Source organism: Spinacia oleracea, chromosome 4 (genome assembly GCF_020520425.1).
Source record: "Spinacia oleracea cultivar Varoflay chromosome 4, BTI_SOV_V1, whole genome shotgun sequence".
Classification (NCBI taxonomy): Eukaryota; Viridiplantae; Streptophyta; class Magnoliopsida; order Caryophyllales; family Amaranthaceae; genus Spinacia; species Spinacia oleracea.
Window position 1 is genome coordinate 39645554 of NC_079490.1, and position 72089 is coordinate 39717642.

Genomic DNA, 72089 nt, shown 5'->3' on the forward strand with positions numbered 1-72089 from the left:
GGAAATGGAAATATTGCCGGAATCGGAAATATTGCCAGAAAAAATATTGTCAGAATCGGAAATATTATCGGAATCGGAAAATAATTCCGGAAACGGAAATATTAAATATTTGTTCGAAACGGAATTTAATTCCGGAATCGGAAATATTAAATATTATTCGTATCGGAAATGAATTCCGGAAACGGGAATTTAATCGGAAGCGCATCGTACGAATAAGCATCAGACGAGGCCTGCCGGACGAAGTGTTAGGCTATGATACATATGACAATTCATAAATCATGCGGAAAAACCATAAAGCCAGGAAAACATATTATTTACACATAATCATTTAGCATAGTTTAGATGCATACTCTTTGTTGCGTGCCTTCCCTAGCTGCGCCCGAACCGAACAAGAACAAGTCTTTAGGACTCCAAGTGTCGTCCCTCCGTAGATAGTCCACAGCACGTCCGGATCCGCCTTAAGATTGACCAACTAGAATCGCCCTTAAGGTACTTAGAATTTTCGGCACTTTTATAGGCAATTGTATGACTGAATTTTGCTCTCAAAACTCACTTTGAATACTTGAAAATTCTCAATATAAATATGTGACCCTAGGCACCTATTTATAGAGTTATGAAAAAGGATTTGGAATCCTATTAGATACTAATTTATTTAATTATAATCCTACTAGGACTCTAATTAAATAAACTAAATCTTTTGGGATTAGATTTAATCATATGACAAATCCCGGTAGCTTTAGGATTCGAGTAGCACACAAACACACACGCACGCACAGCAGCCCACGAGGGGCGCCATGCGCGCGCGCTTAGCCCGCGAGCTCGCAGCCCACTGCCGCAAGCCCACACGCTGCCGTAGCCTTGGCGCGCGCTGGGCCTGCCTTGCGGTGGGCCTGGCGCAGCCTTGGCTGGTGCGTTTGTGGCGCGCTGGCTTGCTGGGCGATGGCCCGGCTTCGTGCTGGGCCTTCGTCTGGCAGGCCTCGCCCGATGCTAATTCGTACGATACGCTTCCGATTAATTTCCCGATTCCGGAATTCATTTCCGATACGAATAATATTCAATATTTCCGATTCCGGAATCAATTTCCGTTTCGAACAAATATTTAATATTTCCGTTTCCGGAATTATTTTCCGATTCCGATAATATTTCCGATTCTGTAAATATTTCCGTTTCCGGCAATATTTCCGATTCCGGTAATATTTTCCGATACGTGCCATGTTTCCGTTTCCGGCAACATCTACGACTTGGATAATATTTATATTTCCGATACGATCCATATTTCCGTTTCCGGCAATATCATCGTTTCCGGAGTATTCATTTCTTGCCTGTGACGATCTCAGCTCCCACTGAAACCAAGATCCGTCGGTTCCGAATATCCATAGATGGAGTATTTAATGCCATTAAATACTTGATCCGTTTACGTACTATTTGTGTGACCCTACGGGTTCAGTCAAGAGTAAGTTGTGGATTAATATCATTAATTCCACTTGAACTGAAGCGGCCTCTAGCTAGGCATTCAGCTCACTTGATCTCACTGAATTATTAACTTGTTAATTAATACTGAACCGCATTTATTAGACTTAACATTGAATGCATACTTGGACCAAGGGCATTATTTCCTTCAGTCTCCCACTTGTCCTTAGGAACAAGTGTGCATTTCCTAATTCCTTTGTCGCTCGATGCTTGCTCTTGAACATAAGGTAAGAGTTGTCATCCTTATTATGTCCAGAGGTGTTTCTCGGTTTCAGAGTTCAACTGATCAAATAAACAGATAATCATAGCCTATGATTCATCCGAGCACGGCCATGCATTTCACAGTTTCTAGCTCTCCGAGTGGCCTTGTACAACTTTTACGCATCTCATCCCGATTTATGGGAGGACAATCCCAATCTTGCGATCTTGAGATTAGACTTCGTTTGATAGGTGATTACCTGAGCGTTGCCTTTATAGCCTCCTTTTACGGTGCGACGGTTGGTCAACGTCAATGCAACCAGTTCTCAAACAAGTAATCTCAAATCACTCAGGTATTGAGGATTTAGTGTCTAATAATTTTAATGAAATTTACTTATGACAGATTTTCATCTCTTACAGTAAAGTTTCATAGGTCTTGTCCGATACTAGTCTTCCCAAAGTAAGTATCTATGCAAATGATTATGACATTGCCATGTCCACATAGTTCAAGAAACAGAACTACTAGTCATCTTGCATTCTAATCGTCTAACGTTTTCTATGCGTCCAATTTTACAGAAAACTCCGACTAGGGACCATTTTCAACCTTTGACATTCAAGTTCACTTGATAGACATTTCTTAGTCACAGGACTGGTCCTGACAGTGTATCTTGAATATATCGTCAAATTGAAGGGACTCATCATTTAATACTAAACCAAGATTAAATGGAATATGAAAATTCATTTCATATATGATAAATGTTCAACCCCAATGTTTTACAACCATGGGCCTCGAACCCATCTTTAAAACATTTCTTGGAATTCAAAGCTATGCTTGATTTCCAGTGCTACAATGTGAGTGTTGCTTTCTCACTTGTTGCATAGGTTTAGTTATCATGCTTTGCCAATCTTAATATCTTTTTCATCGAATGATATTCGAGATAGGATGATAAGATCTTTTGAGTTTGTTTATTATGTGATCTAGTCTTTCTTACTTCGATAGTGGTTCTACGCATTTTGCAATGAAGAGCCATCAAGTTAGCAGACATGTGATCCACCAAAGTTTAATGAAGAACTCATTAATATAAACAACTCTGTTTTATTGCTTCTTAGGCAATAAGTACTTTTACTTCAACTGTTTAGGTTGCTAGTGATGCTTTGTTTGGATTTACTTATCCAAGCAGTTCACAGACATGTGGAAGACTTTCCAGCTGTATCTTAGAACATAGAAATTAATATTTTAATTTCCCACGCAACAACTCATGGTCTCCAACCCATGTTGCCATTTCAAAACACGATGCTCTATAGCTCGTCCTTATCAATGGTTAACTCCAAGGGAATCTTGCTTGATCCTTTGCCAGTGTTTATGCGTGTAGCATCAATATTTAGCATATCTTTATTTCCTTGAATCAAGAACTATTCCTATGTACCTTTTTAAGTACCATAAGTTTTTCTTGATCTCAATCTAGTTGATCTTTACTTAGATCAATAGAGATTGGTATATGTTCGTCATGCCTAAAGTCATACGATACGTTTTTGGCGATCCTCATATTATATCATACATGATAAATTCTTTTGCAGAATAATTCCCAATTGAATTCTATTCATGTAACTTTAGCTTATCTAGTTTCAGTAGATACTAAATTCAGCTAAATTCTTTGACATATAATATAGGTTAAGAATCTCATTTAGACTCTTTGATGTTTAACTTAGTAAATGGTTATACATAGTTCAAACATCCTTTACTTAGATTTATTCACATGGGTCAAATATCTCTAATAGAGACTTTCGTGTTTGATTTAGTAAATGCCATTACTTAATCCAAAACAATATCATAAGATCTTTGTAAATAGATCTTAATACCCAGTATGTACTAAGTTTCGCCATGGTCCATCATTGATGAATAATTTCAAATCTAAGTCATTAGCATTTGAATGTTATTTCACAATAGAGAGATATGTGTGTAATACACATAGGACCAATTAAGTTTTAAATACTCCCACTAAACTTCTTATATATCTATAAGAATCATGTATATTTTATGAAACTAAAATACTTATTAGCTTCATTAAAATATAATTCCAATTCCCAATTGCTTGCTTAAATCTATACTTAGATTTTATAAGCTAGCTTTCTCTTTCAAACATTTATTTGGATCCACAAATCCTATGACATACCATGTACATAGTTTATTCCAACATTTGATTGAGGAATACGTTTTATCATCCAATTGCTATATGTACCAATATGCAATCATTGCTTGAATTATAGACTTGAGCATTACGATTATGCATGAGGTTTCAACACAATTCACACCATGAATTTTCTTGTAACCTTTAGCAACTAATCTAGCTTTGTGTGTGAACACAATTCCATGTTTGATGGTTTTTATCCTTAAAACAAACTTGCAACCAATAGGTGTGAAACTATTCTTGCAAATCAACAAAATTTCAATTTTGTCATCAAAATATTGAGTATGTTTTATGGCCTTTAACCAATTAAACATATAGTCTATATATGACCTCTAACCATTTTAGGGAATCTATATTTCGTCATAGCTTTCTTACAAGTCAGAAACTCATTAATCTATATGATAATAGTTGGACTGCAAGTTGTAGGTTTCTTCACTATTTAATAGAAGAATCTCATAGTTTCATTGACCTGATCTCTATGTTTCTTCACTATCTAATAGAAGAATCTCATAGTTTCAGTGACTTGAATTCTATGCCTACTTGGGTATAGAACATCAAACAATAGAATATCAACAGGCACTTTGAGAGTCCTTTGAATATTCTATTCTCTTTGAAGCACTTGTAAAGTCTTCTAAGAGATGTCTATTCTTTAAAGCCACTTCTAAAGTCCTTAAAGAATAAATTCGGATTTTCGGAAGCACTTCGAAAAGCCTCCGGAATGTCCGTTTATGTTTGTTGTTCGCCTTGAAAACTTTCGAGGTCTATTTTCTCCCACTTGTCATTTTGGAAACGAATTTCCAAAAGGACATTATTTCGTGCAAACAAACATTATGTTCTCAAAAATTCGTGGTAGAAACAATACCCTTGTGTTTAATTTGAATAAATCATAATGAAACATATATCTATACTTGAGCCTTAGTTTGTCGAATGACAAACACTAAGCTCCCACTGAGTTTTGCAACTCTCTAGATATATTTTATGAAAAGTTATTCTGAAATTACTTTTCAATAGCGTTGACGAATTTGGTTTAGTTTGGTGGTAGTTGAGCATTTTGTTTTAGAAATTATAGGAAAAGTCTTTATGATCCATCATTGATCGAATCAAGTACTAATTGACTTCGATTATTCCAACTAAGATATGCCATATCTTATGGACCTAGATTGTGAAATTACAACACACAATCATTGATGATCATATTTGGTCTCAAGTAATCATCAACATGATCTAACCTAGATATTTATGATTTCTTGCCAAGTGGATTTTATACTTCTGAATCTTTGAACTAGTCAAACAGATTCAACTTATATCACATTTGAGTAAATAAACCTATATTCACTCAAATCCATGTGAAATAAAAAAGTCATAAAATCTTTCTTTAGCTTTGAACTCTATTGTCTAGGCGTTCTAACAATAGTTCATATCTTTTGTTACTTTCAACAAGTAAGACTAGTTGTCTTAAAATGATCTAGAAATCAATCAACTTTCAAAAGTCCATCAAAATAGAGCTTATGAATGTTAACTTGTTGATATGGTCTAAGCAACAATGCCAAAGACTAGTGGAACTCAAATCAAGGGGTTGATTTGAACCTAGTAAAGTTCTTTAAAGAGTTGTTTGTTTTAATCAAGCATATTGACTCAACCTGTAATTGACCATTTCATTCAAATAAACAAACAAACATTGTTTTTGTTTTTCTTGAATGTGAGTCTTTCTGTGTTTGAAGCAGAAATTTAGGTATGCTGATTATGGAACAAAATAGCCATTAAGTTCCAGCCTTTGAAAGGACTTAAAACAAACTTAGATGATCCTACAATTAATGTAGCAATGCCATGCTTCATTTCCCACTTGTAGGTCATTAGTGTATCCTAGCTTCCATTGTTTGAGTTATTACCGAAGTAAGAACCTCAAGCGGTATATGATACCAAGGAAGTTTAATTGCTAGGTCACTTCTCTTTAAACATAAACTTATAGGTAGAAACGGAATCGTAAATTCCTTTCATTTGTTCCTCGTTTTCCTATTTCTTGTACCCTTTCTTATAGTCTTAAGAATTGAATTCTTTAGTGTTGACTTTTATACTTTGTTAGACATGTCCAATGTCACCCCAACAAGGTTCTTACCATTTAATTTATGTTGAATATTAAGTTTCAACTAGATGATCTTACCAGAAGCTTCTAAAGTTCTCTAAGCATCGATCTATTCGAATGTCTAGGGACTAGACTCATTCGAGAATTAAATGGACAAAGATATTAGGTTGTTAACCATTGGTAAAGCTGAGCGTATTAAACTCAATGCTTTATGATCTCAAAACTACAGTGTATTTTGAATTCACAAGCACCAATTGGTTTGCCATTCGACTTTGATGTTCGAAAACAACCATAAAAGTCGCTATAAGAAACGTACATTTTAAATTGCTCACTTTCTCTCATTTCCGTGAATCGTTCTTGGATTCACTACCAATCGAGGAAATTTACTGTTACCTTTCTAAAAGGATTTACTGCAGTGCAAGATATTTAATTATAAACAATAATTAAAACATACATTGAAGCATGCAAAGTCTAAACATTTATCATGAGTAATAACTTGAAAATGAAAGCAATCATGCAATTTAAACAAGTCATTAGCATTTTATTCGAATTATGTGTTCCGGCAGGTGTGAATAAAATGATTCCAAGATCCTAAAATCATTGAAGAACTAAGCATAGTTTGTCGACTCAGTCCTAAAACATCTTAGGTAAGCAAAAGCCTTTTGCTAATAGTCTAGAAACTATTCTTGGTTGATAGGTACGTCTAAGAACTTATTAGGTAAACCTATCGATTTTGCCACGACATAAAAGGACTCCTTACTTATATCGTTGAGTTTCACCAAAACTAACATGTACTCACAAATATTTGTGTACCTTGCCCCTTTAGGACCAATAAGTAACACCTCGCTGAGCGAAAACTATTACTAGATTGATGTAAAGGATATCCAAGCAAGTGTATATTTTGGCATGGAACCTTTTAACTCAATTTTTAAGTTTGGAACTTAAGGCTCTTACTATGTTGGTTAGATTTTAAGTGAACTAAAATCCTTAATCATGCAACATAATCAAGCTTTTGATCTCATGCATTTTAAGACATATTTAAAAGCAATAAATAACTTAAAACATGCATAAGATAAATGTGATCTAGTATGGCCCGACTTCATCTTGAAGCTTTAACTTCAAAGTCCGTCTTGAAAATCTCCGTGGGAGGCACCATTTTCTTCAAATAGGATAAGCTATAATTAAAACTAATTACAACTATTTGATGGTACGCAGACCATATTTGAATTGAAAAACAACTTTGGTACTTTAGACCAATTACATTCAAATTAATGGTTCGCAGACCATATTTTCTATCCTATTTGGGCCATACTAGTCACTTCATAACCTGCAAAACAGTACATATACAATATATACCATTCACCCATTCATTATCACGAATGGCCCACATAGCAGGTTAGTGAAACACATTATGCATCACGTAAACATTTGCAGCAATTAATCAAGGGCACCAATAATCTACCAATTATTCAGTCCTTATTAATTCTAATCAAGTTGTTTTAACCTTAAGGATTTGCAGACCTAATCAAGAGTTTATGACTAAAAGGGCTCCCACTTAAACCAATAAATTCATATGCTTTACTAATTTTAAACATAAAAATGTATTTCTAGTCTAACCGGAAACATACAAATTCAATTAAAATTTAAAGCTCATATAAATTTATAATTGAATCCAAAAGTTTAATTTAATTTCAGTCGTATTTAAATTAATTCATGATTTTAATTTTAGTAAAATAATTAGAATAAATAAAATTTATTATAATTACAATATTCAAAATTAAAATCCAAGAAAATAATTTAAATTATTAATTTTAAAATTAATTAAAATTACGTAAACTGAAAATTTCAAATTAAAATTTCAAAACGATCTACTCGCAACGCAACAACCCCACGCAACGTACGCCCATGGGCCACACGCACACAGCCATCGCTGGCCATGTGCGCGCAGCCCATGCGCTCCGTCGCATCGCTGCTGCTGCTCTCCTTCGCAAGGCATCACGCGAGCTGGTGCTCGCTGCGCGCGCCAGCACTCGATGCACGCGAGCCATCGCTCGCTGCGCTCGCTCGCCAGCGCTCGCTGCGCGCGCTCGCCAGCGCTCGCTTTATGCGGGTCATTGCTCGCTGCGTGCGCTCGCTGCGCGCGCTTGCCAGCGCTCGATCCTGCGAGCCATCGCTCGCTGCGCGAGGCATCGACGCTGGGCGTAGCACTCGTGGCACGCGAGCTTGCGCTCGCTGCGCGCTCGCTTGCTGCCCACACGCGACTGCTGTGCCTTGCTTTCGCCCTCGCCCATTCGTCCATTGCTCACAGCCCACGACACAAGGCAGGGCTGCTGCCTTGTGCTCGTGCACCATGGCCTTGCTCATTGCATTCGTGCCGCATGGGCGACGAGCTCCCTTGCTCGTCGTCACATGCCCGCACTATACAACACCCCTTATGGGTAACACGTAGCGTCCATTGCTTTGTGCGTGCAAGTTATATGAGCGAATCGCATAAAATTTAAAAAATTTATATTTAAAATTAATGACAAATTAATAAATAATATTAATTTCATAATTTTAGGGCGAAAAATCGAAAATTTATTATTCAATTGATTTCCGATTAACATGGATTCAAGTCTAGGTCATAAAAATTTAAAATTTATCATAAATTTACAATTTTTATGGTGGTTTTTACTCATAGGTATCTAATTAAATTATAATTAATTATGAAAATCAAATTAATTCTAAATTATTCTAATTTTCAACAAATTAATCATAATTAGAAATTAGATTGCATAATTAACAAGGCTAGGCATTCAAACTTGTTAAACATATACAGTAGGTCAATCAAAAATTCAAGATTTATCAACAAGAATCGCAAATATTTAATTTAACATCTTAAATTTACGAAATTTTGCATTCGAAAAACTAAAACCTCCGAAAAGTCATAGTTAGGCTTCGAATTTGAGAATTTTGGGTTTGGCAGAAAAATATTGTTTTTGTCAAAATTTTAGAATGCCTTTTACATGCGGAATTGACACAAAAATGACTCGATTTGGATGAGTAACGAAGAAACTGCCGAAAAATTGCGTACGTATAATTAAATAAACGCAATTTGCAATTAATTAACAATTACGAAAATTAATCACCCCTTTTAATTCTTGCAAATTTGTAATATTTAACCATGTTCATGCAATTTTAGATTATGAAAATAATAAGAGGCTCGTGATACCACTGTTAGTTTATGATACATATGACAATTCATAAATCATGCGGAAAAACCATAAAGCCAGGAAAACATATTATTTACACATAATCATTTAGCATAGTTTAGATGCATACTCTTTGTTGCGTGCCTTCCCTAGCTGCGCCCGAACCGAACAAGAACAAGTCTTTAGGACTCCAAGTGTCGTCCCTCCGTAGATAGTCCACAGCACGTCCGGATCCGCCTTAAGATTGACCAACTAGAATCGCCCTTAAGGTACTTAGAATTTTCGGCACTTTTATAGGCAAATGTATGACTGAATTTTGCTCTCAAAACTCACTTTGAATACTTGAAAATTCTCAATATAAATATGTGACCCTAGGCACCTATTTATAGAGTTATGGAAAAGGATTTGGAATCCTATTAGGATACTAATTTATTTAATTATAATCCTACTAGGACTCTAATTAAATAAACTAAATCTTTTAGGATTAGATTTAATCATATGACAAATCCCGGTAGCTTTAGGATTCGAGTAGCACACAAACACACACGCACGCACAGCAGCCCACGAGGGGCGCCATGCGCGCGCGCGCAGCCCGCGAGCTCGCAGCCCACTGCCGCAAGCCCACACGCTGCCGTAGCCTTGGCGCGCGCTGGGCCTGCCTTGCGGTGGGCCTGGCGCAGCCTTGGCTGGTGCGTTTGTGGCGCGCTGGCTTGCTGGGCGATGGCCCGGCTTCGTGCTGGGCCTTCGTCTGGCAGGCCTCGTCCGATGCTAATTCGTACGATACGCTTCCGATTAATTTCCCGATTCCGGAATTCATTTCCGATACGAATAATATTCAATATTTTCGATTCCGGAATCAATTTCCGTTTCGAACAAATATTTAATATTTCCGTTTCCGGAATTATTTTCCGATTCCGATAATATTTCCGATTCTGACAATATTTCCGTTTCCGGCAATATTTCCGATTCCGGTAATATTTTCCGATACGTACCATGTTTCCGTTTCCGGCAACATCTACGACTTGGACAATATTTATATTTCCGATACGATCCATATTTCCGTTTCCGGCAATATCATCGTTTCCGGAGTATTCATTTCTTGCCTGTGACGATCTCAGCTCCCACTGAAACCAAGATCCGTCGGTTCCGAATATCCATAGATGGAGTATTTAATGCCATTAAATACTTGATCCGTTTACGTACTATTTGTGTGACCCTACGGGTTCAGTCAAGAGTAAGCTGTGGATTAATATCATTCATTCCACTTGAACTGAAGCGGCCTCTAGCTAGGCATTCAGCTCACTTGATCTCACTGAATTATTAACTTGTTAATTAATACTGATGAACCGCATTTATTAGACTTAACATTGAATGCATACTTGGACCAAGGGCATTATTTCCTTCACGAAGGCCCAGCACGAAGCCGGGCCATCGCCCAGCAAGCCAGCGCGCCACAAACGCCCCAAGCCAAGGCAGCGCCCAGGCCAACCGCAAGGCAGGCCAAGCGCGCCAAGGCCAACGGCAGCGTGTGGGCCTCGTGGCATGGGCTGCGAGCTCACAGGCCGCGCGCGCATAAGCGCCCCTCGTGGGCTACCGTGCGTGTGTGTGTTTGTATTCATACACGAATCCTAAAGCTATTAGGATTTGATATATGATTAAATTCCTAATCCTAAAAGGATAAATTAATTAAGTCAGAGTCCTACTAGGATTCAAGTTTAATTAATTAGTATCCTAATAGGATTCCAGTTCCTTTTCCATACCTCTACAAATAAGTGCCTAGGGTCATTATTTACAGAGACGATTGAAGTATTCTAAAGGTAAGTTTTTGAAAGAAAAATTCAGCCATACACTTGCACAACCTAGCCGAAAATCCTAGTACCTTAAGGGCGATTCTAGTTGGTCAATCTTGAGGCGGATCCGGACGTACTGTGGACTATCTACGGAGGGACGACACTTGGAGTTCTAAAGACTTGTTCTTGTTCGGTTCGGGCGCAGCTAGAGAGGGCACGCAACAAAGTGTATGCATCTAAACTATGCTAAATGATTATGTGTAAATAATATGCTTTCCTGGCTTTATGGTTTTTCCGCATGATTTATGTTTTGTCATATGTATCATAACCTATCAGTGGTATCACGAGCCTCTTATTATTTTCATAATCTAAATTGCATAAACATGGTTAAATATTACAAATTTGCAAGGAATTAAAAGGGGTGATTAATTTTCGTAATTGTTAATTAAATGCAAATTGCGTTTATTTAATGTACGCAGTTTTTCAGTAGTTTTTCGGCAGTTTCTTCGTTACTCATCCAAATCGAGTGATTTTTGTGTCAATTTCGCATGTAAAAGGCATTCTAAAATTTTGACAAAAAAATTATTTTTCGGCCGGACCCAGATTTCCCAAATTCGAAGCCTAACTATGACTTTTCGGAGGTTTTAGTTTTTCGAACGCAAAAGTTTGTAAATTTAAGATGTTAAATTAAATATTTGCGATTCTTGTTGATAAATCTTGAATTTTTGATTGACCTACTGTATATGTTTAACAAGTTTGAATTCCTAGCCTTGTTAATTATACAATCTAATTTGTAATTATGATTAATTTGTTGAAATTCGAATAATTTAGAATTGATTTGTTTTTCATAATTAATTAATAATTAATTAGATACCTATGATTAAAAACCACCATAAAAATTGTTAATTTGTGTTAAATTTTAAATTTTTATGACCTAGATTTGAATCCATGATTAATCGGAAATTAATTGATTAATACATTTTCGATTTTTCGCCCTAAAATTATGAAATTAATATGTTTTATTAATTTGTCATTAATTTTGAATTAAAAATTTTAAATTTTTATGCAATCGCTCATAAAACTTGCACGCACAAAGCAATGGACGCTACGTGTTACCCTTAAGGGGTGTTGTATAGTACGGGCATGCGACGACGAGCAAGGGATGGGGCTTGGGCGCAAGCCCAAGTGCTCGTCATGTTACGATTGTCGAGTTTTAAATTTTAATTTGAAATTTTGAGTTCATGTAATTTTAATTAATTTTAAAATTAATAATTTAAATTGTTTTCTTGGATTTTAATTTTGAATATTATAATTATTATAAATTTTATTTATTCTAATTATTTTACTAAAATTAAAAACCTTGAATTAATTTAAAATTCGACTGGAAAATAAATTAAATAAATGGATTCAATTATAAATTTATATGAGATTTAAATTTTAATTAAATTTGTATGTTTCCGGTTAGACTAGAAATACATTTTTATGTTTAAAATTAGTAAATCATATGAATTTATTGGTTTAAGTGGGAGCCCTTTTTTAGTCATAAACTCTTGATTAGGTCTACAAATCCTTTAAGGTTAAACAACTTGATTAGAATTAATAAGGACTGAATAATTGGTAGATTATTGGTGCCCTTGATTAATTGCTGCAAATGTTTATATGATGCATACAATGTGTTTTAACTAACCAATTATGTGGGCCATTCATGATAATGAATGGATGAATGGTATATATTGCATATGTACTGTTTTGCAGGTTATGAAGTGACTAGTATCGCCCAAACAGGATAGAAAATATGGTCTGCGTACCATTAATTTGAATGTAATTGGTCTAAAGTACCAAATTTGTTTTTCAATTCAAATATGGTCTGCGTACCATCAAATAGTTGTAATTAGTTTAATTATAGCTTATCCTATTTGGAGAAAATGGCGCCTCCCACGGTGAAATTCAAGACGAAGTTTCCATTTTCGAGACGGACTTTGAAGTTGAAGCTTCAAGATGAAGTCGGGCCATACTAGATCACATTTATCTTATGCATGCTTTAAGTTATTTATTGCTTTAAATATTCCTTAATTATGTATGAGATTGTGGCTTGATTATGTTGCATGATTAAGGATTTTAGTTCACTTAAAATCTAACCAACATAGTAAGAGCCTTAAGTTCCAAACTTAAAAATTGAGTTAAAATGTGCCATGCCAAAATAACACTTACTTGGATATCCTTTACATCGATCTTAGTAATAGTTTTTCGCCATAGCGAGGTGTTACTTATCGATACTAAAGGGGTAAGGTACACAAATAATTGTGAGTACATGTTAGTTTTGGTGAAACTCAGCGATATAAGTAAGGAGCCCTTTTATGTCGTGGCAAAATCGATAGGTTTACCTAATAAGTTCTTAGACGTACCTATCAACCAAGAGTAGTTTTCAGACTATTAGCAAAAGGCTTTTGCTTACCTAAAAGATTTTAGAATTGAGTCTAAATACATAATGTGCTTAATTCTTCAATGGATTTTAGGATCTTGGAATCATTTTATTCACACCTGCAGGAACAATAAAATCGAATAAAATGCTAATAACTTGTTTAAATTGCATGATTGCTTTAATTTTCAAGTTATTATTCATGATAAATGTTTAGACTTTGACTGCTTCAATGTATGTTTTAATTATAGTTTATAATTAAATATCTTGCACTGCAGTAAATCCTTTTAGAAAGGTAACAGTAAATTTCCTCGATTGGTAGTGAATCCAAGAACGATTCACGGAAAAGAGAGCAAGTGAGCAATTTAAAATGTACGTTTCTTATATCGTCTTTTATGGTTGTTTTCGAGTATCAAAGTCGAATGGCGAACCGATTGGTGCTTGTGAATTCAAAATACAAAGTAGTTTTGAGATCATAAAGCATTGAGTTTAAACGCTCAGCTTTACCAATGGTTAACAACCTAATATCTTTTTCCATTTAATTCTCGAATGAGTCTAGTCCCTAGACATTCGAATAGATCGATGCTTAGAGAACTTTAGAAGCTTCTGGTAAGATCATCTAGTTGAAACAAAATATTCAACATAAATGGTAAGAACTTTGTTAAAGTGACATTGGACATGTCTAAACAAAGTATAAAAGTCAACACTAAAGAATTCAATTCTTAAGACTATAAGAAAGGGTACAAGAAATAGGAAAACAAGGAACAAATGAAAGGAATTTACGATTCCGTTTATACCTATAAGTTTATGTTTAAAGAGAAGTGACCTAGCAATCAAACTTCCTTGGTATCATATACCGCTTGAGGTTCTTACTTCGGTAATAACTCAAACAATGGAAGCTAGGCTACACTAATGGCCTACAAGTGGGAAATGAAGCATGGCAATGCTACATTAGTTGTAGGGTCATCTAGTTTGTTTTAAGTCCTTTCAAAGGCTGGAACTTAATGGCTATTTTGTTCCATAATCAGCATACCTAAATTTCTGTTTTCAAACACAGAAAGACTCACATTCAGAAAACAAAAACAATGTTTGTTTGTTTATTTGAATGAAATGGTCAATTACGGGTTGAGTCAATATGCTTGATTAAAACAAACAACTCTTTACGTAAGAGCTTTACTAGGTTCAAATCAACCCCTTGATTTGAGTTCCACTAATCTTTGGCATTGTTGCTTAGACCATGTGAACAAGTTAACGTTCAAAAGCTCTATTTTGATGGACTTTTGAAAGTTGATTGATTTCTAGATCAATTCAAGACAACTAGTCTTACTTGTTAAAAGTAACAAAAGATATGAACTATTGTTAGAACGCCTAGACAATAGAGTTCAAAGCTAAAGAAAGGTTTTATGACTTTATTATTTCACACAGATTTGAGTGAATATAGGTTTATTTACTCAATGTGATATAAGTTTGAATCTGTTTGGCTAGTTCAAAGATTCAGAAGTATAAATCCCACTTGGTAAGAAATCATAAAGATCTATGATAGATCATGTTAATGATTGCTTGAGACCAAAAATGATCATCAATGATTGTGTGTTGTAATTTCACAATCTAGCTCCATGAGATATGACATATCTAAGTGGAATGATCGAAGTCAATTAGTACTTGATTCGATCAATGATGAATCATAAAGACTTTTCCTATAATTTCTAAAACAAAATGCTCAACTACCACCAAACTAAGCCAAATTCGTCAAAGCTATTGAAAAGTAATTTCAAGATATCTTTTCAATTATATATATCTAAAGAGTTGCCAAACTCAGTGGGAGCTTAGCGTTTGTTATTCAACAAACTAAGGCCCAAGTATAGATATATGTTTCATTGTGATTTATTCAAATGAGACACAAGGGTATTGTTTCTACCACGAATTTTTGAGAACATAATGTTTGCTTGCTCGAAATAATGTCCTTTTGGAGATTTGTTTCCAAAATGACAAGTGGGAGAAAATAAACCTCGAAAGTCTTCGAGGCGAACAACAAACATAAACGGACATTCCGGAGGCTTTTCGAAGTTCTTTAGAAAATCCGAACACGTATTCTTTAAGGACTTTAGAAGTGGCTTTAAATCATAGACATCTCTTAGAAGACTTTACAAGTGCTTCAAGGAGAACAGAATATTCAAAGGACTTTCAAGTGGCTGTTGATATTCTATTGTTTGATCGATGTTCTATACCCAAGTAGGCATAGAGTTCAAGTCACTGGAACTATGAGATTCTTCTATTAGATAGTGAAGAGACATGGAATTCAGGTCACTGAAGCTATGCGATTCTTCTATTAGATAGTGAAGAAACCTACAACTTGCACTCAAACTATTATCATATAAATTAATGAGTTTGTGACCTGTAAGAAAGCTATGACGAAACCCAGATTCCCTAAAATGGTTAGAGGCCATATATATACTCAAATGTTTTAAATGGTTAGAGGCCATAAAACATACTCAATGTTTTGATGATTTGCAAGAATAGTTTCACACCTATTGGTTGCAAGTTTGTTTTAAGGATAAAAACCATCAAACATAGAATTGTGTTCACACACAAAGCTAAATTAGTTGCTAAAGGTTACAAGCAAATTCACGACGTGGATTGTGTTGAAACCTCAAGCAAAATCGTAATGCTTAAGTCTATAATTCAAGCAATGATTGCATATTGGTACACATATGGCAATTGGATGACAAAGCAATTCCTCAATCAAATGTTGGAATAAACTATGTACATGGTATGTCATAGGATTTGTAGATCCAAATAAATGCTTGTAAAGGAAAGCTAGCTTATGAAATCTAAGTACAGATTTATGCAAGCAATTGGGAATTGGAAATGTATCTTAGTGAAGCTAATACGTATTTTAGTTTCATAAAATGTACAAAATTCTTATAGATATATATGAAGTTTAGTGGGAGTACGTAAAACTTAATTGGTCCTATGTGTATCACACACATATCTCTCCATTGTGAAATAACATTCAAATGCTAATGACTTAGAGTTGAAATTATTCATTAATGATGGACCATGGCGAAACTTAGTACATACTGGGTATTAAGATCTATTTACAAAGATCTTATGATATTGTTTTGGATTAAGTAATGGCATTTACTAAATCAAACACGAAATACTCCATTGGAGATATTCGACCCATGTGAATAAATCTAAGTAAAGAATGTTTGAACTATGTATAAGCATTTACTAAGTTAAACATAAAAGGATCTAAATGAGATTCTTCACCTATATTATATGTCAAAGAATTTAGCAGGATTTAGTATCTACTGAAACTAGATGAGCTAAAGTTACATGAATAGAATTCAATTGGGAATTATTCTGCAAAAGAATTTATCATGTATGATATAATATGAGGATCGCCAAAAACGTATCGTATGACTTTAGGCATGATTAACATATACGAATCTCTATTGATCTAAGTGAAGATCAACTAGACTGAGATCAAGAATACTTATGGTACTTGAAAAGGTACATAGGAATAGTTCTTGATTCAAGGAAATAAAGATATGCTAAATATTGATGCTACACACATAAACACTGGCAAAGGATCAAGCAAGACCCTTTGGAGTTAACCATTGATAAGGACGAGCTATAGAGCATCGTGTTTTGAAATGGCAACATGGATTGGAGACCATGAGTTGTTGCGTGGGATATTAAAATATTAATTTCTATGTTCTAAGATACAGCTGGAAAGTATTCCACATATTTGTGAGCTGCTTGGATAAGTAATTCCAAACAAAGCATCACTAGCAACCTATACAGTTGAAGTAAAAGTACTTATTGCCTAAGAAGCAATTAAACTGAGTTGTTTACATTAAAAGGTTCTTCACTGAACTTGGGTGGATCACATGTCTGCTAACTTGATGGTTCTTCATTGCAAAATGCGTAGAACCAATATTAAAGTAAGAGAGACTAGATCACATAATAAACAAACTCAAAAGATCTTATCATCATATCTCGAAGAACATTCGATGAAAAGGATATTAAGATTGGCAAAGCATGATAACTAAACCTATGCAACAAGTGAGAAGCAACACTCACATTGTAGCATTGGAAATCAATCATAGCTTTGAATTCCATGAACTGTTTTAAACATGGGTTTGAGGACCATAGTTGTAAAACATAAGGGTTAAACATTTATCATATATGAAATGTATTTTCATATTCCATTTAATCTTGGTTTAGTATTAAATGATGAGTCCCTTCAATTTGACGAAATATTCAAGATAAACTGTCAGGACCAGTCCTGTGACTAAGAAATGTCTATCAAGTGAACTTGAATGTCAAAAGTTGAAAAATGGTCCCTGGTCGGAGTTTTCTATAAAATTGGACGCATAGAAAACGTCAGACGACTGGAATGCAAGATGACTAGTAGTTCTGTTTCTTGAACTATGTGGACATGGCAATGTCGTAATCATTTGCATAGATACTTACTTTGGGAAGACTAGTATCGGACAGACCTATAAAACTTTACTGTAAGAGATGAAAATCTGTCATAAGTAAATTTCATTAAAATTATTAGACACTAAATCCTCAATACCTGAGTGATTTGAGATTACTTGCTTGAGAACTGGTTACTTTGACGTTGACCAACCGTCGCACCGTAAAAGGAGGCTATAAAGGCAACGCTCAGGTAATCACCTATCAAACGAAGTCTAATCTCAAGATCACAAGATTGGGATTGTCCTCCCATAAATCGGGATGAGATGCTTAAAAGTTGCACAAGGCCACTCGGAGAGCTAGAAACTGTAAAATGCATGGCCGTGCTCGGATGAATCATAGGTTATGATTATCTGTTTATTTGATCAGTTGAACTCTGAAACCGAGAAACACCTCTAGACATAATAAGGATGACAACTCTTACCTTATATTCAAGAGCAAGCATCGAGCGACAAAGGAATTAGGTAATGCACACTTGTCCCTAAGGACAAGTGGGAGACTGAAGGAAACAATGCCCTTGGTCCAAGTATGCATATAATATTAAGTCTAATAAATGCGGTTCAGTATTAATTAACAAGTTAATAATTCAGTGAGATCAAGTGAGCTGAATGCCTAGCTAGAGGCCGCTTTAGTTCAAGTGGAATTAATGATATTAATCCACAGCTTACTCTTGACTGAATCCGTAGGGTCACACAAATAGTACGTAAACGGATCAAGTATTTAATGGCATTAAATACTCCATCTATGGATATTCGGAATTGATGGATCTTGGTTTCAGTGGGAGCTGAGATCGTCACAAGCAAGAAATGAATACTCCGGACACGATGATATTGCCGGAAACGGAAATATGGATCGTATCGGAAATATAAATATTATCCAAGTCGTAGATGTTGCCGGAAACGGAAACATGGTACATATCGGAAAATATTAATGGAAATGGAAATATTGCCGGAATCGGAAATATTGCCAGAAACGGAAATATTGTCAGAATCGGAAATATTATCGGAATCGTAAAATAATTCCGGAAACGGAAATATTAAATATTTGTTCGAAACGGAAATTAATTCCGGAATCGGAAATATTAAATATTGTTCGTATCGGAAATGAATTCTGGAACCAGGAATTTAATCGGAAGCGCATCGTACGAATAAGCATCGGACGAGGCCTGCCGGACGAAGGCCCAGCACGAAGCCGGGCCATCGCCCAACAAGCCAGCGCGCCACAAATGCCCCAAGCCAAGGCAGCGCCCAGGCCCACCAAGGCAGGCCCAGCGCACGCCAAGGCCAACGGCAGCGTGTGGGCCTCGTGGCATGGGCTGCGAGCTCACAGGCCGCCCGCGCATAGGCGCCCCTCGTGGGCTGCCGTGCGTGTGTGTGTTTGTATTCATACACGAATCCTAAAGCTATTAGGATTTGATATATGATTAAATTCCTAATCCTAAAAGGATAAATTAATTAAGTCAGAGAACTACTAGAATTCTAGTTTAATTAATTAGTATCCTAATAGGATTCCAGTTCCTTTTCCATACCTCTATAAATAAGTGCCTAGGGTCATTATTTACAGAGACGATTGAAGTATTCAAAAGGTAAGTTTTTGAAAGAAAAATTCAGCCATATACTTGCACTAACCTAGCCGAAAATCCTAGTACCTTAAGGGCGATTCTAGTTGGTCAATCTTGAGGCGGATCCGGACGTACTGTGGACTATCTACGGAGGGACGACACTTGGAGTCCTAAAGACTTGTTCTTGTTCGGTTCGGGCGCAGCTAGGGAGGGTACGCAACAAAGTGTATGCATCTAAACTATGCTAAATGATTATGTGTAAATAATATGCTTTCCTGGCTTTATGGTTTTTCCGCATGATTTATGTTTTGTCATATGTATTATAACCTATCAAATAGTACGTGAACGGATCAAGTATTTAAGTGAATTAAATACTCTATTTATGGATATTCGGAATCGACGGATCTCGGTTCCAGTGAGAGCTGAAATCGTCAAAAGGCAAATTATGAATACTCCGGAAACGATAATATAGCCGGAAACGGAAATATGGATCGTATCGGAAATATAAATATTATCCAAGTCGTAGATGTTGCCGGAAACGGAAACATGGTACGTATCGAAAAATATTATCGGAAATGGAAATATTGCCGGAATCGGAAATATTATCGAAATCAGAAATATTTAATATTTGTTCGAAACGGATATATTAAATATTGTTCGAATCGGAAATGAGTTCCGGAATCGGAAAATAAATGGGAAGCGCGACGTACGAAATAAACATCGGACGAGCTTTCTAGACGCAAGGCCCAACACGAAGCTAGGCTCGCGCCTAGCGAAGCCCGCGCAAGGCAAGCAAGAGGAGAAGCAGCCCGCCCCACCAAGGCAGGCCCAGCCAAGCACAAGGCAAGGCCAGGCCCAACCACTGGCGAGGCAGAAGGCTGGTCGCGCCCACTCATGGGCCTCGCCAGCACTGATGGGCCACGCGCGCGGACAGCGCCCTTGTGGGCTGTTCGTGTGTGTGGTCGATGTTTGTGCAAACTTCGAATCCTTAGTTGCTTAGAATTTGTCCGGTTAAATTATTTTCCTAAAACTACTAGAGTTAGTTGTTTAACTAAACACTAAAAACAAAGGTTTAATTTAAGTCTAATTCTAATTGAATTAGATAAATTGAATCCTAGTAGGTTTCTAGTTCCGATAATCCCACCCTATAAATAGGTGATGAATAATCACAATTCATACATCATATTCTCAAGTATTCATATAGTTTTAAGATTAAACTAAGCTTAATAATTTGTCAAATATATTAGTACGAATAACATAAAACCTTAGGCTAAATTCTAGTTAATTGAATCTAAGGCGGATCCGAACGTGTTGTGGACTATCTACGGAGGGACGACACTTGGAGTCCTAAACTTATTCTTGTTCGGTTCAGGAGCAGCTAGGGAAGGCACGCTACACATGTATGTATCATAAATTATGCTAATTGACTATGTGGCAATTAATTTGGATTCCTGGATTTATGGTTTTTCCGCATGAAATATATGTTTTATATTTGTCATAACCTAACAGTGACAACCCGATAAACGATTTTACACGATATGTTGACAATCTGACCTGCCATTGACACAAATAGTAACTTCAATCATAAGTCTATATTATGAAGGAAATATTGTGAAACACTACCTTAATGTTTGGACGTTTTGTGAATTACTACTTTATAAAAACTTTTTTATATTTTTCAACCTTATTAGTTGGATATATTTTAATAACACTACTTTGTAACAGAAAACGTTAAATCTCTCCGTATGTGAGTCCCACCCCAACGACTTTATTCCTATTCTCTTTCCTCTTTCTCAATATATGTTCTCTAATTCTCTTTCTCAATCTTTGTCCTCTCATTTCTCAATCTTTGTAGAAGAAGATCCACTTGAAATATTGTTCAGCAGTCCCACTTAACATCCTACAACAGCTACAGCTCGGGCCATTAAGCACAATCACAACGAGGCAGCTTACGGGTTGGTGGGTGGACAACTATTTGCCATGGATGAACTGAACAAGGATGGAATTTCACCTTTGGACCTCGCAAAAGATGTTGGGTGGATCGTTTGACTGGACATATTGTTCAGGAGTAGCAGATATTGAGATGAGACTAGTAATGGAAGACATTGAATTAGATGAGATATATATAAGGTGAAATGGATTGTGTTGCGATTTAATACCATAAATGAACAGTGTTGCAATAATAATATAATTGAAATATAATTAGAATAAACTTATCTCAATATTGTGATGAACGAGGTGACCGATCGATTTAGAACGATTGTCGCGCCGTGGCCGAACCACTGCTCTAAAAGACAATTTCGCGCTACCCCGGTGCAGTAGAACGCTTGCGGTTGTCCTCCAGGGTTAACACGACATTAAGACTTGTGTGCACTCACAAGACTCGATTGGAGATCAAAATATTTTCCCAGAATAGAAGAGTGTTTGAGAGAGAGAATTGAGAGAACAATTTTTAGTGTGTGTTTATGAAAAATGGAAGAGGGATATTTATTAAGAGTTTCTGGGGACTGTAACAGTAAACGACTAGAAGTGGAAGTGGTGGGTGGTTACATGATTAAAGGGTGGAGTAAGTGGGCAGTTACAAAATTTAATGGGTTGATTAATTTTTCTAACCGTTAGAAGTAATTAAAACCACTTATGACCAAAAAGAATAACCCGGCCCACAAAACCCACCCCACGCCCGCGAACTGCATTTGCCAAGTACCAAGGCCCACGGCCCGACCCGGCCGGCGCGCACATGTGGTGTTGTGTGTCCACTCATGCCACTCTCGTGCTTTCATAAACAAATGTTTCACTCAAGTCCCCAAATATAAAGAATGAATGAAGTTGGTGTTTTCCCATTTGGGACTTTCCACATTCCCACTTTTCCCCACTCATTATCTTTTTTATTCTCACTAGGACTTCCAAAAATCCTCCACGGGTCCAAAGATGAGAAGGAAAAAGAAAGAAATGAAAGAATTGAATTTCTAGGCAAAACAAAGAATTGAATAAGTGTCAATGTCTTGCGACTTTAATTAACATTTAGTGACATTCAAGCTAGGATCCCTTTCCTACCAAGTGACTTTCGTTTTGAACTTAATAGGAGGTTAGAAACCCGTTACTCAAAGCACACAATTGAACATGTATAATATTCTGAATCTCCGCCAATAAATGTGACGCATTATACTGTCCATATGTCCATAACCTTGATGCGCATAGGTGCTCAAGAAAATTGCCCATGCAATTCTCATAGGAAGTGGCCTCACTTCCACACCTACGTAGGTGAATCCCATCAAGTGTGAGCTACATCACACCACCAAAAATATGGATATGGGTTCATTAAGAGCCGTGTGCTCAACCTCGTTCCAATAGCAGCAAGCACAAAACAAACATCTTGGGATGGAACAAAAAATAAATTTTTGTGCTTCCGGATTGTCACATAATCCCTTTGAACTCTAAGAGTAAGAGTGCATTACTTTACAATTCATCCAATGGGCCTCAAGCCCATCCCTTTCGATGTTTCCAAAACTAGTTTTAATTAGGCCTTTCTTTAACGGAACTGCATTATTCATTTTAGAATTTACACAGTCTAAAGATATAACTCCAATAAACAACATACCTATGACGGCCTTATGCCTCAACCGAATGTGTCTTTCTTCCCGTTGTAGGTAAGGTTGTTTGCAACAACGACTGCAACTGAAGGAGCTGGCTTCCCCCACAGTGGAATATTTACAAGCACATTCCTCAACCATTTTGCCTCATAACCTTATAGCATCCCAATAATCATTACTTGGGATATGAGTGTACCTGTTCAATCCACTCACAGAATAATCAATGTCAAACGTAGTGTAGTTCATACGAAATATAACGCTACCAAAATCTTAGCATATTCAAATTGACAAACTATATCACTCTTATTTATCTTTAAGTGGATGTTTGGATAAAAAAGAGTCCTAACTTGATCGTCATTAAATGAGTCAAGCATTTTAAGACAAAATTTCAACATAGTGAAAATTTTGAGCTATGAGTTTTACTCCCGCAATCACGTTTACCTCATCCACGTGGTTTTTCATTTCAAAATTTCTGAATTTAGAAATTAATTTATCTCATTTAATCGATCCAAGTTAGTGTAAAAAAAAAATCTTATCATCCACTTAAAGACAACGGATCACACAAGCAAGAGAATCATGTTTAAAATAAACAAAAGAGATCACCTCCTTTGACATGAAAATCATTACCAGTCATAGTCTTGTCAAACCTGTCATGACATTATTTAAGAGCTTGTTTAAGTCCATATAATGACTTGACCAATTTACAAACCTTGGTCTCTTGACATATAAGATTCGATACTATGAACTCAACTTCATAGCGCAACATGACCACCTAGTGAAAAGTGAATTCACTACTAGTGATATGATTGTACCAACAAACATTGTTTACTGCAATACAATATCAAGTCAAGAGTAAATTATCTCCATGTCAGACTTACCAGCACATTAGCATATTATTTTTAGAGTACTTTATCAAAAACTATAATAAAACAGTATACTAGAACCACATCAAGTCTATACTAGGTAATTGATGATTCCCAAAGACCATTCTTTAAAAGGAAAGGCAAAGTCAACATTTTCTCTACATGATGAGAATGAGTTTAAGTGTACATGTACCAAGTAATTAGCTTACAAGGCCATCAAGTATCATATTAATCACCTAACCTTAAACTTCATCTTGGCTTAAGAAAATAACAACTTTAGACTCGTCGATCTAAAGTACTAAGACGTATGAAAATCTATAATATTTGAATACCACAAAACATATGAACAATATTAAAATCAATCATATTACATACGTGCAAATTACAACTGGTTTACATAGACCTCAATACGCAAAGTAATTACCTTAAGTAATTAATCATAACCAGGTGTAACTAGGAAAGCCTTTTCCACCTCCACATTCCACAAATAAGAACATAAAGCTAAGCAAAGGATAACAAAAAGTAATATAACACACATCTCCCTTTAGACAAGAACTAATAAGGCTCACATAAAAGACTTTGTTCTTAATTTATGATCCCTATATTAGAAAGGAAGGTCAATAACTTAGGAGACTTCAAGGAAAGGAAAGATCCAACCCCAATAAATCAGGCTATTTAACTATGGGTGTAGCACTATCAGTAATAGAACAACTCACAATAGTTTGAGTAAATGAAAAATTCCAAAACAATGTCAGCAACCAAAGAAGTTGCCCTCTGTCACATATTTTCCAGAATAAGTCATTCAACTTATTTGTTAGTTTCAAACACTAACTTAACCCTCACATTGCATGACAATTCACCAAACTAAATTATGCATAAAATGAGGCACAAAATAAATACTTCATTATTTACAAAAATAATTAAATTTGACTTTAATAAGATGGGAAGTAAACTTCCCTTTTTAATGATTATGTAGAGAGCTTCGGATTTGAAAATTTTCCCGGACGAACTTGATCAATCTGATAGCCTTATAGGACAAGTCCCCGGACACGAGGTCCAAGGCGCATCAATGCAACTCTAACACATAAATGTAAAGATATAACAGTTCTCCAAAAACGAAGTATCATCATGAGATGACGGGGAATATTAGCAGATAATTTAATTTTGGTTCCAATCATGACAAGCCAACATAAAATGATTAGCTTAACCAAGATAAGACCAATAGTCCACCAGCCAACAGTTCTGGTAAAGGTCTTGAACACCTTATTCTTGTATACATGTACGTCTCTTGTAAAACTAAAGTAGAGCCATCATGCTTGCAGTTTATATTACAACAATAGTAAATATAAACACTAGAGGAAAAAACATCATAAGTTGCCCTTAAAATAGGCTTATAAGTTGCCCTTCATAAGTGCCACCTATAGGGGGCTCACTTTTGTAAAATTATCAAAAGTTGCCCTTAACAAGGGCAACTTATAAGCTTATAAGTTGCCCTTGTTGCAAACAAGGGCAACTTATGTGAAGCTTATACCCTTGTTGCAAACAAGGGCAACTTATAAGCTTCACATAAGTTGCTCTTGTTTGCAACAAGGGCAACTTATAAGCTTCACATAAGTTGCTCTCGTTACAAACAAGGGCAACTTTTGAGTTTTTTTTTTTCTAAAAAAAAAAAAATTCTGCAATATAATTCTGATATACTGCAATATAATTTTTGATTTTGCAATATAAAATTCTGCATTATAATTTATAGAATATTGTTTCATCAAACATCAGCTTGACATTCCTCAAAAATGATATAAATTTCAAATTTCCAATAATATTACCGAATTAATTCAAATGTAATTAATTAAATCGATAAATAACAAAATAATGTAAGAGTCACGAATAACTACAAGACTGCTCTATTTATTACACTGAGGGTAGTTCACAATCGTTAAAGTAAGTAGCCCACTTGTCTCGAACTTCATCCAACTCCTCTTTGGTAAAGGGCCCCTCCCTTGGAGTTTTGAAAACCTTTAAAAGAACAACATACATGCAAACCAATAATTTAAATTAAGTTTCATATGCGAAAACAGAAATTACATTGGTCGCGAAAACAACTTTCTGAGTGTACTAAGATTCTTTTCAAGTTCTTTATGCACATCTAAGGCTTGTTTAGCTCGATATAGATCATATTTGGCCAAAAATGGCATTTTCGATCCCAAATATCAACAAATGAACCTAAGGACACTTTATAAACCTTTTTCATGATTCATATGATTAGTTATATGTTTATAAGACTCATTTCAAGTACGTTATGCACGTCTATGGGTCATTTAGATCGATATAGATCATTTATGGCCAAAAATGGCATTTTCGATCCCAACTACCAACAAACGAACCTATTTCCACATTCTAACCCTTTTTCACGATTCATATGATTAGTTATATGTTTATGAAACTCATTTCAAGTTCGTTATGCAAGCCTAAGGGTCATTTGGGTCGATATAGGCCATTTATGGCAAAAAAATGGCATTTTCGATCCCAACTACCGACAAACGAACCTATTTCCACATTCTAACCTCTTTTCATGATTCATATGATTAGTTATATGTTTATGAAACTCATTTCAAGTTCGTTATGCAAGCTTAAGGGTCATTTGGGTCAATATAGGCCATTTATGGCCAAAAATGGCATTTTCGATCCCTACTACCAACAAACGAACCTATTTCCACATTCTAACCCTTTTTCACAATTCATATGATTATTTATATGTTATGAAACTTATTTCAAGTTCGTTATGCAAGCCTAATGGTCATTTGGGTCGATATAGGCCATTTATGGCCAAAATTGACATTTTCGATCCCAACTACCAACAAACGAACCTATTTTCAAATTCTAACCCTTTTTCACGATTCATATGATTAGTTATATGTTTATGAAACTCATTTCAAGTTCGTTATGCAAGCCTAAGGGTCATTTGGGTCGATATAGGACATTTATGGCCAAAAATGGCATTTTCGATGCCAACTACCAACAAATGAACCTATTTCCACATTCTAACCCTTTTTCACGATTCATATGATTATTTATATGTTTAGGAAACTTATTTCAAGTTCGTTACGCAAGCCTAAGGGTCATTTGGGTCGATATAGGACATTTATGGCAGAAAATGGCATTTTCGATCCCAAGTACCAACAAACGAACCTATTTCCACATTCTAACCCTATTTCATAATTCATATGGTTAGTTATATATTTATGAAACTCATTTCCAGTTTGTTATTGATAAAGTGTTTTTCCGTCGTTGAATAGAAATACACCTCACCAAACAAAATTTATAAAACACTTAAACTACCGGCTATATTGACTATAGCGGCAAGTATAGGGATCGTCCCATAGGAATGGATATGTTTGACTTATCAATCTATGCGTTCACAAGCTAGTTCGGAAGGAATTTGTGTTTTTGAATTAAACTAATAAAAGCTAGAAATGCAAACAAATAAAGAAACTCTAGAGGATTCGGGAATCGGCTATGGAAATCGAATCAAAGGAAGCACAAGGTCCAAACAATCATGAATATGCAAAGACATAGCAAGTAGGGGAATGAAAACTAATGACGAACCCGCCACCTCTCGGATAGGGAACGCTAAGCGTCTAATCCACGGAAGAGCTTTCGCCTAATCCTAGATTAAACTAACTAGCATATAATAGGAACTATCATTCACTTGCACAATTAGGCTCACAATGTCTTGCCAAACCTAATCATACATTCCAATCTAATCCAATCGAATAGCATTCGCGACTACTACTCAACTAGTCATGGAAATCTTATCACTAATCACATTTAATCACAACATCAATCATGAATTTCCCCAAAACTTCTCCAAATTCAATCCCAAAGCTTCATTCCTAACCTCTAGACTAAACTACTCAATTAGCATGATTAACATCAACATTAAACTAATATCAATCCTAATCATGAATCTAATTGCAACAATGAAGCTAATTGAAACAATAAAATTCAGAAAATTCAAACCACAAAAATTGGGGAAAAATCAAGCAAATTCAAAATATCAAACTAATTCTAGAATTCAAGCATAAAATCAAAGCATAAACGAAATTAACATAGCAATTAAAGAATTGAAGAACAAAATGAAAAGAAGAATTAGAATTATACCTTGGAATGAAGAAATTGCATCAAACTTGAAGCACAAAATTGAAGAACAAAACTCAAAGCAAAGAGAAAAGAAATCTGAAAATGATGATTTAATTGAATTTAAAATCAAGAATTTGAGGCTAAGAATCCTTAATCCTAATCTCTAATCCAAGCCCTAAACTAATTCTAGAGAGAAAATTCTAAGCTAAGCCTAAGAGAAATGAAAATTACGTAATGAAAGCCTAATTAAGTCTAAATAAGCCTAAATGAAACAATGCTACGAAATTTTATTTATACAATCCCCAAAAAATGAGAAGTTTAAACTCGAAAAGGGGATCCTGCGCAGCCGTGCGAACGGGCATACCCAGCTGCGATTGCATCAGTGCGAGCGGCTGTGATTCCATGCGAGCGAGCTCAACAACGAAATTCTCTCTTCGATCCGTGCGATCGAGTTGTAAATCCGTGCGTTCGCACCAAGCTGCTGGCAGTTCCTGGTCCAATTTCGGCAATTCGTGTGCTCGCACGGAACTACTGCTGCGCTCGCACAGAGATGATGCTGCGCTCGCACTGCTGGGCTATGCGCTCGCACTGGGTGCCTTGGCTGTGCTCGAGTGCCGCGCGCTGCTTGTTGCTTGCTGTGCTGCGATTGTTGCTGCGTGTGTTGCTGTTCCATGCTTCGTCGCTGCACAATGAACACAATCGTATAGCATATCAATAAAATCGTAAAACATATTCCAAAATCGTCTAGCACGCTAGAAAATCGTATAGCACATTATTAAAATCGGAAAACGCATTATTGAATCGGAAAATCACATATTTAATTCGTTTGACATTTTCGCAAATCGTAAAGCCATTTAAATCATCGTCAAAGCCAAAAGTCGCATTATTTAGCACGTTAACACTCCAAATGACCCCACGCTATCAAATTGAGCATAAAAGACATAATTAGAGCGAAAACGGCTAGAATATGCGCAAGACGAGAGAATGTAACAATAAATGCAAAAATGCAACAAACGAACTAAAAACGATAAAACTAAGAGAAAATAAGAATAAAAAGCTAATAAAATGAACTAAAATCCTAAGCTAAGAGCGACATAAATGTCGCTCATCAAACTCCCCCAAGCTAACCCTTTGCTTGTCCTCAAGCAAAGCTAGAATGAGAAACGGGGAGGAGAATGAGCTTATTTATTAAGAATCAAAATTACGAAAATAAGATCTACAAGAATGCACACTAACTCACTTTCGTAGGAATCACGGTTGCATTTAAGCGCATGCAACAAGCTCTTTGAACCCCACAATCGCTCATGAGGGCGAGTGGGATCTCGCAAGGGTTTCCAAAGAGAAACACCCATAACTCTTACAAAAATTTGAATCAAGGCAAGAACTAAAAATGAAAAACAAACAAGAAAAAGAAAGAAAAGAAAAAGAAAAGAAAAGGAAGGAAAAGAAAATGAAAAACGAAACTACAAAACTCAAGATGAGGGCCTTTATTATGGAACAAGCACAAAAGAATCCTAATATTACTAACTAAATAGACGAATGCACGCTAACCAATGTCCTAGATCGAGTGAAAGATTCAAATGCCAAGCAAAGTGAACTAAGGGTAAGCACTAATCAATTCCCCTACAACCGAGCATACCACGTCAAATCTCTAGATCCTATCCACCCTTGAGAATAGCGTCTCGAGACACCGCGAAGGTGCCGGAGAAATCAACATTAGGCTACCCGACATCTTAGCATGACAATCTCATTCCATAAACATGACTAAATCCTCCCTCCACCGACAATGACTCAACTCAAAAGGGTCAAGAGGACTTTTTAGGGTGAAACGTAGGCTAGGGGTAAGGTGTGGAACAAATTTGGGATGTGGTGCTCATACCTAAAGTGAAGCGCAATGAATGAACTCAACTCAAGCAATCGAACCATAACAAACTCATACAACTTATTTGGGGGTACCCCCAAGCTTATTCAACAACTATTCTAAACTACAACTCTTTTTGCACTTTTCTTGATTTGAATTTCTCTTTTTTTGTGTTTCAATTGAAACTTTTCTCATGCCTTGTTTTTCTCTATTTTTGGCTTTTTCAAAACTTTTATTTCTCATTTTTGCTTTTGCATCATTTATTCACTATATACAACATACTTCCCAAACTTTGCCATTCATGCCAATAACAATCATTCCTCAACTTTGCATATTCATTCATAACCTCAAGCATCATAACACAAAGCTTCACTATCACTTCTAAGGGTGAAAATAAAACATAGGCTAATAGGCTTGTAATGTGCTCATAAGAAATGAAGGGGCAAGGCTCAAATGGATAGCAAGGGGGCAAATGCAAACAAAAACATATGAGAGAAATAGAAAATAAAGTCCTAAACTAAAAAGGAAAATAGTCACCGAAAGAAATGCCTCTATCGTCCCCTAAAGTAGTTCGGTCGCGGTCTTGGGAAGGAAATAGTCAAACTCGGGGAATAAGAAAGTCAATGCTAAGGATCCATGCCACTCAAAAATATATGAATATGTGTTTGGGCTAATTTGAACATGAACCTCACAAGGGAGCAAATACCACTCTCTCCGGTTTCAAATCACTAGAGAGATCCACACCATCTTACCACAAGCCAAGGGTTCAAGACGCATGCTACCCAAAGTTCAACCAACTTTCTTAACACCAAATCCTAGATTCGACCCAAGACATTGAAAACCGTGCAACCATCTACCAATTAGGAATAAAATCATTCTAGACTACAAGTTCCAATTTTATTTGCCAAAATCAAGAATAATGCCTAAAAATCTAGAAAAGCTTGCCTTGGCAAAGATCGAAAAGAGAAAAGAAAGAAAGAGAAAAGAGAAAGAAAATAAGGAAAAGAAAATGAAGTAAAAAGAAAAGAAAAATAAAGAAAATATTCACAAAATCAATGAAACTAATCAAGAAATATGCACAAAATCCAAAATATTCACAAAATCAAGCAATCCATCACATGGAGATCAAAGTAGCAAACAATAGAATCTCCCCCCAAGCTTGAATTAGGCCATGTCCTCAAGGCCTAAAACGAAACTAGGAGGGGCACAACTACCCATCCAACCAATGCCCCGCAATAAAGATGCCCAACCCAAAGAATGCATGTGAGTTAGAAGGATATTACCGGTGATGACGTGGGAGCAAGTCCCGCAAAGAACCGTAATAACGAACGAACTCACCAAGAAGAATAAGCCGGACATGGCAAAGATGGATGCAAAGATTTCCACATCAAGAAAGCTTGAGCCACAAAAAACTTGAAAAATCAAGAAAAATTAGTATACAAGGGCCAAATGGCCAACACCCACGGGTTGCCTCCCGAGAAGCGCTCTTTTTACGTCATTAGCTTGACGCCTCTTACCTCTAGTAAATACCCCGACAACGATCGCAATAGTTTTTCATATGCAATGGCAAACATATCCAATAGTAACAAGTAGGCAAGAGTCAAATGAGATGCAAGCACAAAGTAGAATGCAACTCTATGCCTACAAGGTGCGGGGAGCCAAAAATAAGAAAAATCAAAATGAAAAATAAAAGAAATACTCCCTTCTTCATGCTCCTTTGAGTAAGGAGAATTATTTGGATCAATGGAGGAAAAGGAATCTTCAAGCGGCGGGATTTTTGACAAAAAGGGAAAAGAAATGGGAAATGAAGGATAAATGTTGAGTTTTCTCTTTCGAAATGGGGAATGAGGGAAGGGAGTGGGAACAAGAGATTCACAGACAACTTCACTCACATCACATAAAGCACAAGAAATCTCAACATAAGATCCTTCATTCACTTTAAAATCTTTTTGGTTGGCACATTCACTCTTTTCCTCAATTTGAATCGATTTAAGCACTTCAAGGCAAAATGGAGCAAATAGATTTTCATCACCATCATCGAGGCATTCACTCAAAGAGGAACGAGTAGGAACAAACTCTCCAATACTCAACCCCTCAATGTCATGCATCATAGGTGGCAATGTAGCCACAAACTCTTCTCTTCTCCATGAAATTCCTTAATAGATTCTTGCAATAGGTTAGAAATTCCCATAAAGCCTTTTACAACTTGTTGGGACATGACTTCAAATGAATGCAAACGAGAATCTATTCTTTGCTCTTCTTGAATTTCAAGATACTTCATGGAGAGAAGCCTCTCAAACAATGATATTGGATATTCAAATTCCAAAGCGCTTAGGAAATTGTCATGGAGAGAGAGAAGATCATAAAGCGGAATTGACTCATCATTTTGAGAAACAAAAGAATTTGCCATTTTTTTCGGTTTTCAAAGAAAAAGATAATTAAAAATGAACTAGACTAGCGAACTAGAATGAAAAATCAAACAATGATGCCATTCCCCGGCAACGGCGCCATTTTGATAAAGTGTTTTTCCGTCGTTGAATAGAAATACACCTCACCAAACAAAATTTATAAAACACCTAAACTACCGGCTATATTGACTTTAGCGGCAAGTATAGGGATCGTCCCATAGGAATGGATATGTTTGACTTATCAATCTATGCGTTCACAAGCTAGTTCGGAAGGAATTTGAGTTTTTGAAATAAACTAATCAAAGCTAGAAATGCAAACAAATAAAGAAACTCTAGAGGATTCGGGAATCGGCTATGGAAATCGAATCAAAGGAAGCACAAGGTCCAAACAATCATGAATATGCAAAGACATAGCAAGTAGGGGAATGAAAACTAATGACGAACCCGCCACCTCTCGGATAGGGAACGCTAAGCGTCTAATCCACGGAAGAGCTTTCGCCTAATCCTAGATTAAACTAACTAGCATATAATAGGAACTATCATTCACTTGCACAATTAGGCTCACAATGTCTTGCCAAACCTAATCATACATTCCAATCTAATCCAATCGAATAGCATTCGCGACTACTACTCAACTAGTCATGGAAATCCTATCACTAATCACATTTAATCACAACATCAATCATGAATTTCCCCAAAACTTCTCCAAATTCAATCCCAAAGCTTCATCCCTAACCTCTAGACTAAACTACTCAATTAGCATGATTAACATCAACATTAAACTAATATCAATCCTAATCATGAATCTAATTGCAACAATGAAGCTAATTGAAACAATAAAATTCAGAAAATTCAAACCACAAAAATTGGGGAAAAATCAAGCAAATTCAAAATATCAAACTAATTCTAGAATTCAAGCATAAAATCAAAGCATAAACGAAATTAACATAGCAATTAAAGAATTGAAGAACAAAATGAAAAGAAGAATTAGAATTATACCTTGGAATGAAGAAATTGCATCAAACTTGAAGCACAAAATTGAAGAACAAAACTCAAAGCAAAGAGAAAAGAAATCTGAAAATGATGATTTAATTGAATTTAAAATCAGGAATTTGAGGCTAAGAATCCTTAATCCTAATCTCTAATCTAAGCCCTAAACTAATTCTAGAGAGAAAATTCTAAGCTAAGCCTAAGAGAAATGAAAATTACGTAATGAAAGCCTAATTAAGTCTAAATAAGCCTAAATGAAACAATGCTACGAAATTCTATTTATACAATCCCCAAAAAATGAGAAGTTTAAACTCGAAAAGGGGATCCCGCGCAGCCGTGCGAACGGGCATACCCAGCTGCGATCGCATCAGTGCAAGCGGGCTGTGATTCCATGCGAGCGAGCTCAGCGACGAATTTCTCTCTTCGATCCGTGCGATCGAGCTGTAAATCCGTGCATTCGCACCAAGCTGCTGGCAGTTCCTGGTCCAATTTCGGCAATTCGTGTGCTCGCACGGAACTACTGCTGCGCTCGCACAGAGATGATGCTGCGCTCGCACTATAACACCCCGACAATTCTTTCTTTTCTAAAATAACCTTTTATTATAAAACGTAGATAATTATCAAGGCATTATCGCCCGTGTGAAAACGTAACGGCTTATTTAGAATTTTGCAGCGGAAAACATAAAACTAACTTTTGGTTTATAAATAATCGATTACAGGTTTAGTCCCAAAAATCAACCCACGAAAATAAGAAAATATAAATAGTACGACAAGTTTAAAGTCCAATTAAACAAACCCAAGTCAACTTAGCAAATCAAAACTAAATACAAGCTCTCTATTCCCGATCCCAATGATGCAACATCTTCAAATCTGCAGATGGACAATGCTTATTGATCCTTAGAGACTGCTCACCAAAGATTGGGTCATCACAGGATCAATAAGGCATAGCCATGATCAACATGCACAAGCAAAAGCACGTAATCAGCAAAGCTGAGTACTACATACTAAATCAATAATAATCCTAACATGATTCTATTAAACGAACAACCCTAACATGATACTAATGAGCACAAACAAAGGCAGACAAAACATGATAGTTTGACGACCATACTTGACCAGACTAGACTAGGCTAGACTTTTAGCAATAATATTATTTTAGTTGAAATAGACAATGGACCGAGTTGACCGTCCGACATCCTTCACTAAGGAAGACGAGGTACGGGCGCGACTTCGTAACCTCAGAGACCTGCGATATCGAGGAACATTTGAATAAAAATAGGACACGGTGATCAATCCGGTCCGAGATAAAGGCCATAGGCTACCACCATGAACCCCAACTCCTGTTTGTCCGTCACTTTAGACGTGCACAGTCTAAAGCTATTGCTACTCAGTTTCACTTTACATGATTTACAAATTGAAACCCTGTTATGACTCAACAATCACATAAGGCATACAATCCACATTTATTCACAACTGTTTTTATCTTGGAATTAAGTAAGTGATCACAAAGGCATCAATCAAGACTCATTCCAATTTACCCAACCTTTCCTTTAACCATGATCAACCCTGTATATGGGTATAAAGTTTCAACTTACTAAGCAAGGTCCACCGCCCTCATAAAGTAGTGAAAAGCTAGAAAGGGAACAATAACCAATCGATCCAAACCAACATATAGAATAATCTAGTGTTCCCAACCAACATGTTTGTATCAATCATCCATACTAACATGTTACAATTCTCATAATGCAATTTAAGTTCAATATGTCCGTCCAACAGTATTAAACATGCAATTTCCAACATAACCAAGTTCAACAACAAATTCAACATGGTTTCAACAATTAGCACACATTCCAAGCACACAGGTATGTACGTACCTTGTGTAAACAAACGGATAGGCCACTTTAACACTTTCAAAAGTCGCCTAAAGAGAATTCTCCGCCTAAAATAATCAAGAAACGTACCCAAATCAATTCCTAATAATTTAAAGCAACACTAACGTACTCTAAACACATCCTAAACATATTTAGAACATTCCCCAATATCGAAACTTAATTAATTAACTTCCTAGAATAGTGATTAATTCTCTAACGATCCCTAATTATCATAAACTCCAACAAACGTTCCTTTTTAAATTTCCAGCAATATAAAATAATTCAAAACTTGCTCAAAATATATTCAACATCCTTAAGATCATAAAAATAATAACTTTAATAGGTATAATCATTCTATTGTGATTTTAAACATAATAAAACCTTAAAAATTCATGCTTTAATAGTTTAAAATACTTATTTAACCAAATTAATAAATCTGGAAATTAAATTTGTTACTTAAACATAATATAAAATCTGAAAATATACTTTAATCATAATAACTTGTAATTTATATTCAATAAACACGAATTAAATCACTAAACTAATTTAAAACCTTAACTTACATATTAATCATCCAGAACTGAAATTAATTAATTTACAATATCAATATCAAATCTGAAAATTATAATTTAACTATAAAGATTAATAATATAATTCAAGGAACATAAATTAAAATCAATAAACTTAAATCAAAATATTTAAATAACTTAGGTTTAAGAAATAACCAAAACAAGAAGGGAAGAAGGGCTGCGGGCGGTTGGTGCAGCGGCGCGACAAGGCCACGGCGGTAGGGCGGCGCTGGGTGGCGGCGCAAGTGTTGGTCGCGGCTGGGCTCTTGGTCGCGGCTGGGCAAGGAGGTTGTTGACGTGATAAGCAAGCAACGAATAGGAAGAATGGCGGATGGGCACCACAGCAGCGACGCTGCAGACGGGCGGCGCCGTGTGCAGGGAACGACGAGGGTGGTTGGTGGTCGTGGACCGCACACGTTGGTGCTAGCTGGTTCGACATTCAAGCAGAAAGAAGTCAGGAGGCGCGGAAAAGCCAAAGAAAGAAAAAGAACAAAGGAAGAGGGAAGAGAAGAAGAGGAGTCTACCGACGAGGGATGACGGTGGTCCGGTGGCTAGGTCGACGGTGGTCCGGTGGCTGGGTCGGCGGCCAGCAGGGTTACACGTGAAGGAGGGAAGGAGAGAGGAGGGTTTTGCTTTTTGATTTTCACGTGAAATTGAAAAGGGAAGGGTTTTGGCTTTGCTAATTGATTTCACGTGAAATAGAAAAGGAAAAGAGGAGATTCCTTGGGTTTTATTATTTTGGGCTTCACCCAATTGGGCTAGAGTTTGGGATTTAGTTTTAGGATTTCAATCCAAAATCTTTTAGGATTGTTTTCTAAATTCAATCGGTTTTCAAAATCCTAGTCCTTTTCAACATCAAATTTTAAAATTAGTTTTGACTTCATAAATCGTTGAAACATTTAAAATGTATAAAAATAAATATTCGTAAATTACATATTTATTTCTAAATTTCGTAAATTCTATTTAAATATAATTAACTATACGTTAAAATATATTAATAAAATGTATAATATTACGGGGGATTACACGGACTGCTGGGCTATGCGCTCGCACTGGGTGCCTTGGCTGTGCTCGAGTACTGCGCGCTGCGCGCTGCTTGATGCTTGCTGTGCTGCGATTGTGGCTTCGTGTGTTGCTGTTCCATGCTTCGTCGCTGCACATTGAACATAATCGTATAGCATATCAATAAAATCGTAAAACATATTCCGAAATCGTCTAGCACGCTAGAAAATCGTATAGCACATTATTAAAATCGGAAAACGCATTATTGAATCGGAAAATCACATATTTAATTCGTTTGACAATTTCGCAAATCGTAAAGCCATTTAAATCATCGTCAAAGCCAAAAGTCGCATTATTTAGCACGTTAGCACTCCAAATGACCCCACGCTATCAAATTGAGCATAAAAGACATAATTAGAGCGAAAACGGCTAGAATATGCACAAGACATGAGAATGTAACGATAAATGCAAAAATGCAACAAACGAACTAAAAACGATAAAACTAAGAGAAAATAAGAATAAAAAGCTAATAAAATGAACTAAAATCCTAAGCTAAGAGCGACATAAATGTCGCTCATCAGTTATGCAAGCCTAAGGGTCATTTGGGTCGATATAGGCCATTTATGGCCAAAAATGGCATTTTCGATTCCAACTACCAACAAACGAACCTATTTCCACATTCTAACCCTTTTTAATGACTCATATGAATAGTTATATATTTATGAAACTCATTTCAAGTTCGTTATGCAAGCCTAAGGGTGATTTGGGTCGATATAGGACATTTATGGCCAAAAATGGCATTTTCGATCCCAACTACCAACAAACAAACCTATTTCCACATTCTAACCCTTTTTCACGATTCATATGATTAGTTATATGTTTATGAAACTCATTTCAAGTTCGTTATGCAAGCGTAAGGGTCATTTGGGTCGATATAGGCCATTTATGGCCAAAAATGGCATTTTCGATCCCAACTACCAACAAACGAACCTATTTCCACATTCTGACCCTTTTTCATGATTCATATGATTAGTTATATGTTTATGAAACTAATTTCAAGTTCGTTATGCAAGCCTAAGGGTCATTTGGGTTGATATAGGCCATTTATGGCCAAAAATGGCATTTTTGATCCCAACTACCAACAAACGAACCTATTTCCATATTCTAAACGTTTTTCATGATTCATATGATTAGTTATATGTTTATAAGACTCATTTCATGTTCGTTATGCACGCCTATGGGTCCTTTGGGTCGATATAGGTCATTTATGGCCAAAAATGGCATTTTCGATCCCAACTACCAACAAACGAACCTATTTCTATAATCTAAACGTTTTTCACGATTCATATGATTAGTTATATGTTTATTAAACTCATTTCAAGTTCGTTATGCACGCCTAAACGTTTTTAGTAAAGGTCACCCCGTAAAACATGTCAAAGTACATGGGTACAAATCTCAAGGCATTTCTTCAAAATTGTCATAAGTAGGAGGGTAAAACAGAAATTTCTCTAACATGTGTTTTTGAAAGTTAAATAAATTGACCACCAACTTTAATCTTCACATATTCTTAGCAGCTAGCTCAAAGTAGCCAAAAAAGGGTTTGAAAGTCTATGGGCAAATATAAATCATAGAAAATCAATGACAAACCCACAAAGACATACAAATTACACACCTTTAGATTTAAAGCGTTCATTTCCTTGCTGCGAACCACAAGACAAAAACTCATGTTTGTCCCATGCTCTCTGTCCCTATCTTTCCTCCCATAACTAGTATCCACGCGCGTTTCACAATTTGGTTATTATTCACGGTACCTAGGGTGTTCCTGCATCAAGTAAAATTTACAAAATGTGGTGGTTAGAACATTCACACAAGTGCAGCAACCAGCAACAAAAAATACAGCAGCAACAACAACAATAATCAAGCAGCAGCAAAACAACAATAATGAAGCAGCAGCAACAACAATATTCCAGCATCCAGCAACATTGCACTAGTGCAACAACAGGGTAGCAACAGATCAGTCAGCAGCAGCGCGCGTATCAGCAGATTAGATCATGCAGATCAGTCATCAACATATCATGCAGATCATTCAGCAACAGATCAGTCAGCGCAGATCAGTGCAAATCAGCCTCAGATCAGTCAACAGTTTTTTCTACTAGTGAGCTTAGCCATTGTTTTGGGTCGGTGGAAGAAAGAGCAGGTAGGTTTTTTTTAATCGAAATGAAGTACTATGAATATGAGATATGCCTCAGTTAAGGAACAAGAAAATAATAGAAGTTCAGTGACAGATAACTGAACCATGATGCAGCATTTGCAAAAGCCTGAACTAGTTGTAAAGGCCACATAGTGCAGTATTTGCTTGGAAATTGCATAAGAGCGTATATTTAAGGATGAGAAAATAGAAAAACGCACAGATGTTGATGGTGAGGTGGGGTATTACACTATTCCTACCCGAAAATCACCAATACTTCATTACTTTTACTTTAAAGATGTTCCCATAGTTTGTACTATTTTTGAACTTCCAGCTTGATGTGAAATCTTGCCTTTAATAGATGTTCTACCAATACAAACTTATCGATTTTCCAGTTTGTGTTGGTAATGGAATGCAGCAAGCTAGCAACTATGGAGGATCACAGTAATTGGAGATTCTCTAATAAGTAATTAATAATCACAGATTGCTCCCCAAATATCTCATACATGAGTAAGTAGATAACAGAATCTAGATCATGGAGCGCGATTTTTTTTCTTTTCGGAGTCTAGATCAATAGGCCAAGAAACTCGTATATTCTCAAAACAAACTCGTACCTCTCTTTTTCAACCAGGACAACACTTGATATATCATCAAGAGCACTTGATATATCATCAGGAGATCCTACCAATCTTGAATAAAAAAACATATAGCAATCAGAATCAAACTAACCTATCCCATGTACTGATGACTTTGCATCTTGCAATCCGAAGAACATGAATAATGCTATTGAAATTCCAAGACAAAACCAAGTGACAATTAGCTATTTAGCTTCATTGCTCAAGTGTATGGATATCTACAAGAAAGCACTAAACATTTTGTATCCTGTGAGTAGGTGAATTCTATATTATTTTATTATTTGAATGCATAGACATACTATTATCTTCAAAGTTTATATGTTAATTTCTATCTACCTACAGGAAATAAGTGCTTCCAGAACAACTCACATCATCATCGACAACTCTGGTCTGATCATAAAGGGCTCTTTTCTCCTCATCACCAAGAATGGACATCACCTTCTGGAGCTGTTGAAATTTCTCATTCGCTTCCTGTAATAGAAAGAAAGAGAGTCCATTAAAATTTTAAATTTTGAAAAAAATAATCCAGTAGCTCCTGAGAAATGCAGGTCAATACCTTATCACCTTCTATGCAACTTTTCCTTTGTTGTACTGTTGTAGATATTTATCATTGTAAATTGAGGAATTAGTATAAATAAGACAAGAATCAGATTGTAAAAATAACATAACGAAGATGAAAAAAACTCAACGAAAACTGCAACTACCTGAACTTTCAGCTGAAATTCTCTGATGATCATGAATAATTCCCTATATCCCAACCACGTATACTTCTGCGGACTCCATCCTTGAACAATTCCCCACCAACAGTCTACAACGACACCATCCACATTCAATGATTTTATATGCTTTAGCTCCTGTCTAATGCCTTCAGGATCAACAAGCTGGAAATAACTGTTGATGATGCCACTCTAGCATAGTTAAGCCCACAGATTAAAAGAATTTGTTACATAACTTACATTAGGTAACCAGATAAACATGGAGAGCTTAATCAGAAAGAACAAGCGTTCAAAGTAGAGCAACTTCAGCTATTGAATGGCCAAATACTAATATCATAAGCAAGAGTATTCGAAGTTTCAAACAGATGAAACTGAACAAAATAGATAGAACATGGAACAATTAAATCAAGGGACAGAGCAAGAAATGTATGGATAAGAAATAAATGCAACAAAAACGGACGAGGCGACTACCACTTACTGAAAGCTTAATATACACAGGAACATGTGGGGTTCCAGAGTAATCATTCTTATCAGGATGGAGTCGCAACGCAACTTGTGGTACGCCTTTCTAATTTCATGTTGAGATGCAGTGCATGCTTCCCACACCAAGAACCTACACATTTATGAGTTTCAACCATCAAAACCAATATCTTAAAACAAAATAAGGGAGAATACACCGCAAAACTGCTCAAACAACAGAATTTCACAAATATTCTTCTGTGAACAGTTCAAGGATATGGTTAGGAATTGGCAATCAGTACCTACCATGTTCTTTGAATATAGTCTCCGAATTATTTGTTGCACAACAAATGTTATCTTGTAAGATTTTTGTAAGTTTAATGCAATTATTATAATAAATTAAGATTGAAACTATAAAATCAATATACAATTAGGGTATCCAATCCAGTTTTGCCTTCCATTTCTCAATCAATCAGACAATCCCGACATCATAAATGGAATATCAAAACCCTAATATACCAAAAATGGTACAATTACAGAACAATTCCGTACCTCGTAAAGGTTCGTCTGCGAGCAAGAACTCGACTGCTCGCGAATCGTCGGTGACTCGCTTTCTCTTCCTCGAACTCGACTGCTCGGATCGCTGGTGGCTGCGGCCTGCGGTGGCTGCGGCGAAGAGAGAGAGAGGGAGCAGGGAGATGGTTTGCAGGGCTATGGTTTGCAGGGAGACGGTTTGGAGTAGGAGAGGCAGTGTTCCTTTGCAGGGAGATGGTTTGTGTTGTTTTTTTTTTTTTTTTAGTTCCTAGGTTAAAGGTTGCGTTTGCTTGGAGGGAAAAGTTTAGATTTTTTTTTTTAGTTTTTTGTTATTAAAAGATGCACTTGTTTAATAAAGGCAACTTTTGATGAGCAACTTATCAGGATTTTTCCTCTAGTGAAAGTATAGCTGTAATACCTCGTATTTTTCGTAATTTATAAATATATTTTATTGTATTTATAAAGGTTTTTATGAATTTAATTGCATTTAATGTGATTTAAATGTATTTTATTTCTAAATAATTTTATTATTAATTATTTACGAAAGCCGGATTTTTATTAAATAAATTAAACGAATTTATTTATTCGGGAATTGTTGGGTCGTAATTTGAAAACTAATTTAATTCTAATCTAAACCCAATCCAATTTTGTTGACAAACCCAACAAGGCTTGCAAGGAACTAATTTTAATTAAGCCCTTAAGCAAGCCCAACTCAAAATCCTAAAACCTAGCTGATGAGGGAAGGAAAAGCTATAAATACAACCCTTCCCCTCATTAAATCCCACAATAAAAATTCATAACATTTGCCTCTCTCTCTCCTCTCTTTCGGCACTCTCTCTCTTCTCTTGCCCTCTTTCTTCGGCCATAAGCAACCACCTTCCCCGTGCCCTGCTCGCTGCCCAGCCGCGCACTCCGCGCCTTGCCTTTGTGCATTTCTCGCGCAGCACCCGCACACCCCGTGCGCTATGCTCACCCCCCGCACCTCTCGCCTCCCTCGCTCACCCTCGTTGCCCAGCACGCGCAAACTGCTGTGCGTTGTTGCTGTGTTGTGCCGAGCGAGCCTGCGCCCAGCTCTCGCCAGCGCACCCGCATGCTTTGCGCACCGTTGTCGCGCCTTCCCGAGTGATGTGATGCTTGGTGATCGCTGCCCACACGCAACTCACGGTGTGTTGTGTGCGTGTGTTGTTGTTGTTGTTCGTTCGTACTCCGTATAATTTTTGAAGGAAATAATGCCCTTGGTCCAAGTATGCATTCAATGCTATGTCTAATAAATGTGGTTCACTATTAATTAATTATGCAAGTTAATAATTCAGTGAGATCAAGTGAGCTGAATGCCTAGCTAGAGGTCGCTTCAGTTTGAGTGGAATTAATAATATTAATCCACGGCTTACTCTTGACTGAACCCGTTGTAATACCTCGTATTTTTCTATAATTATAAATATATTTTATTATATTTATAAAGCATTTCGTTGTATTTTTTTTATAAATTAATTTCATTTAATGAGAATTAAATGCGCTTTTTATTTTTAATTAACTAAATATTAATTATTTCGAAACCGTATTTTTATTAAATAAATTCAATGAATTTATTTAATCGGGAATTGTTGGGTCGTATTTCAAAAACGAATTTAATTTAATTAAGGCCCAGTCGTTTGCCATAATCAAACCCAACAAAAGCTTGCAAGGATTAAATTCATGAAGGGATGAGAACCTATAAATACCCCTCCCCTTCATGAGATCCCCTAACTTAAAAATTCTGAATTTTGCTCTTCTCTCTCCTCTCTTACCTCTCCTCTTCGTCCGACCCTTTCTTGAGCCACAAGGCACGAGCCTTGCCCTTGTGCTCGTGCCCAGCCGCGCCTCATGCGCACCTCTCTCTCTCCCTCTCGTCGCGTCGCAGCCCCGCAGCGCCCAACACTCGTGCACGAGGCCGCTGCTGCTGCTGCTTGTTGGGCGCACTCGCGTGCTCGCCCTCATCCCGCGTCGCGTCGCAGCACAACAGCAGTGCTGTGTGTGCGCGCACTGTGTCCCGCCTATGCCCAACACCCCTCGCCTGCTCTTGCGCGCACGCTGTGCCGCGTGTGTGTGCCTTGTTGTGCCCAGCGCCCTCGTCGCCCCTCTCGCCCCTTGCGCGCGCGCCACTGCTGCTTGCGGTGCGTGTTGCGTGTGTTGTTGTTGCATTGTTCGTGCGACACACACGCACACAACACGAATAATTGTTGTGTGTGTGTGTGTGTGTTGCCAATTGGAAAGATCAAATTTTGTTTTCAAAAATATTAATTTTCAGTTTTAAATTGATTTAAGTATTGTGATTTAATTTAATTATTGGATTGTTTGGATTAATTAAAACGGTTATGAACACCGTATTGGGTTAGTATTGTGTTTTAATCAAAGAGATTGGTTTTGAGGATTTAAATTATGATTTTCAGATTTAATAAGTTTATAAAGTGTTGATTTTTGAAGTCAAAACATGTTTTCGGATTAAACCATTGTTAGGGTTTCGGTTTCAAATCGATTGAGCGATTGATTCACATAATTTAATGACAATTTAAATTATGGGAATCAACCTAAATTTTCAGATTGGTTATAACCTTTAAAAAGTTGGTTTTAAGGGTTTTAAAGCTAAAAAGTCAATGTTTTTATGTTAGGACTTGAGTTGACTATTTGAGACTATTAAATTACCAATTAATGAATGAATTTTAATTAAACTAAGGGTTTTAGTTTCTTAAATAGTTGCTGGAAATTTAGTAAACATGGATAATAATTTAGTTCTCTTATTTAGTTTTAAAGGAGTTGATTTCTAGTGAGTCGTGATTCGCATAGTGGCCCCCGTACTTAGGTATTCCAGGTACGTACAAGACTAGGGTGACCACCCATCCCTTGAGGACTTTGTGAAGTGTATTGAATGCGAATCATGTGAACTTATATGCTATGAATTCATGTTTGATGATTGGGAATGATTATCTTGTTATGAATTCATGTTTAATGTTGAGAACGAGCATGTTATTATTATTATTGAATCTATATGAACGAGCATGTTATGAATTGAATTATGCCTTATAGATTCTATTGAACTATCATGTTATGGACTTTTATAATCGTTGAATTATGTCAAGCATGTTGTTCAAGTTGGTTTGCATGTATGAGTATTGCGCATGCAAGTTGTTATTATTATTATTATGCTATAGTACATGATGTCTAGCATAATTATTGAGCCAGTCGAATATTGCCAGTGAGCAATATATATTCTACCAAAGGGGTAGAATATGTTAGAGAGTCTATATGAATTGAATTAAGGACAATTCGTGTTAAGGGCACACCCCGCTTGTTAATAGGCAATGTCGGGTTATCTCAAACAGTGTATTTGAGAAGGAACAATGGGAGTAATTTCACTTGAGTCTTGTTTGATCACAAGTCCTAAAGAAGTAAAATAATGAAGTGTCATTGTTGAATTGTTTAATTGTTCGATTGTTTGTATGTTGTGTCTTGAGTAAGAGTCTTGAGTCGCCTTGAACATAATATATTAATTAACGTAAAGTGTAACCCAAAGAGCTTCAAAACTCTTGGAACGTATATACCGGGAGTCTTGCCGGAAAACTTGTACTCCTAGAATGATACAAGACGTTGTTTGATTCTCTTTTATGCCGTTGTGCATTAGAATTCCTGTCAGTATGGCCCGACTGTCGGTAGTAGCCCGACTTATTTTGGTGTATATTTGGCTCCCATCACCCTTTCTTTCGTTTTGAGGATACTTTACTTTACCCGTTCGAAGCTACTTTTTATTAATCTGTGAGTCAAGAGTCGTGTCTCGTGTCGAGTCTTGTCTCCATGTTTATCTGTTTATTTAATGGCTTTTGCATGTTTATTATTTAATTGTCGAGTGAAGCATGTTAGGATAGAATGTTATTCTAGCTTGTTCGTACTTAGCTTTTGCAGACTTCGTGCTTCATGTCTCCTGGTCATGGCATTCGCCTTAATGACCCTATGATGATCCATCAATTGCATTTGCGTTGTTGGGGAGTAGATTTTCAATAAAGCAGGTTTGTAGAGATAACTTGCGGGAGAAGTTATCATGGGATTCGAGTTGAGAGTTTTATGCTTCCGTAATATATAAACTCTATTTCTATTTATAGTCATGACTAATACTACTATTTTCAATTAATGGATTTCAAACGGTTTCTTTTAGTTTGGGCCTCAACGGTTCCTACTTGTTTTAATGACCATTAACTATTTATTTAATGTGTTTTGAAAGTTAGTTATTTCCGCTGCGTAATTCCGGTAAATAGCCTTAGCCGTTATCACGGTGGCGGTAATATCTTGGTAATTCCTGTGTTTTAAGTTGGAAAATGTTCTATAAAAAGCAAGGAATTATTAGGGTGTTACAAAGTGGTATTTGCAGAGCTCTAGTTTGAGAGCTGCTTTGCATTAATTAATAGTGCAAAGTGGTAACTCCTTAAACTACGATTGCGGAACTTTAGTATTTTCGAAAACTATTTTCCTAAAGTCAAAACGTTATTTATGAGTACTCAAAATTTTGAAAAGCCAAATACCAATTATTTCTAGTATTTGAAAATTATTTTAAATTTCGAATTATTTTTCGAATTTGCGAAATATTTTCGGACTTTTCAAAAAAAAAAAAATTAATTTTATTTTCGGATTTTTCCGAATTTTCAAAAAAAATAATAATAATAAATTCTTTCGAAAACTCCGAATTAATTAATTAATTATTTATTTAATTCTTTTAAATTATTTTTGAAAATAATCGAATTAATTAAATTATTCGAGTAATTATTTAAAATTTTCGATTTTAATTTCTAATAATTTCGCGTATATTTGAAGTTATTTATTTAAATTTATTTTGAAATTTTTTAATTCTTTTCTAAGTGAGGAATGGGTAGAATAAGAAGGGTTAATTAGTGTAAGTATGAGTTGTCTAAGTATGCCTTTCTAATGAAGTGTTTATGTGATTATGCCTTGATGTTGTGATCTTTTAAAGTTTGATCATGTTTTGTTTGCTTTATGTGATTAATTGCATCACGAATCATGATTAAGCATGTACTTGTGCATTGAAAATTGTATGGCTCAACGAACTTACTTTCTTTTGGAACACTTTTAGTAAGACTTTGTAGTTGTTAACTTCCAGGATTAAGATGTTGATTTCAAAGTACGCAAATCTAGGAAACCTAGAGAAGCTAGACTGTGAGACCCCACACATTTATGTCAAGAAGATTGAGTTTGCCTGCAATTACTTTGCTTCAGTGAAGAACCTACCTTAATTGAGAAAGAAAGATGTTATGGCAGAGATGGTTATTCATTGCTTACCTTCCAAGAACCCATACATAGAGCTTAAGAACCGATTTCGGGATATGCATATGGAAAATGGTATTCCTAATTACTACAAATATGGTACTCCAAATGGTAGATGGAGATATGATTTGGAGATTATGACTACAGTTACAGAGTTAGCGGAGGAATGTTTTGTGGATGGCAAGATAGTGTCAAGTGTTCACAATGAAGGAGTACATCATGATACAGAGACTCAGATGGATGAGGACAGTGATGATGACGTTGTTGAGATTGAGAACCCTAACCCTATCATTCCTGAACCGACTATTGAGATCTCCAGTGACACAGAAATGTAGCCTGTGTGAGGGGGTCGAAAAAGCACGAGGCTAATGCGTGACCTCGCCCCTCGTGGGTGTGACGATTCTTTTTTATTCAATCAAGTGTAATTGGATTTCCTGTGAGTTTACACCCAATTGACTAGTAATATAGGAGTCGCCATTCAGTTTTTAACGACAATGAGAAAAACTGACAAAACCCGGTTATCGTGACATAAAGGGAGTGCAATTATGTTTGACCACGACGGCCGTAGGTTCCCTTGTGATCCTTGGTGTGGGGATCTCTCAACATACACCCGCAAGGTAGAGATTGAGGGTTCGGGGGACTGTAACTACCGAGAGGAGTACTCGCTCGTCGATAACTCCAGAGGCATGATATCCTTACTAGCTCAGCATATATAATTGAAGGGACATGCGTTCACTATTAAACTAATCTGAGTTGATTTTAGCAATATGCAACATATAATACTAGATCGATCGCGATTATCTGATTTAGATTGCATTAAGGGACCTAGCATGATAATCCAATTTCCCAAAAATATTATATTTATTAGGCGTGGTAGAACAATCAGATTTAGTTAGTTTAACAGTTCATAAAAAGGGCGAGGAAAGCAATTAAATCATCGAAAAGGGACACATTACGACGCACCCTTGAGAGGTGCGTCACGGTTCTCAGAAAACTAACCACTTTGACTTTGCTATTTCTCCTTTTTATTTAACGAATCTCAAATTATGGGACAGGATACGTTCTGTTCGATTTATGGATCGATTGCGACAGAACGCGTGAACAATTTTGCAGCGAGAGGCTTAGGCTAAGGGTTGGAGTCAATACTCAGAATATGAATTGTGTGTTTTCTTTCACGTCGAATTTGGGGCTGTATTTATAGGGAAGAGTTCGTGGAAAGATAGAATTGCAGAGTTCTAATCCACAAAGAATTAGGAAAAAACACGTACCCAGGTAATTCCAGCGCCCAGGCCTGGGCGCCGAAGATTTCGGCGCCCAGAGCCGGGCGTTGAAAATAGGGTCTGGGCTGTTTTTTTACTCAGATTCGGATTCCTGAAATCCGTAGTGTTTGAGACTTAATCGAGCCTTTTAGTGCGTACCAATTTCATGACGGAATGCGTCTGGGCCAGTTACGAACTCTAGGCTCGTTAGGATTTTAATTAATACGTAACTCTTATTTCCGAATCATATTAGGAATAGGATTCTCGCAGTTTTCTATCTCATTTAGGATTTATGTTGGAGTGCAACACCTAATTCTGACAGGTTTCTATCTTTTATGACTTGCCACTTTTAATAGCTGCCCATTACGGCAGTTACTATTTTTAGCAGGTTTCCATAAATAGCAGGCTTCTATAAATAGCAGGTTTCGGGTGAAATGAAAAGGGGAATTGAGATTCGTTATTTTATAGGAGATGCGTTGTCAAGTGGAGATTTATGCTTTCATCATCGAACCTTTCCCTTTCGGGAATGGGGACAAAAGTGGGTGTCTATAGCCTGAAGTCGACAATGATGAGGTAAACAGTGTGTTACAGCAAAACAATGAGGATATGGAGTATGAGTCTGATCCAGAGGAAGACTTTGATGATTTTGAAGACCATGAGCCCTCTTCACCTGTTTGTAAGGGTGGATGGATAGTTGAGTAGCATTTTAAGCTTTTGTAATAGCTAGTGCCTAGATTTAGTGAAGCAATAAAGTAGTACACTACTATTTATGGTTTTAGTAGTTCAGTTTTGTGGTTTTCTGAATAAAGTACGATCCAAAGGATGTATCATTTTTTCCATTGAAGTAATAAAATCTAGAATTCCTTCTTATATCCTTAATTCTAAGTCTATACTATCTTTGAGCGATTATCGCAAAAGGAATCTTATGCATTTCTTCAATGAAATTGTACTTGCAAGGTCGTTCAATCTTTCACCACTTGAACTTTGTGATGCGGACTAAGGGGAAAAGCGGCCCATAAACAGGCGTCTATAAGGCCTAGGGTCCGAATTTTTTTGTGTATGTGCACCAATTGAATAACTAGCTAGTGCAATGTGTTAGTAAGGTAGTGTCCAACCTCAGTTGTTAAAGTTAGTCTTTTGTTTTATTCAGGAGAAGGGAAATGACTACCTAAGGAATTGCTGACGTGGTCAGGCAACTAGCTGAAGTAGTGCAGAACTTAGCACAGAATAGGAATAACCAGGGAGTTGATCCAGCTGGTGAGATGTTTAAGAAGGTGGCCCAAAGTAAGCCTCCTTTGTACCAAGGGGAGATAGACCCGACTGTACTTGAGAACTGGCTAAGGGAATTCGATAAGCTTATCGTAGCTGTCAATTGCCTAGAGAACCTTAGGGTTAATAGTGTTGTTTATTACCTTAGGGGAGAAGCCGATCTATGGTGGCAAAGATGTGAGAATGCTTTGAGAGCTACACCTGGATTTGGATGGGAATCATTCAAGGTAGCCTTAAGAAACAAGTTTTACCCACCATATCTGAAGAAGCAGAAAGCTCAAGAGTTCATCGAGTTGAAAATTGATGGTATGTCTGTGACAGAGTATTATTCGAAGTTCATCGAGTTGTCTAGGTTTGCATCGGATGTGGTGGCAACGGAAGAGCTTAGAGCCCAGAGATTTGAGAGTGGATTGACTATGGACTTGCAACTAATGCTTGCTGGAGAGACCTTTACATCTCTTGACACCCTATATGGAACATCTGCCCATCTGTATGGCCTGCAGCAAAGAAAGAATGGGATTGGTCAAAAGAGGAAGGATGTTGGCAACCAAAACCAAGGTGGTGGTCAGTAGAATCAGGGGAATTTTAAGAAAAACAAGGGAAACAACCATTTCCAGTTCAAGGGAAACCATGGTGGAAATAGGAACAACTCCCACAATAACAACGGAGATAAGAATCAGTCTGCAGGGAATGGAACGAGAGTCTATGAGTGTAGACGTTGCCATACAAATCACCCAGGTCGAGACTGTAATGGAAACCAAGTTGTCTGTAGGTTTTTTGAGAAGCTAGGCCATAGAGAATTTGAGTGTTGGGCCAAGAATGGGAAACCCAATCAAGGTAACCAAGGCAACCGCCAGAACAACAACCGGAATAACCAAAATCGGAATGGAGGAAATAATGGTGGAAACCAAAGGGGTAACCAGAATGGTAACAATGGCAATAGTGGCCAGGGTAATGGAAAGCCCGGAGGGACCTATCAACCAAATGGGAACTGAAATGCCAATGGAAATGCCAATGGAAGTGGCTATAATAAGGGAGTTGCCCAAGGGAAGCTGAATGTGATCACTAGGCAAGAAGCCGAAAACTCGTCTGACGTCATAGCTGGTACTTTTTCTATTAACTCCGTTTTGGTTAAAGTACTATTTGATTCTGGTGTGACTTACTCGTTTATAACAAAGGGTATCTTAGAGAAGTTAGAAATGAAGGAACCCGAAGAAATAGATGTACCCATAGTGATACCAACAGGTGAGATCGTGAAATGCACTAAGATCCATAAGAATGTACCCTTAACCATAGCCAAGACCATATTCTTGTCTAGCCTAATTGAGTTTGAGTTAGGAGCTTTAGATGTGATTTTGGGAATGGACTGGTTGGCCATGTTTAAAGCTAAGATTGACTGTGAGAAGCAGAAGATTCACTTGAATTCTAGTCTAGGAAAGGTGGTATCGTATCGCCGTTTTGGGAAGCCTATGAGTGTAGGAATCGTCACGGCAATGGAGCTCGTGAAATTAATACACAAAGGGAACCCTGTCTTCTTATGCAATGTGAGAGACCGAGACCATGTAATGAAAGAGCAACCAGGGGATATTGCAGTGGTGAGTGAATTCTTGGACGTGTTTCCGGAGGAGATCCCGGGAATGCCGCCCAGTCGACCAATTGATTTTACCATAGATTTAGCACCCGGAACTGCACCTATTTCGAAAGCCCCATACCGAATGTCTCCAGCAGAAATGAGTGAGTTGAAAGGTCAACTTGAGGAATTTCTAGAGAAAGGCTATATTAGACCAAGGGTATTGCCTTGGGGAGCGCCAGTCTTGTTTGTGAAGAAGAAGGGCGGTAGCATAAGACTCTGTATAGACTACAGGGAACTCAATAAGGTCACAATCAAGAATAAGTATCCTTTGCCTAGGATAGATGATCTATTTGACCAGTTGAAAGGAGCAGGAATGTTTTCGAAGCTCGACTTGAGGTCAGGTTATCATCAATTGAGAATCGCAGATCACGATATACCAAAGACTGCATTTAGGACTAGATACGGTCATTATGAGTTCACTGTTATGCCTTTTGGGTTAACTAATGCACCTGCAATCTTTATGGACTTAATGAACCGAGTATTCCATGCATTCTTGGACAAGTTTGTAGTGGTTTTCATAGATGATATTCTGGTCTACTCTAAAAATGAGGAGGATCATGCGGAACACTTAAGGTCAGTGTTGAGTACCCTTAGAGACAATCAGTTGTATGCCAAATTCTCGAAGTGTGAATTCTGGCTAGAAAGAGTTGCGTTCTTAGGAAATTTTGTATCTAAGGAAGGAGTTGCAGTAGACCCTGCAAAGATAAAATCTGTCAGTGAGTGGCCTACACCTAAGAGTGTCACCGATATTCGAAGTTTTCTTGGTTTAGCGGGTTATTATAGACGCTTTGTGCAAGACTTTTCTAGAATCGCCAAACCAATGACAACCTTGATGAAGAAAGAAGCGAAGTTTGAATGGAATGACCAGTGTGAGGAAGCGTTCCAAGCCTTAAAGACGCGATTGACAACCGCGCCAGTGTTAACTTTGCTAGATGAGAGCGGTACTTATGATGTGTATAGTGATGCCTCTAAGAATGGTTTAGGGTGTGTGTTGATGCAGAACGGGAAAGTGATTGCGTATGCATCGAGGCAGTTGAAGCCATATGGATCCAATTACCCTACCCATGATTTAGAGTTAGCCGCCATAGTGTTTGCATTGAAGATATGGAGACACTATCTGTATGGTGTGAAATGTAGGATATTTACGGATCATAAGAGTTTGAAGTACATTTTCACACAGAAGGACTTAAATATGCGCCAACGAAGGTGGCTGGAATTGATCAAGGACTATGATCTAGATATTCAGTACCATGAGGGAAAAGCCAATGTAGTTGCAGATGCCTTGAGTAGGGAATCAAGTCATGGTGTGAATACGTTAGTAGTTGCTAACGAGCTGTTTAAGGACATGCAGCGACTGAATCTAGAAATAGTGAGTGGAGAATGCCTTGAGGGTATGATGAATGCCTCAACCATCCAGTCGTCAGTATTTGATGAAATCAGGGAGAATCAGGCTGGTGATGTTAAGCTAGAGCGGATCAAGGAAAAGATTTCGCAAGGAAAGGAGGTTGATTTTAAGATCCACGATGATGGAAGTTTGAGGTATAAAGGACGATGGTGCGTACCTCAAAAGTGTGATGAACTAAAGGAGAAGTTGATGAGAGAAGGTCACAATACGCCATATTCTGTTCACCCGGGAGGTGACAAGCTGTATAAGGATCTGAAAAAGGTCTATTGGTGGCCAAGGATGAAGAACGAAGTGGCTGAATTCGTGGCAAGGTGTTTGACTTGTCAGAAGGTTAAAATTGAGCATAGGAGACCTCAGGGAAAGGTCCAACCTTTATAAATTCCGAGTTAGAAGTGGGACTGTATCTCAATGGACTATGTCACTTGTTTACCCAAGTCGAAAAGTGGAAATGACACCATGTGGGTAGTGGTCGATAGGTTGACTAAGTCAGCAGTGTTCATACCAATGAAAGAAACTTGGAAACTGGAACAACTTGCCAAAGATTACATCAAACATGTAGTGAGATTACATGGAGTTCCTAAGGATATCGTATCAGACAGAGATTCTAGGTTCCTTTCGAATTTCTGGAAAAGTGTGGAGAAGAACTTTGGTACCACATTGAAAATGAGTACAGCATTCCACCCAGCCACGGATGGACAAACCGAAAGGAAGATATGCTAAGAGCTTGTGTGATTGATTTCCAAGGAAGATGGGAAGATAGCCTAGATTTAATTGAGTTTTCATACAACAATAGCTATCATGCCAATATTGGAATGGCACCATTCGAAGCTCTGTATGGACGAAAATGTAGAAGTCCACTATGTTGGAATGACATTAGTAAAACCGTTGTACTAGGTCCCCAATTGATAGAGGACACTATGAATCGGGTTAGGACTATTCAATCCAAAATCCAAGCCACGCAAGATCGCCAAAAGAGCTACGCAGATTCAAAGCGTAGGGATGAAGAGTTCCAAGTAGGTGACCAAGTGTTGTTAAAGCTTTCACCAATGAAAGGAGTGATGAGATTTGGGAAGAAGGGAAAGCTTAGCCCAAAATATATAGGCCCATATGAGATCTTAGAACGGATAGGGAAGGTAGCGTATAGACTAGCCTTGCCCATGGATTTGCATAGAGTGCATAATGTGTTTCATGTGTCCCAATTGAGGAAGTATGTCCCGGATAAGTCTCATGTACTGCAACCGGAGACCATAGAGTTAGACCAAAGTTTGACCTTCGAGGAAAGACCTGTCAAGATACTTGATAGCAAAGTGCGTAGCACTCGAACTAAGGATTTTAAGATCGTAAAAGTGTTGTGGTCTAACCAAGAGTCTGAGGAAGCTACCTGGGAAGCGGAGGAGGAAATGAGAAAGAAATTTCCCGAGCTTTTTCCCGAGGTTAGTTGAGTTACGGGGCCGTAACTCGTTTTCTTTAAGGGGGGTAGAGTGCGGTAGAATTTCGCGCTTTTTACCTTATTTACCCAATTTACCCTTAAGGATATGCTTGAATCGTTGTTTCCAGTGAAGTTTCACTGTTTATTGTCATGTTGAATTACTTAAAGAGTACAGCAACTAAAACTTTTTGCAAATAAAACGCACTAAAGTCTCAAAATAGTCTCAAGTTTAGTTTTAAAATTGTGATTTCCGTGCCCAAGTTTCGGGACGAAACTTTTTTTAAGGAGGGTAGACTGTAATACCTCGTATTTTTCTATAATTATAAATATATTTTATTATATTTATAAAGAATTTCGTTGTATTTTTTTTATAAATTAATTTCATTTAATGAGAATTAAATGCGATTTTTATTTTTAATTAACGAAATATTAATTATTTCAAAAACCGTATTTTTATTAAATAAATTCAATGAATTTATTTAATCGAGAATTGTTGGGTCGTATTTCAAAAACGAATTTAATTTAATTAAGGCCCAGTCGTTTGCCATAATCAAACCCAACAAAAGCTTGCAAGGATTAAATTCAACTAAGCCCAAAAAGCAAGCCCAACCTTAAACCCTAATACCTAACCCATGAAGGGATGAGAACCTATAAATACCCCTTCCCCTCATGAGATCCCCTAACTTAAAAATTCAGAATTTTGCTCTCCTCTCTTACCTCTCCTCTTCGTCCGGCCCTTTCTTGAGCCACAAGGAACGAGCCGTGCCCTTGTGCTCGTGCCCAGCCTCGCCTCACGCGCACCTCTCTCTCTCCCTCTCGTCGCGCCGCAGCCCCGCAGCGCCCAGCACTCGTGCACGAGGCTGCTGCTGCTGCTGCTTGTTGTGCGCACTCGCGTGCTCGTCCCGTGCTCGCCCTCGTCCCGCGTCGCGTCGCAGCACAACAGCAGTGTTGTGTGTGCACGCGATGTGTCCCGCCTGTTCCCAGCACCCCTCGCCTGCCCTTGCGCGCACGTTGTGCCGAGTGTGTTTGCCTTGTTGTGCCTAGCGCCCTCGTCGCCCCTCTCGCCCCTTGCGCGCGCGCCACTGCTGCTTGCAGTGTGTGTTGCGTGTGTTGTTGTTGCATTGTTCGTGCGACGCACACGCACACAACACGAATAATTGTTGTTTGTGTGTGTGTTGCCAATTGGAAAGATCAAATTTTGTGTTCAAAAATATTAATTTTCTGTTTTAAATTGATTTAAGTATTGTGATTTAATTTAATTATTGGATTGTTTGGATTAATTAAAACGGTTATGAACATTGTATTGGGTTAGTATTGTGTTTTAATCAAAGAGATTGGTTTTGATGATTCAAATTATGATTTTCAGATTTAATAAGTTTATAAAGTGTTGATTTTTGAAGTCAAAACATGTTTTCGGATTAAACCATTGTTAGGGTTTCGGTTTCAAATCGATTGAGCGATTTTCAGCCTAAATTTATGGGAATCAACCTAAATTTTCAGATTGGTTATAAGCTTTAAAAAGTTGGTTTTAAGGGTTTTAAAGCTAAAAAGTCAATGTTTTTATGTTAGGACTTGAGTTGACTATTTGAGACTATTAAATTACCAATTAATGAATGAATTTTAATTAAACTAAGGGTTTTAGTTTCTTAAATAGTTGCTGGAAATTTAGTAAACATGGATAATAATTTAGTTCTCTTATTTTGTTTTATAGGAGTTGATTTCTAGTGAGTCGTGATTCGCACAGTGCCCCCGTACTTAGGTATTCCAGGTACGTACAAGACTAGGGTGACCACCCATCCCTTGAGGACTTTGTGAAGTGTATTGAATGCGAATCATGTGAACTTATATGCTATGAATTTATGTTTGATGATTGGGAATGATTATGTTATTATGAATTCATGTTTAATGTTGAGAACGAGCATGTTATTATTATTATTGAATCTAAATGAACGAGCATGTTATGAATTGAATTATGCCTTATAGATTATATTGAACTATCATGTTATGGACTTTTATAATCGTTGAATTATGTCAAGCATGTTGTTCAAGTTTGTTTGCATGTATGAGTATTGCGCATGCAAGTTGTTATTATTATTATGCTATAGTACATGATGTCTAGCATAATTATTGAGCCAGTCAAATATTGCCAGTGAGCAATATATATTCTACCAAAGGGGTAGAATATGTTAGAGAGTCTATGTGAATTGAATTAAGGACAATTCGTGCTAAGGGCAATGTGGGGTTATCTCAAACAGTATTTTTGAGAAGGAACAATGGGAGTAATTTCACTTGAGTCTTGTTTGATCACAAGTCCTAAAGAAGTAAAATAATGAAGTGTCATTGTTGAATTGTTTAATTGTTCGATTGTTTGTATGTTGTGTCTTGAGTAAGAGTCTTGAGTCGCCTTGAACATAATATATTAATTAACGTAAAGTGTAACCCAAAGAGCTTCAAAACTCTTGGAACGTATATACCTTGAGTATGAACAATGGGGGAGTCTTGCCGAAAAATTAGTACTCCTAGAATGATACAAGACGTTGTTTGATTCTCTTTTATGCCGTTGTGCAATGGAATTCCTGTCGGTATGGCCCGACTGTCGGTAGTAGCCCGACTTATTTTGGTGTATGGTTGGCTCCCATCACCCTTTCTTTTGTTTTGAGGATACTTTACTTTACCCGTTCGAAGCTACTTTTTATTAATATGTGAGTCAAGAGTCGTGTCTCGTGTCGAGTCTTGTCTCCATGTTTATCTGTTTATTTAATGGCTTTTGCATGTTGATTATTTAATTGTCGAGTGAAGCATGTTAGGATAGAATGTTATTCTAGCTTTTGCAAGTTAGTTATTTCCGCTGCGTAATTCTGGTAAATAGCCTTAGCCGTTATCACGGTGGCGGTAATATCTTGGTAATTCCTGTGTTTTAAGTTGGAAAATGTTTTATAAAAAGCAAGGAATTATTAGGGTGTTACAAAGTGGTATTTGCAGAGCTCTAGTTTGAGAGCTGCTTTGCATTAATTAATAGTGCAAAGTGGTAACTCCTTAAACTACGATTGCGGAACTTTAGGATTTTCGAAAACCATTTTCCTAAAGTCAAAACGTTATTTATCAGTACTCAAAATTTTGAAAAGCCAAATACCAATTATTTCTAGTATTTGAAAATTATTTTAAATTTCGAATTATTTTTCGAATTTCCGAAATATTTTCGGACTTTTAAAAATAAAAAAATAAAAAAAATTTATTTTCGGATTTTTCCGAATTTTCAAAAAAAAAAAATTAATAATAAATTCTTTCGAAAACTCCAAATTAATTATTTAATTATTTATTTAATTCTTTTAAATTATTTTTGCAAATAATCGAATTAATTAAATTATTCGAGTAATTATTTAAAATTTTCGATTTTAATTTCTAACAATTTCGCGTATATTTGAAGTTATTTATTTAAATTAATTTTGAAATTTTTTAATTCTTTTCTAAGTGAGGAATGGGTAGAATAAGAAGGGTTAATTAGTCTAAGTATGTGTTGTCTAAGTATGCCTTTCTAATCAAGTGTTTATGTGATTATGCCTTGATGTTGTGATCTTTTAAAGTTTGATCATGTTTTGTTTGCTTTATGTGATTAATTGCATCACGAATCATGATTAAGCATGTACTTGTGCATTGAAAATTGTATGGCTCAACGAACTTACTTTCTTTTGGAACACTTTTAGTAAGACTTTATAGTTGTTAACTTTCAGGATTAAGATGTTGATTTCAAAGTACGCAAATCTAGGAAACCTAGAGAAGCTAGACTGTGAGACCCCACACATTTATGTCAAGAAGATTGAGTTAGCCTGCAATTACTTTGCTTCAGTGAAGAACCTACCTGAATTGAGAAAGAAAGATGTTATGGCAGAGATGGTTATTCATTGCTTACCTTCCAAGAACCCATACATAGAGCTTAAAAACTGATTTTGGGATATGCATATGGAAAATGGTATTCCTAATTACTACAAGTATGGTACTCCAGATGGTAGATGGAGATATGATTTGGAGATTATGACTACAGTTACAGAGTTAGCGGAGGAATGTTTTGTGGATGGCAAGATAGTGTCAAGTGTTCACAATGAAGGAGTATATCATGATACAGAGACTCAAATGGATGAGGACAGTGATGATGACGTTGTTGAGATTGAGAACCCTAACCCTATCATTCCTGAACCCACTATTAAGATCTCCAGTGACACAGAAATTGAGCCTGTGTGAGGGGGTCGAAAAAGCACGAGGCTAATGCGTGACCTCGTCCCTCGTGGGTGTGACGATTCTTTTTTATTCAATCAAGTGTAATTGGATTTCCTGTGAGTTTACACCCAATTGACTAGTAATATAGGAGTCGCCATTCAGTTTTTAACGACAATGAGATAAACTGACAAAACCCGGTTATCGTGACATAAAGGGAGTGCAATTATGTTTGACCACGACGGCCGTAGGTTCCCTTGTGATCCCTGGTGTGGGGATCTCTCAACATACACCCGCAAGGTAGAGATTGAGGGTTCGGGGGACTGTAACTACCGAGAGGAGTACTCGCTCGTCGATAACTCCAGAGGCAGGATATCCTTACTAGCTCAGCATAAATAATTGAAGGGACATGCGTTCACTATTAAACTAATTTGAGTTGATTTTAGCAATATGCAACATATAATACTATTCAATCCAAAAATCCAAGCCGCGCAAGATCGCCAAAAGAGCTATGCAGATTCAAAGCGTAGGGATGAAGATTTCCAAGTAGGTGACCAAGTGTTGTTAAAGCTTTCACCAATGAAAGGAGTGATGAGATTTGGGAAGAAGGGAAAGCTTAGCCCAACATATATAGGCCCATATGAGATCCTAGAACGGATAGGGAAGGTAGCGTATAGACTAGCCTTGCCCATGGATTTGCATAGAGTGCATAATGTGTTTCATGTGTCCCAATTGAGGAAGTATGTCCCGGATAAGTCTCATGTACTGCAACCGGAGACCATAGAGTTAGACCAAAGTTTGACCTTCGAGGAAAGACCTGTCAAGATACTTGATAGCAAAGTGCGTAGCACTCGAACTAAGGATTTTAAGATCGTAAAAGTGTTGTGGTCTAACCAAGAGTCTGAGGAAGCTACCTGGGAAGCGGAGGAGGAAATGAGAAAGAAATATCCCGAGCTTTTTCCCGAGGTTAGTTGAGTTACGGGGCCGTAACTCGTTTTCTTTAAGGGAGGTAGAGTGCGGTAGAATTTCGCGCTTTTTACCTTATTTACCCAATTTACCCTTAAGGATATGCTTGAATCGTTGTTTCTTGTGAAGTTTCACTGTTTATTGTCATGTTGAATTACTTAAAGAGCACAGCAACTAAAACTTTTTGCAAATAAAACGCACTAAAGTCTCAAAATAGTCACAAGTTTAGTTTTAAAATTGTGAGACGAAACTTCTTTTAAGGAGGGTAGACTGTAATACCTCGTATTTTTCTATAATTATAAATATATTTTATTATATTTATAAAGCATTTCGTTGTATTTTTTATAAATTAATTTCATTTAATGAGAATTAAATGCGCTTTTTATTTTTAATTAACGAAATATTAATTATTTCGAAAACCGTATTTTTAAATAAATTCAATGAATTTATTTAATCGGGAATTGTTGGGTCGTATTTCAAAAACGAATTTAATTTAATTAAGGCCCAGTCGTTTGCCATAATCAAACCCAACAAAAGCTTGCAAGGATTAAATTCAACTAAGCCCAAAAAGCAAGCCCAACCTTAAACCCTAATACCTAACCCATGAAGGGATGAGAACCTATAAATACCCCTTCCCTTCATGAGATCCCCTAACTTAAAAATTCAGAATTTTTCGCTCCTCTCTCCTCTCTCCTCTTTTACCTCTCCTCTTCGTCCGGCCCTTTCTTGAGCCACAAGGCACGAGTCGTGCCCTTGTGCTCGTGCCCAGCCGCGCCTCACGCGCACCTCTCTCTTTCCCTCTCGTCGCGTCGTAGCCCCGCAGCGCCCAGCACTCGTGCACGAGGCCGCTGCTGCTGCTGCTCGTTGTGCGCACTCGCGTGCTCGTCCCGTGCTCGCCCTCGTCCTGCGTCGCGTCGCAACACAACAGCAGTGCTGTGTGTGCACGTGATGTGTCCCGCCTGTGCTGAGCACCCCTCGCCTGCCCTTGCGCGCACGTTGTGCCGCGTGTGTTTGCCTTGTTGTGCCCAGCGCCCTCGTCGCCCCTCTCGCCCCTTGCGCGCGCGCCACTGCTGCTTGCGGTGCGTGTTGCGTGTGTTGTTGTTGCATTTTTCGTGCGACGCACACGCACACAACACGAGTAATTATTGTGTGTGTGTGTGTTGCCAATTGGAAAGATCAAATTTTGTTTTCAAAAATATTAATTTTCAGTTTTAAATTGATTTAAGTATTGTGATTTAATTTAATTATTGGATTGTTTGGATTAATTAAAACGGTTATGAACACTGTATTGGGTTAGTGTTGTGTTTTAATCAAAGAGATTGGTTTTGATGATTTAAATTATAATTTTCAGATTTAATAAGTTTATAAAGTGTTGATTTTTGAAGTCAAAACATGTTTTCGGATTAAACCATTGTTAGGGTTTCGGTTTCAAATCAATTGAGCGATTGATTCACATAATTTAATGACAATTTAAATTATGGGAATCAACCTAAATTTCCAGATTGATTATAAGCTTTAAAAAGTAGGTTTTAAGGGTTTTAAAGCTAAAAAGTCAATGTTTTTATGTTAGGACTTGAGTTGACTATTTGAGACTATTAAATTACCAATTAATGAATGAATTTTAATTAAACTAAGGGTTTTAGTTTCTTAAATAGTTGCTGGAAATTTAGTAAACATGGATAATAATTTAGTTTTGTTATTTTGTTTTATAGGAGTTGATTTCTAGTGAGTCGTGATTCGCACAGTGGCCCCCGTACTTAGGTATTCCAGGTACGTACAAGACTAGGGTGACCACCCATCCCTTGAGGACTTTGTGAAGTGTATTGAATGCGAATCATGTGAACTTATATGCTATGAATTCGTGTTTGATGATTGGGAATGATTATGTTGTTATGAATTCATGTTTAATGTTGAGAACGAGCACGTTATTATTATTATTGAATCTATATGAACGAGCATGTTATGAATTGAATTATGCCTTATAGATTCTATTGAACTATCATGTTATGGACTTTTATAATCGTTGAATTATGTCAAGCATGTTGTTCAAGTTTGTTTGCATGTATGAGTATTGCGCATGCAAGTTGTTATTATTATTATGCTATAGTACATGATGTCTAGCATAATTATTGAGCCAGTCGAATATTGCCAGTGAGTAATATATAATCTACCAAAGGGGTAGAATATGTTAGAGAGTCTATGTGAATTGAATTAAGGACAATTCGTGTTAAGGGCACACCCCGCTTGTTAATAGGCAATGTCGGGTTATCTCAAATAGTGTATTTGAGAAGGAACAATGGGAGTAATTTCACTTGAGTCTTGTTTGATCACAAGTCCTAAAGAAGTAAAATAATGAAGTGTCATTGTTGAATTGTTTAATTGTTCGATTGTTTGTAAGTTGTATCTTGAGTAAGAGTCTTGAGTCGCCTTGAACATAATATATTAATTAACGTAAAGTGTAACCCAAAGAGCTTCAAAACTCTTGGAACGTATATACCTTGAGTATGAACAATGGGGGGAGTCTTGCCGGAAAACTTGTACTCCTAGAATGATACAAGACGTTGTTTGATTCTCTTTTATGCCGTTGTGCATTGGAATTCCTGTCGGTATGGCCCGACTGTCGGTAGTAGCCCGACTTATTTTGGTGTATGGTTGGCTCCCATCACCCTTTCTTTCGTTTTGAGGATACTTTACTTTACCCGTTCGAAGCTACTTTTTATTAATCTGTGAGTCAAGAGTCGTGTCTCGTGTCGAGTCTTGTCTCCATGTTTATCTGTTTATTTAATGGCTTTTGCATGTTGATTATTTAATTGTCGAGTGAAGCATGTTAGGATAGAATGTTATTCTAGCTTGTTCGTACTCAGCTTTTGCAGACTTCGTGCTTCATGTCTTCTGGTCATGGCATTCCCCTTAATGACCCTATGATGATCCATCAATTGCATTTGCGTTGTTGGGGAGTAGATTTTCAATAAAGCAGGTTTGTAGAGATAACTTGCGGGAGAAGTTATCATGGGATTCAAGTTGAGAGTTTTATGCTTCCGTAATTTATAAACTCTATTTCTATTTATAGTCATGACTAATACTACTATTTTCAGTTAATGGATTTCAAACGGTTTCTTTTAGTTTGGGCCTCAACGGTTCCTACTTGTTTTAATGACCATTAACTATTTATTTAATGTGTTTTGAAAGTTAGTTATTTCCGCTGCGTAATTCTGGTAAATAGCCTTAGCCGTTATCACGGTGGCGGTAATATCTTGGTAATTCCTGTGTTTTAAGTTGGAAAATGTTTTTTAAAAAGCAAGGAATTATTAGGGTGTTACAAAGTGGTATTTGCAGAGCTCTAGTTTGAGAGCTGCTTTGCATTAATTAATAGTGCAAAGTGGTAACTCCTTAAACTACGATTGCGGAACTTTAGCATTTTCGAAAACCATTTTCCTAAAGTCAAAACGTTATTTATCAGTACTCAAAATTTTGAAAAGCCAAATACCAACTATTTCTAGTATTTGAAAATTATTATAAATTTCGAATTATTTTTCGAATTTCCGAAATATTTTCGGACTTTTAAAAAAAAATAAAAAAATTTATTTTCGGATTTTTCCGAATTTTCAAAAAAAAATAAAATAATAAATTCTTTCGTAAACTCCGAATTAATTTTTTAATTATTTATTTAATTCTTTTAAATTATTTTTGAAAATAATCGAATTAATTAAATTATTCGAGTAATTATTTAAAATTTTCGATTTTAATTTCTAACAATTTCGTGTATATTTGAAGTTATTTATTTAAATTAATTTCGAAATTTTTTAATTCTTTTCTAAGTGAGGAATGGGTAGAATAAGAAGGGTTAATTAGTCTAAGTATGTGTTGTCTAAGTATGCCTTTCTAATCAAGTGTTTATGTGATTATGCCTTGATGTTGTGATCTTTTAAAGTTTGATCATGTTTTGTTTGCTTTATGTGATTAATTGCATCACAAATCATGATTAAGCATGTACTTGTGCATTGAAAATTGTATGGCTCAACGAACTTACTTTGTTTTGGAAAACTTTTAGTAAGACTTTGTAGTTGTTAACTTTCAGGATTAAGATGTTGATTTCAAAGTACGCAAATCTAGGAAACCTAGAGAAGCTAGATTGTGAGACCCCACACATTCATGTCAAGAAGATTGAGTTTGCCTGCAATTACTTTGCTTCAGTGAAGAACCTACCTGAATTGATAAAGAAAGATGTTATGGCAGAGATGGTTATTCATTGCTTACCTTCCAAGAACCCATACATAGAGCTTAAGAACCGATTTCGGGATATGCATATGGAAAATGGTATTCCTAATTACTACAAGTATGGTACTCCAGATGGTAGATGGAGATATGATTTGGAGATTATGACTACAGTTACAGAGTTAGCGGAGGAATGTTTTGTGGATGGCAAGATAGTGTCAAGTGTTCACAATGAAGGAGTATATCATGATACAAAGACTCAGATGGATGAGGACAGTGATGATGACGTTGTTGAGATTGAGAACCCTAACCCTATCATTCCTGAACCCACTATTGAGATCTCCAGTGACACAGAAATTGAGCCTGAAGTCGACAATGATGAAGTAAACAGTGTGTTACAGCAAAACAATGAGGATATAGAGTATGAGTCTGATCCAGAGGAAGACTTTGATGATTTTGAAGACCATGAGCCCTCTTCACCTGTTTGTAAGGGTGGCTGGATAGTTGAGTAGCATTTTAAGCTTTTGTAATAGCTAGTGCCTAGATTTAGTGAAGCAATAAAGTAGTACACTACTATTTATGGTTTTAGTAGTTCAGTTTTGTGGTTTTCCGAATAAAGTACGATCCAAAGGATGTATCATTTTTTCCATTGAAGTAATAAAATCTAGAATTCCTTCTTATATCCTTAATTCTAAGTCTATACTATCTTTGAGCGATTATCGCAAAAGGAATCTTCAATGAAATTGTACTTGCAAGGTGGTTCAATCTTTCACCACTTGAACCTTGTGATGCGGACTAAGGGGAAAAGCGGCCCATAAACAGGCGTCTATCCGACCTAGGGTCCATTTTTTTGTGTATGTGCACCAATTGAATGACTAGCTAGTGCAATGTGTTAGTAAGGCAGTGTCCAACCTCAGTTGTTAAAGTTAGTCTTTTGTTTTATTCAGGAGAAGGGAAATGACTACCCAAGGAATTGCTGACGTGGTCAGGCAACTGGCTGAAGTAGTGCAGAACTTAGCACAGAATAGGAATGACCAGGGAGTTGATCAAGCTGGTGAGATGTTTAAGAAGGTGGCCCAAAGTAATCCTCCTTTGTACCAAGGGGAGATAGACCCGACTGTACTTGAGAACTGGCTAAGGGAATTCGATAAGCTTATCGTAGCTGGCAATTGCCTAGAGAACCTTAGGGTTAATAGTGTTGTTTATTACCTTAGGGGAGAAGCCGATCTATGGTGGCAAAGATGTGAGAATGCTTTGAGAGCTACACTTGGATTTGGATGGGAATCATTCAAGGTAGCCTTAAGAAACAAGTTTTACCCACCATATCTGAAGAAGCAGAAAGCTCAAGAGTTCATCGAGTTGAAAATGGATGGTATGTCTGTGACAGAGTATTATTCGAAGTTTATCGAGTTGTCTAGGTTTGCATCGGAAGTGCTGGCAACGGAAGAGCTTAGAGCCCAGAGATTTGAGAATGGGTTGACTATGGACTTACAACTAATGCTTGCTGGAGAGACCTTTACATCTCTTGACACCCTATATGGAAAAGCTGCACATCTGTATGGCCTGCAGCAAAGAAAGAATGGGATTGGTGAAAAGAGGAAGGATGTTGGCAACCAAAACCAAGGTGGTGGTCAGTAGAATCAGGGGAATTTTATGAAAAACAAGGGAAACAACCATTTCCAGTTCAAGGGAAACCATGGTGGAAATAGGAAAAACTTCCACAATAACAACGGAGATAAGAATCAGTCTGCAGGGAATGGAACGAGAGTCTATGAGTGTAGACGTTGCCATACTAATCACCCAGGTTGAGACTGTAATGGAAACCAAGTTGTCTGTAGGTTTTGTGAGAAGCTAGGCCATAGAGAATTTGAGTGTTGGGCCAAGAATGGGAAACCCAACCAAGGTAACCAAGGCAACCGCCAGAACAACAACCGGAATAACCAAAACCGGAATGGAGGAAATAATGGTGGAAACCAAAGGGGTAACCAGAATGGTAACAATGGCAATAGTGGCCAGGGTAATGGAAAGCCCGGCGGGAACTATCAACCAAATGGGAACCGAAATGCCAATGGAAGTGGCTATAATAAGGGAGTTGCCCAAGGGAAGCTGAATGTGATCACTAGGCAGGAAGCCGAAAACTCGTCTGACGTCATAGCTGGTACTTTTTCTATTAACTCCGTTTTAGTTAAAGTACTATTTGATTCTGGTGTGACTTACTCGTTTATAACAAAGGGTATCTTAGAGAAGTTAGAACCACTAGTGGAAAAAGGGTCATTTGCATCGCACTTTTAAGAATATTTGCGTCGCACATCGTGCGTGGCAAAAGCTTTCGACGCAAATGACTAAAAGTCATTTGCGTCGCACATTTGTGCGACTCAAATGACCCTTATTTGCGTCGCACAATTAGCAAATGTGCGTGGCAAATAACTTTTCAGGCACCATGTTGAAAAGTCATTTGCCACGCACATTAGCTAAATGTGCGACGCAAATGACTTTTAGGCGCCAAAAAAAAAAGTCATTTGCCACGCACATTAGCTTAATGTGCGACGCAAATGACAATTTTAGCGCCAAAATATTAAGTCATTTGCCTCGCACATTGAGCTAACGTGCGTTGCAAATGACTTATTTTTTAAAAAAAAAAATTATTTTTTTAATATTTTAGTTGGAAATTCCGACATGATCGTCTTTGAAATTAGACGCTTCATTCCCAATACCGGGAATACATTTATAAATAATACCTGTCACAAAAGTTTACAACGTAATTAACGTTCCCAATAAAAGGCAATTAAATTCGTCATAGATCGATCAATGCAACATGTTACAACAAACATAAAATTATTACAACAAAGGTACGTAGCTAGCTAGAGATCAAGTTCATATTACAAATTAAGCTAAAAATTCGACATTGTTCATGAAGTAATCTGCCCAAAAATCTTTCACCTCATTAATCTCCTCCGGTGAATAAGGCAATGTTCTTGAAAAATCCTAAAAAAGTGTAAATAATTCAATTTATCAACGATTGATCAATATAATAGTTTTGTGTACTTCAATTTATTATATAAAGTACGTAGTTTATGAGAACATACCTTAGTAAGATCTTGATTATTACCATGATTCATTATTATGTCGTACATAAAACGCATGACGTAGTAGCCACAATCTAGTGATCCCGGTTGTTGAGCACACTAAATGCATTAAAATAAATAACACAAGTAAAATTTCTATCACATTGTATGTTATAATTTTGAAAAACTTGCTTCTTAGGTAAATAATAAACTAATTATACCTGTGCTGGAATCCATGTTAATTTAGTTCCCTTAGATTGTCCACCTAGTCTCTTGTAACTCCGAAAAGCACTACACATTCGATAACATATGCAATTATATATACTTTGTTTACACATGTAAACGCAAAGAATATTTTACATGTAAGTGCAATTATATACTTTGTTTACACATGTAAATGCAATTATATACGTAGTAGCCACATTTAAGGCTAATTGAATCGTTCTAGGTCATTTTTAGGCAAAAATGATGTTTTCGAACCCAACTTTGAACTAAAGAACCTAAGGAATGTTTTCAAACTTATTACACGTCTCATATGCATAGTTATAACTTTCTAAGGCTCTTTACAATCTATTATTTCACATTTAAGACTAATTAGGTCGTTCTAGGTCATTTTTAGGCAAAAATGATGTTTTCGAACCCAACTTTGAACCAAAGAACCTAAGGAATGTTTTCAAACTTATTACACGTCTCATATGCATAGTTATAACTTTCTAAGGCTCTTTACAATCTATTATTTCACATTTAAGGCTAATTGGGTCGTTCTAGGTCATTTTTAGGCAAAAATGATGTTTTCGAACCCAACTTTGAACCAAAGAACCTAAGGAATGTTTTCAAACTTATTCTACGTTTAATATGCTTATTTAGAACTTTCTAAGGCTCTTTAAAATCTATTATTTCACATTTAAGGCTAATTGGGTCGTTCTAGGTCATTTTTAGGCAAAAATGATATTTTCGAACCCAACTTTGAACTAAACAACCTAAGGAATGTTTTCAAACTTATTCTACGTTTAATATGCTTATTTACAACTTTCTAAGGCTCTTTACAATCTATTATTTCACATTTAAGGCTAATTGGGTCGTTCTAGGTCATTTTTAGGCAAAAATGATGTTTTCGAACCCAACTTTGAACTAAAGAACCTAAGGAATGTTTTCAAACTTATTCTACGTTTAATATGCTTATTTACAACTTTCTAAGGCTCTTTACAATCTATTATTTCACATTTAAGGCTAATTGGGTCGTTCTAGGTCATTTTTAGGCAAAAATGATGTTTTCGAACCCAACTTTGAACCAAAGAACCTAAGGAATGTTTTCAAACTTATTCTACGTTTAATATGATTATTTACAACTTTCTAAGGCTCTTTACAATCTATTATTTCACATTTAAGGCTAATTGGGTCGTTCTAGGTCATTTTTAGGCAAAATTGATGTTTTCGAACCCAACTTTGAACTAAAGAACCGAAGAAATGTTTTCAAACTTATTACACGTCTCATATGCATACTTATAACTTTCTAAGGCTCTTTACAATCTATTATTTCACATTTAAGGCTAATTGAGTCGTTCTAGGTCATTTTTAGGCAAAAATGATGTTTTCGAACCCAACTTTGAACTAAAGAACCTAAGGAATGTTTTCAAACTTATTACACGTCTCATATGCATAGTTATAACTTTCTAAGGCTCTTTACAATCTATTATTTCACATTTAAGGCTAATTGAGTCGTTCTAGGTCATTTTTAGGCAAAAATGAAGTTTTCGAACCCAACTTTGAACTAAAGAACCTAAGGAATGTTTTCAAACTTATTACACGTCTCATATGCATAGTTATAACTTTCTAAGGCTCTTTACAATCTATTATTTCACATTTAAGGCTAATTGAGTCGTTCTAGGTCATTTTTAGGCAAAAATGATGTTTTCGAACCCAACTTTGAACTAAAGAACTGAAGAAATGTTTTCAAACTTATTACACGTCTCATATGCATAGTTATAACTTTCTAAGGCTCTTTACAATCTATTATTTCACATTTAAGGCTAATTGAGTCGTTCTAGGTCATTTTTAGGCAAAAATGATGTTTTCGAACCCAACTTTGAACTAAAGAACCTAAGGAATGTTTTCAAACTTATTCTACGTTTAATATGTTTATTTACAACTTTCTAAGGCTCTTTACAATCTATTATTTCACATTTAAGGCTAATTGGGTCGTTCTAGGTCATTTTTAGGCAAAAATGATGTTTTCGAACCCAACTTTGAACCAAAGAACCTAAGGAATGTTTTCAAACTTATTACACGTCTCATATGCATAGTTACAACTTTCTAAGGGTCTTTACAATCTATTATTTCACATTTAAGGCTAATTGGGTCGTTCTAGGTCATTTTTAGGCAAAAATGATGTTTTCGAACCCAACTTTGAACCAAAGAACCTAAGGAATTATTTCAAACTTATTCTACGTTTAATATGCTGATTTACAACTTTCTAAGGCTCTTTACAATCTATTATTTCACATTTAAGGCTAATTGAGTCGTTCTAGGTCATTTTTAGGCAAAAATGATGTTTTCGAACCCAACTTTGAACCAAAGAACCTAAGAAATGTTTTCAAACTTATTCTACGTTTAATATGATTATTTACAACTTTCTAAGGCTCTTTACAATCTATTATTTCACATTTAAGGCTAATTGGGTCGTTCTAGGTCATTTTTAGGCAAAATTGATGTTTTCGAACCCAACTTTGAACCAAAGAACCTAAGGAATGTTTTCAAACTTATTCTACGTTTAATATGCATAGTTATAACTTTCTAAGGCTCTTTACAATCTATTATTTCACATTTAAGGCTAATTGGGTCGTTCTAGGTCATTTTTAGGCAAAAATGATGTTTTCGAACCCAACTTTGAACCAAAGAACCTAAGGAATGTTTTCAAACTTATTCTACGTTTAATATGCTTATTTACAACTTTCTAAGGCTCTTTACAATATATTATTTCACATTTAAGGCTAATTGGGTCGTTCTAGGTCATTTTTAGGCAAAAATGATGTTTTCGAACCCAACTTTGAACCAAAGAACCTAAGGAATGTTTTCAAACTTATTACACGTCTCATATGCATAGTTACAACTTTCTAAGGCTCTTTACAATCTATTATTTCACATTTAAGGCTAATTGGGTCGTTCTAGGTCATTTTTAGGTAAAAATGATGTTTTCGAACCCAACTTTGAACCAAAGAACCTAAGGAATTATTTCAAACTTATTCTACGTTTAATATGCTGATTTACAACTTTCTAAGGCTCTTTACAATCTATTATTTCACATTTAAGGCTAATTGAGTCGTTCTAGGTCATTTTTAGGCAAAAATGATGTTTTCGAACCCAACTTTGAACCAAAGAACCTAAGAAATGTTTTCAAACTTATTCTACGTTTAATATGATTATTTACAAATTTCTAAGGCTCTTTACAATCTATTATTTCACATTTAAGGCTAATTGGGTCGTTCTAGGTCATTTTTAGGCAAAATTGATGTTTTCGAACCCAACTTTGAACTAAAGAACCTAAGGAATGTTTTCAAACTTATTACACGTCTCATATGCATAGTTATAACTTTCTAAGGCTCTTTACAATGTATTATTTCACATTTAAGGCTAATTGGGTCGTTCTAGGTCATTTTTAGGCAAAAATGATGTTTTCGAACCCAACTTTGAACCAAAGAACCTAAGGAATGTTTTCAAACTTATTCTACGTTTAATATGCTTATTTACAACTTTCTAAGGCTCTTTACAATCTATTATTTCACATTTAAGGCTAATTGGGTCGTTCTAGGTCATTTTTAGGCAAAAATGATGTTTTCGAACCCAACTTTGAACCAAAGAACCTAAGGAATGTTTTCAAACTTATTCTACGTTTAATATGATTATTTACAACTTTCTAAGGCTCTTTACAATCTATTATTTCACATTTAAGGCTAATTGGGTCGTTCTAGGTCATTTTTAGGCAAAAATGATGTTTTCGAACCCAACTTTGAACTAAAGAACTGAAGAAATGTTTTCAAACTTATTACACGTCTCGTATGCATAGTTATAACTTTCTAAGGCCCTTTACAATCTATTATTTCACATTTAAGGCTAATTGGGTCGTTCTAGGTCATTTTTAGGCAAAAATGATGTTTTCGAACCCAACTTTGAACTAAAGAACCTAAGGAATGTTTTCAAACTTATTCTACGTTTAATATGCTTATTTACAACTTTCTAAGGCTCTTTACAATTTATTATTTCACATTTAAGGCTAATTGGGTCGTTCTAGGTCATTTTTAGGCAAAAATGATGTTTTCGAACCCAACTTTGAACCAAAGATCCTAAGGAATGTTTTCAAACTTATTCTACGTTTAATATGATTATTTACAACTTTCTCAGGCTCTTTACAATCTATTATTTCACATTTAAGGCTAATTGGGTCGTTCTAGGTCATTTTTAGTCAAAAATGATGTTTTCGAACCCAACTTTGAACTAAAGAACCGAAGAAATGTTTTCAAACTTATTACACGTCTCATATGCATAGTTATAACTTTCTAAGGCCCTATACAATCTATTATTTCACATTTAAGGCTAATTGAGTCGTTTTAGGTCATTTTTAGGCAAAAATGATGTTTTCTAACCCAACTTTGAACCAAAGAACCTAAGGAATGTTTTCAAACTTATTCTACGTTTAATATGATTATTTACAACTTTCTAAGGCTCTTTACAATTTATTATTTCACATTTAAGGCTAATTGAGTCGTTCTAGGTCATTTTTAGGCAAAACTGATGTTTTCGAACCCACCTTTGAACTAAAGAACCTAAGGAATGTTTTCAAACTTATTACACGTCTCATATGCATAGTTATAACTTTCTAAGGCTCTTTACAATCTATTATTTCACATTTAAGGCTAATTGGGTCGTTCTAGGTCATTTTTAGGCAAAACTGATGTTTTCGAACCCACCTTTGAACTAAAGAACCTAAGGAATGTTTTCAAACTTATTACACGTCTCATATGCATAGTTACAACTTTCTAAGGCTCTTTACAATCTATTATTTCACATTTAAGGCTAATTGAGTCGTTCTAGGTCATTTTTAGGCAAAAATGATGTTTTCGAACCCAACTTTGAACTAAAGAACCTAAGGAATGTTTTCAAACTCATTACACGTCTCATATGCATAGTTATAACTTTCTAAGGCTCTTTACAATCTATTATTTCACATTTAAGGCTAATTGGGTCGTTCTAGGTCATTTTTAGGCAAAAATGATGTTTTCGAACCCAACTTTGAACCAAAGAACCTAAGGAATGTTTTCAAACTTATTACACGTCTCATATGCATAGTTATAACTTTCTAAGGCTCTTTACAATCTATTATTTCACATTTAAGGCTAATTGGGTCGTTCTAGGTCATTTTTAGGCAAAAATGATGTTTTCGAACCCAACTTTGAACCAAAGAACCTAAGGAATGTTTTCAAACTTATTACACGTCTCATATGCATAGTTATAACTTTCTAAGGCTCTTTACAATATATTATTTCACATTTAAGGCTAATTGGGTCGTTCTAGGTCATTTTTAGGCAAAACTGATGTTTTCGAACCCAACTTTGAACTAAAGAACCTAAGGAATGTTTTCAAACTTATTACACGTCTCATATGCATAGTTATAACTTTCTAAGGCTCTTTACAATCTATTATTTCACATTTAAGGCTAATTGGGTCGTTCTAGGTCATTTTTAGGCAAAAATGATGTTTTCGAACCCAACTTTGAACCAAAGAACCTAAGAAATGTTTTCAAACTTATTCTACGTTTAATATGATTATTTACAACTTTCTAAGGCTCTTTACAATCTATTATTTCACATTTAAGGCTAATTGGGTCGTTCTAGGTCATTTTTAGGCAAAATTGATGTTTTCGAACCCAACTTTGAACTAAAGAACCTAAGGAATGTTTTCAAACTTATTACACGTCTCATATGCATAGTTATAACTTTCTAAGGCTCTTTACAATCTATTATTTCACATTTAAGGCTAATTGGGTCGTTCTAGGTCATTTTTAGGCAAAAATGATGTTTTCGAACCCAACTTTGAACCAAAGAACCTAAGGAATGTTTTCAA

General features: G+C 36.4%; 1 long non-coding RNA gene across 3 annotated transcripts; it reads right to left on the bottom strand.

Annotated features, from left to right (window-relative positions):
• Nucleotides 1–25596: 25596 nt before the first annotated feature.
• On the bottom strand, nucleotides 25597–41812 carry LOC110789364 (uncharacterized). Of its 3 annotated transcripts, XR_008919495.1 has the most exons (9): nucleotides 41231–41812; nucleotides 40698–40832; nucleotides 40208–40411; nucleotides 40060–40094; nucleotides 39873–39974; nucleotides 39483–39557; nucleotides 38353–38502; nucleotides 36203–36831; nucleotides 35830–36105 (listed from the first exon to the last, which is right to left on the bottom strand). It is a non-coding gene; the product is annotated as an uncharacterized lncRNA (long non-coding RNA). The 3 variants fall into 3 exon arrangements; XR_008919494.1 differs by lacking the exon at nucleotides 39483–39557 and having other exon boundaries at nucleotides 35832–36105; nucleotides 41231–41804; XR_002533579.2 differs by lacking the exons at nucleotides 35830–36105; nucleotides 36203–36831; nucleotides 39483–39557 and adding an exon at nucleotides 25597–25855 and having other exon boundaries at nucleotides 41231–41779.
• Between the last annotated feature and the right edge of the window lie 30277 nt (nucleotides 41813–72089).